We start from the raw sequence: 71,578 nt of genomic DNA on the forward strand, positions 1-71,578 counted from the left end.
TTGTATGTAAATATTTGTTCCTTTGTCCCAGACTTGAGCCTCATGTTTTCAAAAGGAATGGAAGAAAATGTGTGTGTGTGTGTCGGGCGTGGGGGGCACGTGGGGTCGAAGCCCCACTCCACCCCCAGCTCCAGTTATCCCTGTCTTGTCTCTGGAATGCCCCTTCTGGCATGTTCTTTGTCTGAGTGGCTGTCCATTTCCAGAGTTTCTGCTAAAGGTGCAGATGTCCCTGGTGCAAGATGCCTTGAGCAGGTAAACGCGGGGAGGTGGCTTCCAGGCTGGCACCCTCCTGTTGCCCACACAGATCCGGCATGTTCGGGCTAACGCCTCTCACCTGGTGGCCCAGGAGTATATTTTACGCTGTTATTTCAACCCTCCCCGCATCTAGGGAGCAGCCAGAAAATAACAGGTCTCAAAACAGACGGGGTTTGGAGACCTCAATGTTCAGATGGAAAGAAACCTCATTTGAAGCCAATCCCAATTCTAGACACAAAATATGGGCTTGTTACCAGGAAGTATCGAAGCCCTCAACATTTCTTGAAACAAACCCTTCCTTGCCCTCAAATCACATCCGTGACATTAACGCAGGTCCCGCTGTATGGCTCAGAGGGCGTCTGCCTCGGAGGGTTCCCTAACTCTGCTATGACTGGACTCCCCGGGGGAGCATTTGCAAATCTCAGTGCCCAGAACACACCCCAGTCCAGTTAATTCAGATCTCCTGAGGGGCGACCTGTGCATCTGCTTTTTTTTTCAAATGCTCCAGATGATTCTGACGGGCAGCCAAGTTTGAGAGCCAGTGGCTCTGTCTTGTTCAAGGTAAGAGAAACCTGGTGGGCTTCCTCCCCAACCTGCTGGCTCTCCGGCTTCAGGGAAATTAACCTGGAACCCACGAGGCTCAGTGCCCTCACCTGTGAGCTGGGCGAGTAACTCTTTCATCACAGGGTTGTTGTGAGCAATGCGGAGAATGTGTGTGAACACGTCCGAGGCACAGGTAGCGCCTGGCAAAAGGGAGAGGCTATTATTTGTAATTTAAGAAACTGAGGCACAGGGGCATCGTGTACACCTGAGTCTGGGTCCGTGTCCCATCTGGAAGAGGAGATGGTTGCATTAGACGATGTCTTAGGCTCCTCTGAGCTCTCACACTCTGGGATTCTGCAAAGGGGCTGAAATGAGTCCTGTCTCCCCTCCAACACCTGAGAAAACCATGGGAATCCACACTCAGTAAAACAAAATAGGCAAAACCGGGCACGCGGGCTACTGGATTATTCTCCTCCCCATCTCCCGGGTTGCTCTGGGACCTCATCTCAGCAGAGATTGGCCTTTCAACCTCTTGCCCTTCTTTGCCACCAGGTCATGTCTGGGGGCAAATGGACAGGGCCCAGGAGTGACCAGTCAAGGCCACAGCCCCTCAGGCAGTGCTGCAGGCAGACCACGGCTGGGAGGCTCCTGGGCCCCAAGAGAGGGTGTTGACAAACATCTGGAGCAAGGGTCCTGGACCTTGGTACTGTTGACATTGGGGGTGGCTAATTATTTCTGGGGCTGTCCGGTGCATGGAGGGGCGCCCAGCGGGAGCCCTGGCCTCTGTCCGCTAGATGCTAGGACCAGTCCCCTCAACATCTCCAGGCATTGCCAAATGTCCCCGGGGAGGGGGGCAGAGTCGCCTCCCCACACCCCCACACCACTGCTCTGGAGGCCCATCTTTCCTGCCCCACATGCAGCAAGGAAGAATGTTGTCCTTCATGTGTCAGTACAGATTCATTTTGTTTTGCTCTTTTTATTTATTTATTTATAAAAGAGATGTGTTCTTTTTTTTTTTTTTTTTAAACGATTCATTTTTGAGAGAGACAGAGTGTGAGCAGGGTGGGGCAGAGAGAGATCAGGCTCCAAGCTGTCAGCACAGAGCCCGATGTAGGGTCCACACCCTCCAACTGCGAGATCCTGACCCGAGCCGCAATCAGATGCTGAACGACTGAGCCACCCAGGTGCCCCTGTATTGCTCATATTTAAAGTCACAAGAGAAGGGGCGCCTGGATGGCTCAGCTGGTTAAGCATCTGACTTTGGCTCAGGTCATGATCTCAGGTCATCATCTCATGGTTCCTGAGTTCGAGCCTGCGTGGGGCTCTGTGCTGACAGCTGGAAGCCTGGAGCCCGGAGCCTACTTCAGATTCCACGGCTCCCTCTCTCTGCCCCTCCCCCACACCCTCTGTCTCTCGCTCTCAAAAATGAATAAAACATTAAAAAAAAAAGTCACAAGAGAGAAGCACCACTCTACAAAGGGCAGACTTGTTTCAACTCAAAGGTGGGCAGGGAAGACGAGAGGAAAGGGACGGGAATGGGGTGCTCTCCCGAGTGCTGTTGAAAGGAACAAAATGGAGCCTTGGGAGCTGCGGCAGGGCGGAGCCCTCACAGCAGAGCTGACGGCGGGGGTGGGCGGTGCCGGCCTTGGGGACAGGGGCCCACGACGCTCCGCCGGCAGGGCCTGGGGACTCCTGGGTGCGTCTTCCGCCGCAGAGAGGGATGTTCCGTTTGCACTGATGAGTGGGTAAGCAGGTTACAGAGGTCAGAGACACGATGCCACCCTATTTTGGAAAAATAATATGCATCTATGTCCACACCCACACCCAGCGCAAAATGTGGCTGTGGATACACCGAGACGCTGATACGGTTACTGACAGAAGTCGGGACGTCAGGTGGCTTTTCTCCCTCGTTTGCTTATCTGTCCTTTTTCTACCGTGCACATTGCACTAGCTGGTAGGAAGGGAAAAAATCACGCGAAGGAAAGGCAAACACTTGGGCAAAGGCACGTGAAAACCCCAACTGCCAGAAACACGGCTGGGGAGTCACCAAAAGGCGGCAGGAGAGGCGGGCATGGCCCCCGCAGCCACGGCCCCTCTGCGGGCGCGGCCCGGGGGTCTAGAGACGGGAGAGCCCGGGAAGGGGCTCAGAGAGTGCCGGGCGCAGGGCCGCGGGCGGCCCGGGGGAGCTGTCGGGGGTGGGAGGTGGACACAGACCCTGCACCCCTTCCGGGACCTCAGTCCAGGCCGCGGACACGCCCCCTTGCGGGGGCGACACGTGCGGCCCCGCGGCTGGGACCACGCCTCTGGGACGCGGGGGTCTGGAGGGCGCCGCGTGGGGGCCCGGGAGCCCCCGACGGCCCCGGTCCAGGGGCCGGGGGCGGCAGAAGGACGGCCAGCGAGGCTTCGTTCCGGCCCACTCCGCGGAGGCGCTGGCGACGCTGGGGCACCCGGGCGGCGGCTCTGCCCCCTCGTCCCCGGCCGCGGGGAGCCTGCGCCTCGGCCTCCGGGCCCCGGGTCGCCAGCCACCGCCCCGCCCCGCGGCCCCGGCGCCCCCGACGCCCCCGACGCCCCCGACGCCCCCGACGGCGCCGCACGGAAGGCTGCGCGCAGGAGCCGCGGGGCCCGGGCTCGGTCGCCCTCTGCTGGGCGAAGCGCGAAGGGCAGCCTCAGGTCCACCCTGCCTCCCCTGCTGCCGGAAGGCTGCCTGAGTCACTGAGAACCGCAGACACTGGGAAGACTGTGCGGGGTGGGGAGTGGGGGGGGCGTAGGGTGGAGCGGGGGAGCACTTCAAGGAGGTGGAGGCCGTGATTCTGGAAGGAGGCAATTGGGGCCCTTCTCCTTCCCCAATATACCGTTGGCAATAATTTTTTATTCTCAAAAAAAAAAAAAGTGTAATCACTTCTAGTTAGAAGACTCATCAATGCTCACGGGGAAAAAAAGCAAGCAGTACAGAAGAGTGTAAAGAATGGTTTACAGATCACCCAAACTCAGCACCCACTGGTAACTGCATGTAAATAGATGCGTATTTATTTACGTAAATAGCTTGATGACACTTTTCACGTCAAGAATAATGCCACATAGCCAACCTTTCTGGAGCTGTGGCTTTTGCCAGCACTTTATAAAGTTGGTTCTGTGGATTCTTAAGAGGCCTATGCTTGCCTCACAATTTGGCCGGCAATTAGGACTTGACTCTGCAAGGGACAGGTGCTTTGCTCATGTGGCCCAGAAGATGAGGAAAGTGCCATCTCTGTCCACGAGCCTAGGTTAGCTCAATGGGAGGCTGACCCTTGGCCGGGAGGCCGCAGAGAGAAGCAGGAGAGGCAACCAGGGCGAATGCCAAGATTATCACCAGAGGAACCAGCCTGTGACTGGTGCACACACACACACACACACACACACACACACACACTCTTACTGCTTCTTTTGAACAACTTTCTATTCCATGCTATTTTATCATATTCTATGCTGTGCTAGTCCATTCCATTCCATTCCATTCCATTCCATTCCATTCCATTCCATTCCATTCTTCCTTTCTATTACAGCTGCCAAATACTGATAGCATTGCATGGCAAATTATCTAATCTCACAGGCTAAGATTTAAAAAAACTAAAGCGTGTAACAAAGTCTCATCCTTCCCTTCCTCACTTTCCCCAGCCTTAGGTCAGAAGGTGCCTTTGTTCTGACCCCAGGTAGCTCAGGGGTCTCCCCTCAGTTAGAACCAGAACTCCCTTTGGACCTAATCACAGCCTTCATATACCTCTGTGCAAGCCCTGTTCTACCGGCCAGGACATCCCTTCTTCCTTTGGTCCCTCTCTGGACGGCAGAAAGAAAAGAAATGTCATTTCTTTTTAGCACGTCTGTGCTAAAGCATGATTTCCTCAAGACCGTTCTTCTCCAACCAGAAATGACCCGATGCAACATTTTCCCGCCTCCACGCCCCCCACCACTTCAGTCATCCCAGGCTAGCTGAGAATAATCCCCAAATTTTAAGCAATACTTGCTGAGATTTAGGTGAGGTGTTGCAAACAGCCACTGCTCAAAGTAACAGTATTTACAAACTGCTTTCCCTTGAAAATTTTTCAGCGGTGAGGCCAGGATTATAGCAACCCAGGATCCTTTGCAGAAACAGAAAATTTAAAAACCTGTCGGTGCATAAAATGTTCTGTGTTGAATTTATTACAAACGCTGCATCAAGACTTCAGATAACTCCAGAAATAAGAAAGCTACAATGGGAAGATTTCAGCGGGATTTATTTTTATTTATAATTTATACCCTGTCAGCTCCTCAAAAGGATTTGAGGCAGCATCCAATGAAAGACATGCGGTTCAACAAGGTTGCTAAAACTGGGAATAGAAAATTGAAAACCTCAAGCGGGAGGAGGAGGAAGCGAAGGTGATGGAATTACTGAGCTGAAGTGTAGCGAGCTCTCTGGTAGCCACAGCAAGGAGGGAAACACAAGCTTGTATATGTTTATCTGAGTAAAGAAAGTAAAGTCCCAAGCCGCGCGTTAGTTCTCCAAGGGGCATCAGCGCATCTCCGGTACTGTTTACTTGGTGACAGTTACAAGGGCCTCGGAGGAAAGGGCCCGCAGGGTCCTGCGCTCACAGCTGGAGGCTGGAGGAGCGGGAACAAGCAGGACACGGTGCACAGGAGGGCCTGGGTTCTGGGTGGGGCACGGGGGTTGCTTGAGGCAACCAGACCCACCCGGGGCACCCTCCTGGGCCCATCTTCTCCCGAGAGGCCTGCCCTGCAGGTGTTCACAGCCCTGGGCCCTAGCGGGACACCTGGGGGACACCTGGACTGCAGACTGGGGGTCCACGCGTGCATGCAGGCAAGGCCCTTGCATTGCAGGGTGCAGCCAGGCTGTGGGAACAGATGGGGCCAGCTCCCCGGCCCCGCACTGTGGGCGCCTGGGCGCCTCCGGGGAGCCTGAGAATTCTGCCTTTGAGGCCGGTGTCCAGGCTGCTGTGAGGCTGTGTATGCCAAGCAAGGAGACTAAATGTATTTCACTTACCGACTCTTTAGTTTGATTTCTGCTTTGGAGGCTACCTGTGCCGAGGCACTGAGGCATGGGGCCTGGGGGGCCGGAGGAACGCTGGCCTCTGTTGCCGCTCTGCCCCGGGGCCTGTGGCTGCACTCCTTGCAAGCTGAAATTGTCTTCCCCTCCCCGTCGCTGCGGTGGCCAGTGGAGAGGGGGCTTTGCAAGTCAGATGTGCAGTCAAGAGATGTGTGACCTTGGCAGGTTATTTCTCCTGGCTTGAGTCCCAGCCTGTGACCTTGGGGGAACAGTTCCGGTCCCTCCCAAGGCTCCAGTTTCTGGTCTCCTGGGGCGCTTGGGAGACTAAATGAGATTATATGCATGCACGGCTTCAGGACAGTTCTGAACATACAGCAAATGCCATGCAAGTGCCACGTTCTTATTATTACTTGGATCAGTGGCTGTTCCTCCCAAGTGGGTCTCATCTGATTCCCCCTTCCTGTGGGACCCTGGAGTCCGGGGGCACACCCTGTGCTCAGCGGCCAGAGACAGGGGCGTCTGGTGACGGCAGGACCCAACCCCCCCACCTTCCCTGAGCTGTGCTCTTTGTGGTTCAGACACCTCACCTGAGAGAGGATATGGGCTGCCACTCAGGTACAGCTCGGCCATGCGTTCTCTTCTGTCTTTTAAAAAGGGCAAAGTTAGTGCCAATGAGACCTATTAACACGCAGTTCTCCACCCACACCTTGCCCGGCCCCAACCCCAGGGCTCAGCCGTGCCTCTGGTCATTGGCGCCTCCTGCTGGCCGCTTGAGGCAGGTGCCTCACCAATGCTGGCCACAGTCCGCTGCCAGTCCGTTCTCCAGTCAAAATACCTTCTGCCTCCTGAAGGAAGGACTCTAATCATGATTGTGTCCTCACCCAACCCCCACCACCCACTTAATAATTGTGCTTTAAGAAAGTGAACAAACGAATGAATGAATGAATGAATGAATGAAATGCCCATTTCCTAAGTCACAAGCTCAGACAACTCATAGACTTCCCATCGCTGCTTAGAGGCAAAACCCAAACTTACCCACCAGCCTAGGCCTTCGAAAAACTGCCTCACCTCCCTGCCTCACCATCCCAGCACCGCTGACCCAGCCTGGGCTCGTGCCTCCTGCAAGCCTGCCTCTCCTGCCCTTTCCAGGGCGTTCCTTCCGACAAGGTCTGTGCGGAAGGACTCTCGTCCGCACTGTCCCTTCCCCTTGGGGTTATTATCCCCATCTGGGCCAGTTGCCATTTACTGTGACCTTGTCTCTTTTCTCCGTTATGCTGTGAACAATTGGGGACCGAGACGGGTCAGCCACTTCCAAGCGCTCACTGCTCATTTCCGAACGACTCCCGGCGTGTGTCTGGGGGTCTGTGTCGTCTCTAACACATCTGGTGTTTGTGTGCCTGGGGGAGGATCCTGCCACGCTGCCAGGGGGTGCAAATCAAAGGTGGCGGGGGTGTGTGTGTGTGTGCAGAGCCTGGGTGTGGAGGGCAGCAGCGGGTGAAGGCAGAATCAGGAGGGTGGAGCCACAGCTTTCGCAGGAGCTCGAGAAGGTGGTCTGTGGTAGCCAGTGAAGGGTTGGCCCAGACGCTCTTCTGTGACACTTCTTGTCCTCAGCACTATCATCAGGGACAGAGAGAGGGACACAGGTAGAGACAGAGACAGAGTGGGGCCCTGGTTCTCACCGTGGTGCCTGGACCAGCAGGTTGGCCTCCCCTGGGACTTGACCGAGATGCAAATTCTCAGGCCTCGCCTGGACCACTGGATTGGAGGCTGTGGGGTCACCTGTGTTTTCACAAGTGCTCCGAATGAGGTTTGAGAACCGTGAGTCCAGACAGGGTTAGGTTAATGAAGGTGCGCAAAGCCCTCCTTTCCCCAATCCGAGTCTTTCCCTGCTCCTCCTTTAAAATAGTTTTTAATATTTATTTATTTTCGAGAGACAGAGAGAGACAGAGTGTGAGCAGGGGAGGGGCAGAGAGAGAGGGAGACACAGAATCCGAAGCAGGCTCCAGGCTCTGAGCTGTCAGCACAGAGCCCGACGCGGGGCTCGAACCCACAATCTGTGAGATCATGACCAGAGCCGAAGTCGGATGCTTAACGGACTGAGCCACCCAGGAGCCCCTCCCTGCTCCCCCTTTAGCTGCCCAGCAGTCCCTGATCAGGGGCATGCCAGGGAGGAGCACGGACTGTCCCCTGATGGTGCCTGGCTCACCAGCAGGTGTGGCCTCTGGAGCCCAGGCCAGAGAGGGCTCCCACCTGCTAGGTGACCCGTGAAAGGTGGGGAAGATCTGCAAGCCCAACTCTGGGAGGAGCCTGCGGGACGGGGTGAATGGGAGTGTGCTGCAGGAGGAGCCCGGGGGGGTTATTCAGAATCAGATCAAGCGCGCCCATAACACAGGCTGGGGCTCTCACGGGCTGGCTGCTTCGTTGGGCACATACATTTAATCCTCCCCATGACATGACGATGCGGGAGTTCTTCTGGCACCCATTTTAGAGATGGACACCCTGGGCCTCCATGGGTCATTTGCCCAAAGTCATCCCAGCTGTAAGCGGAGGGGCTGGGCTTGGGGTTAAGTTTGGGAGGGTGGAGGAGGGTTGGAGGAGGCTTCAAGAGTGGGCTCAGGCAGGGGAGGACCCAGGTGAAGGGACCCAGATCTCCCGTCACACCAACCAGCAGCTCCAGGAAACCCCTTTCGGGGAGGACAGCCGGGCCATCTGGGTGCTGTGTGATTGTGAAGAATTTTTAAATGTTCATAATGGCATTTGCCATAAAAGTCTTTTAACTGCAGAGAAAACGCTTAGTGGCCTATCACAGTACTGAATAGACTCTTAGTAACTCACTGTGAACAAAGACAAGGTTTGGGAAGTGACTCCCCAGGGCCAGGAAGGATGCTGCTAGCTGAGGAATGGGCACTGGGCACAGCTCACGGGCCACACGGGGGATCCCAGAATGCAAGCATCCAAAGAGGCTTGCAAAAACACTCATCGACTGGCTTTTGTTCAGAAAGAAAAGAAAGGCAAATTTGACCTGCCAATATGCTGCTCACCTGAGTCTCCTTTTGGAGAGCGAGGGCTGGGCTTGGGGTAGGATCCACCCAAGTGACTCCTGGAGACGACGTGAACAGGTTTGCACAGCGGGTGGTGTAGGGCACTTGGAGAAACATGAGAAGTCATCACAAACCCAAGGATTGTGACACCACCCCCACCCCCACCCCCACCGGCCTTGACCTTCTGCCGTTTAAGGGGTTGGTAAGACTTCCGCCAGCTTGGGGTAAGCGTTCCTCTGCTTATGAATGGGACCACACGCATGTCTTGCTTTTGCACGTGTTCATGGAGGAGGTGGAAGACAGAAGGAGGTGGAGAAAGTCTGGGTGGGCCAGAAGACGGGTCGGGAGGGAGGTGTGGCCTCACCTTCGGGTGACTGCGGAATAAAACAGAAAGGGAAATGGAGGGGACAGGGGCAGTCCCGGGCCACCTGCGTGCCCCTCACCAGGGCCAGCAATGCTCATAGCAAACCTTGTGTTTAGCAGGGGATCACCTGAAGTTACCAAGGGGTTCCAGGAATGTTTTCTGGGGCAGACCAAACAGGTGCAGGCACTCGGCTACCCGTGTCCCGCCGCTGCACTTACCTCGGGAACTGATCACTCATCTGACGACTGGGGACACCTCTTTTTGGGGAAGGCGTCGGCCTTCTGGCCTGCCCTGTCGCTGACCGCCACTGAGTACGAACGCTGACCGGAGTGGGGTGATGTAGCTCTTGGGCCAGCGAACAGCTACCACGAGAGGGTGATTTTGAAGTTTGGAGCCACAGAGAATAGTTACTGCACCCGGTCAGGATGGCTCAGGGCCTGTTGAGACCCTCAGCCTGCCACGTATTTGAGAGAGCGGGCTTTTAATTTTAGTTCTTAAAGCCCAGGCACGGAGTGTGGCATCACACACTGATACCGGAAGGGATGATGTTAACCTGCCAGCCCGAACTTTTCTAATAACTCCCATGGCCTCCCGGCAGGCACAACCCAAGAAAACCAGCTGACCCGAGGGTTTGTCATGCTGGGTAATTAATGTGTGATGGCACTCAGCTCAGAATGATTTAGTGACTAGCGAAAAAGTAAGCTGTAACGCGGAAGCTTACATCAAAGGGACAAATTGGGTAGATTAGGTAGAATTATTGGACTACTTTCTGGGGCATATTAGATTCACAGGGGAGCGGATGGTGGGTTGGTTCCTGTCTCATTTCTTCGGTGAACAAGTCCATGCCCAGGTGACCCCGGCCACGGTGATTCTGTGTGGTCTTTCCACTCCCGGGTACTCTGAGTGAAACTTCAGCACTGGGTGTCTGGCTACGAAAGAAAACTCTCCACTCCGAGGTGAGGGAGGCCCCTTATTTCTAGATGCTGTTGCTAGAGAGTGAAGTTTCCAAAATGAAGTGAGAAGTGCCAGAGATGATTTTCCGAGAGCTTTTGTTTTCAGAGGATGCTCCCCCATCCAGAGGTCTCTGGGGGCCTGACCAGGTTCTACAAAGCAAGATTGCCACCTTCTCCTCGCCAGACACAGGGTCATCCCGAGTAATACTTGTTCGTATGGCTCTTAATCTTACCTGTTTCTTACCTGCTCAGTACATCAGAGTTGGTGAGTACATTAGGATCTTGCTTTATTTTTTAGTTAAAAAATTGTTTAATTTTTATTTCAGAGAGACAGTGTGAGTGGGGGAGATGGGAGAGAGGGAGAGAGAGGATTTTAAGCAGGTTCCGCGCTCAGCATGGAGCCCGACATGGGTCCTGATCCCACGACCCTGGCACCATGACTTGAGCCGAAATCAAGAGCAGGATGTTCAACTGAGTCACCCAGGCGCCCCAATTTTTAACTGTTGGACCATCTGGTCATAAGACTGGGAGTTAGAAACCCCTGCAAGGGCCCAGGACCTGCCTCAAAAACTAATTTTTCATCATCCTGATGGGATTTTTATTTTCTTGAGTTTTGGTGGCTGAGGTCAGTGTGGTCAGCATGGATGAGAAGGCAAATGTCAGCTTCAGCAGGAGCTGGAGGTGTGGTCTTGGACGCATGGACCCTCTTCCCAGTGAGGAAGTCCCTCCCTCCCCCCTCCTCTTTTCTTCCTTCCTCCTCTCTACCCCTTTCCCTTCCCTCCCCACTTCCGATGCACATGGTCCTGAACCTGAAGAGTCCACGCAAGGAGCAGCGCCCGCTTCCGGGTCGGGGAGGCAGGTGTCAAGGTCTCATCTGACCTGTTTTTAACCTAGTCCTTTACTCTCTGCTCCTTTGGTAATATTTGGAATACCGAGAAGTTAAAGCAAATGATTCCTGTGGAGAATATGGATTCCACCCCCAACTCATTGTTAGTAGACATATCAGAGATGTTGAACTTGGACAGTTCCCACGGGAACATCTTTGGCCGTGAGAGATATTTGGAAAGACACAGGGAAAACTGCTGTGCAAGAGGATTTGTTGAGTCAGAGCCCCATCTTGCAGGCTGAGGTGCCATCGACCTCCAACTCTGGAGAAGCCTGAATAAGGTCCAGGGGCCCTACATCCATGCATTGTCGACTGCCGGGGTGGAGCCTCCCTCCTCACTGTGGTGCATAAAAAAGTCTTGCTCTTAAACAAGGAGTTGGTAGGCTTGCTGTTGTACTGTTTCCACAGATACTTTACTACAATCATCTGTAATAAGCATCTATGAGGAAGGTCAGGGCTGGCCCACGAGCCAGCTCAGGGCAGAGGGTTTCCTCAATCACTCTCACCTTTGGCCAACAGGTCTTATTTTAGCTTTGCATGAGATTTACTATGCTAGAATTTTCTTAGCTTTGTAACCTCTATCCCAACTAAAGGATCTCTAAGTAGCTGTGGCCACTGTGGACTGAAGGGAGCTGGAAGGACAGGTGAAGGTGGCAGTGGTCATGGTCCACCCTGGTAACCCTCCAAGTTTTCCAGGTGAGGATGTCTACCACTGGGGCTTTGCTCAGAGTAGGAAGCAGAGGGATTCGGCCCCTAGAACAGGGACGATTGGAGAGGACAACCGGTAGCAAGAAAATAAAAATAAACACATTCTCATCACCCGGGTTGGCAGAGCAAAGGGACTCCACAGAGTTTGACACAACTCAGTAAGGACTTTCTGAGCAAATCCAAGCTCTCTTTTATACTCACTTCTGTCCACTTGCTCTTTTCAGACAGCGGGCCCACGCTTGTTGGAGACCCAAGTCCGCGGTCAGTCACCCGGACGTGTCTGGTGGATATCATCCGTCAGGCTGCAGACCTGGGCCCCCACGCTAAGCCCGAGACATCAGGCAGGGGCAGCGCGAAGACGGATTTTGCAGCGTTTTCAGACGAGCAGGTAGTAGGTGTTTCGTAAATGTGCTAAGCTTCTGCAGTCTGCCTGATTGAGCTTCTTAAGAAAGTCGGTTAAGAACGGCCTTTCTCCTGGGGCGCCTGGGTGGCGCAGTCGGTTAAGCGTCCGACTTCAGCCAGGTCACGATCTCGCGGTCCGTGAGTTCGAGCCCCGCGTCAGGCTCTGGGCTGATGGCTCGGAGCCTGGAGCCTGTTTCCGATTCTGTGTCTCCCTCTCTCTCTGCCCCTCCCCCGTTCATGCTCTGTCTCTCTCTGTCCCAAAAATAAATAAAAAACGTTATAAAAAAAAAAAAAAAGAACGGCCTTTCTCCTTCTGTCACTGAGAGCACTCAGACGATCTCTAGCCTGCTTTCACTATTGTTTTGTTTTCTTTTTTTGAGTTAAGGGATCATGCCTCACCAATGTAAGAAATACAAATTAGGTTCTGAATCACTTCGCTACGACTTGGGCAGAAGAGTTGAACTCTGTGCTTCTTGGTGACTGCTATTCTCATTTTCTCCCAAACCGAGTTATCTTCCATCAGGCAAACTTTGCTAACGGTCTCACTCATTATCACAGATTAATGTCACTGCTTGAGAGAGATGCTTACTTTCCTCTTATATAAGCACAGCCTTTGATAATTAATTCTGATAACACCAATATAGAGACCTGAATACTTGACATATTATTCGATGACTCTTGGCAGAAAGGAAGACTATCTCACTCGAATGTGATAAAATACTATAAAAATCTGCATTTTACTACCTTTTGTAAGGAATTTAACTATTTGAGAAATAATTTTACATTTTACCTGGCTGATTTTAATTTATACTTAACTGTTTGCTTTTTTTTTTTTTTAAGAAGATACATGAAAATAGGTGACAATATACAACATTCTCCATGAACCAAACTTAGGAGAGATTAAATTTTGCCCCAAGTGAAATAGCTAAATTCAGTGGATTTTAATTACTTTTGTCCCTATGGGCTTTTTTTTTTTTTTTAATTTCTTATATTTTCCCCTTAGGTTGCATGATTAATTTGCAAGCTGAGTCCCATACTGTCCATGAAACTAAGCAGAACATAGGACAGGCGAGGTGATTAGATGCCACCTTTTGACTGAGCACTGAGAAAGGTTTTAGCCAACATCAGCCTGTGTCACTGCTATGGAACGAGGGTCACCTGCGGTCACGCCTCAGCTCTGCGGGGGCCCGGAGGTGGCTGACTCAAGCTCTGGATCATTAGAATCCCTGTTTCGTGTACACATAGGCTGGTAGGCGTCATGTAAGGCAGTTCCCGTTTTTTTCATTCTGGGGTTGTTTGGAAATCGTATTTTCGTGACTCTGAAAATAACAGCTGCCCATGGATACATTTTTACAGGGCAGCAATAACTTAGCAGAATACATTTTTTTCTCTTGAATGAATCCCAAGGCCTTGGAAGTCACCCCTCCCTGCCCACTACATTTTCTCTACATTGCTTTCTCTAATAGCTCTTTCGGTGCTGAGATTCTAAACGTAAAGCTTACACTCAACCAGCGTAAGCAACGTTCTTATGGAAAGCCGCCTTAATGTTGGCTTACACGTGAAATGGAAATGGCTTGTGTTATCCATCCTTTAAAAAATTTCTAGTGCTCAGCCTCCATGAAATGGATTGCTTATGGGGAGATAATGTCTGTTCTATTCCTTTTTAAGTCTGTGAAAAATGTCATCCTGGTTAATAGGGTGATTAAAACTCTTTATGCTCCAGGAGATAAATGTGATTATGTTTGTCATACTCTACCCAAGATAAAGACAGCAAAGAAGGCAAACTTGAAATTCCATAACATTTCCTCTCTTCCATATCCAGGAACATTCAGAACTCAATACACAGATGGTACTTCACATAAAGAATAACATTATCTGTTAAACATTTTTCCTTTCCATTAACCAATTTAACAATATGCCTCTGGTATAAAAGGAATAGACAAATGACTAAATCTTCTGAAATCTGAGTTCTGACTGTAGAAAAATACCACGTCAGTCATATTGCTTGTTTTCCTTTTAACTTTCATCTTTGTTACTTCACTTCTGTTTTTAAAATGCAACTGGGAGTCTGTCCCCATCAACCTTCCCTCTGTGGGTGATTCACGATCGTTCTTATGGGAGCCCCCTTGCCATCCCTCAAGGACAACAGACGTATATGAAAAGGGTAAACAGAAGTCTGTATCCAAACTTTCATGCCTTGAGGCCTCCCACAAGCCAGACCCTGTGGGAATGGGGCCCACCAAGCTCCTAGACACAGGCCATAATATCGACACAACCTGTTCCTCCATTTCGTTCAAAGACTAGAAATCTTTTCTTAGTTAAAAATGAAAGCCGAGTGAAAAGTTTTTGCCTCTCCATATACCCTGATAATTTCTGCAATCCCTTCCTTGTAGTCTTGAGATTTTTAACAGGTTACATATGAATCCCAGATGCTGCTTACACCTGTTTAATTAATTAACAATATGGCAATTTTAACAGGGTAAGCTGGCCCAGAGAAAAATGTTACATTATGCACTTGACATTTCACTTAAAAATTTTCCTTAGAACTGAAAGGTTTCATTACAACAGAAAAAAAAAATTAAATGTACTTTATTAAACCTGATTGCTAATTAGAGCCTAAGTAATTATAAAGAAATTGCATAACTGGTACCCAACCATATTTTTCTGGGTATACTGACATATGAAAGTACTTTTCTTTAAAGAATGTTAATTTCAAATAAAAATAATTGCGTGCAGACATTTTTCTGTTTTCTCGAAGAGATCATGGAGGACAGGAAAGGGCTGGGTGTGCGTAGAAGAATTTACCAGTACTTTCATCAGGGAGGCAGTACTGACTACTTAAAATTGAGACTCAATACTCAGGTAACTTTCTGGTTCAAAATAATTCGTTAAGGTAGGTGATAATTGGACTCTTTTTACATTGACAATTGAGGTAAAACAACAAACAGTCAATGTTGAGGGACACAGAACCAACTTCTCAAAAAAGTACATTTTATATCCATGGTATCGTATTATTTTAGCATGACTACTTTTTCAAGTTCTCATAATCTGTTACTGGCTTCTTATCTATGTATAAGAATTTCCAGAGCCTTGAGACGAGCTCATCAGCGACTAATTAGCACATGCAAAGCCAGGACAGCAAACTCAGGACAACAGAGCCACACCTGCTACCTGACAAACAGGGTTTACCTGTTAACCTGTTGCTCTGGAGTCGGCCTAATAGGAGTGAGCTTTCCAAGCCCTGACAATCACATACAGACAAGAAACGCTGTTGAAACTCATTTAATTAGACACATTGAGGTACTAGTGTGGTTAGGAGTCTGTCTATAAAGATTTTCCATCACATGTTATTATACATTTTTTCAGGTACAAAACTTGGCTTCAGCTGTTATAAACAGACGTACTTCCCCTGGGATCTTCTCCACAGAGAGGTTACCCATATGATTATTTTTAAATAGTCTTCCCAATTTTGGGAAAACCTTAGGCACACGCATGCCCGTGTGAATTTTAAAGTAAAGCGCACAGACTGGCGGCCTCCTCTGTGGACGCTGAGCGCCTTCTATCCCATGAATTCAGTCAACAATGCACATGTTCCTGATGATAAATCAATCGAGGCCCTTTGCTTCTGTGGCATCTCTGAAGCCACCCTTTCCAAAACAATCGTTTTAGACTTCCCTCACCGTGCTTATCTCATTTGGATTTCAATGCTTCCTCCCACTCAAGAGTCGATTCGGAGTTCTTGGGAATTGTTGGAAATATTGATTGCATTTCACTTCGAAAGTCTTTCATCTAAAAGGAGGAAAAAAGAAATCAGTTATCAAAAGAGCCAAAGCAATGAGAGACAGACTCTGTTGCTGCTGGGATGATACTTCATTGCTTGTGGGTACCATAAAAAGTAAAGACTCTGCTCCAGCTACCTTGAGAGGCAATGAGATACACCTCCGTTCTTCTCCCAAGCGGTAATCTATTGAGCCTTAAATAACATAAAACACCACTCTGAATCTGGAAGGCAACGTAATCTAGACTGTCAACCCTCCATGATATCTATTTCCCACCAGAAGAATGCTATGTTTTGTGGGCTTTTTCATATATAAAGATGCAGCTGAGAATGGAAGTTCTGTTCGTCTTAAACACACCGAGGCCATTCGTAGAAGCATTTTGGAGCTAGAGGGAAGAAGAGAAGAAACTTAGTAAGGGTTAATAAAGAACGCATCAGTGGATGGCAGATAAATTAGAACGTTCTCATATGCCAAACAGCGTTGAAAGCTCTGTGTAGAGGGTTGAAAGCTCTGTTGTGACCCTGGGAACCCGCGGGTCACAACAGGGGCTGGAAGATCTTTAATAGGAGCGTCAGCCTGGGGCACCTGGCTCCCCCTGCGGAGCACACCGTCCTAAGGGAGGACGGATCATCTTTGCACTAGATGGTGCTGGCTACGCACTTTTGATTCACGGTTTTAACCTGTCTGGTCCTGTCGTGAAGATACTTCAGCACTACTGTGCAGCATTACAGTTTCTCCTCGGCTGTATCCTGACTGTATTTCTCAAGGATACAGATCTCTTCAATCAGATGTGCGAAGCACCTCAGACTCATCGACAACACCAAGACATTTCTTGGAGTGGTTATGTTGGGAGTTGGCTAATATATTTTTCTTATATCGCTGCTTATTTATTTCACTTTATTTTGAAGCTGATTCCTTACTTTGTTTCTAAACTCAGCAAGTGCATCTTGCTCAGGACTTGTAAGTTCCTAGACATTCACTCCAGTCACCGCAGCACAGCCTCTGCCACCAGACAGATCTCTCTCTACTGGGGAAAACTCCTTTCTCTGAGCCGTAGTTTCCACATGTGTAGAAGGGAGATAACTGCCTACTTACAGGGTTGTGAGGATTAAGTGAGATAATACATGCAAAGCAGAGCACCTAACACATGGCAGTACTCAATATATATTGGCCATTGTCATTACGACATCACCAAAGTACGTGCTGGATTCCAAGAACAAAGTTCATACGGACATAAATAATATGGTAAGTTGGCTAAAAGCATTACTTTATAGTTCTGTATCATTTTGGTTCAACTATTTTGACACTGGGGGATACATATGGTTCTCCGTTATATGTAGTCTATAGGAGGTCCATGCCAACCATCTTTTAACGTTTGGGTCCCAGACACCAGTCCTCATTACACACACATCCCTGGCATGGGTATCTCTCCCTAGCCCCGTCTTCCATGCAACTCAAAGACTAATTCGTACTCTGACGAATCCTTCATAACACGTTGTCACCTAGACACAGTACTGGGGAGGGATTGGAAATGTAGCTCCAAATAGCAGTTCTCAAATAGTGTCATCATTTTGGTTGCCATAATCACAGGGAACTTCTATCTGCACTGGAGGAGGGGGGCAGATTCTAAGTATCTAGAATGGCCATAAAAATAATTGTTGCTTTGTCCAAAATACCAATATATAGCCCCACTGAGGCATCTTTTGCATAGACTTTCTCAGTTCCAAGATGTCTCTGGCCGGGGTCTGCTTGTGCTGCCTCTTCTTTCCCTTCACCTTTATGGCTGAACATCCGTTACAACTAAATCCAATGACAAGAGTTTTCAAATGGAGTGTCAGAGAGCGAGGACATGAAGAGGATCATATGCCATTCTGCCTTCTCAGTGATGTGGAACATGGTCAGTTGCTGAGAAGAAGGTAGGAAACGCAGATGTGGTCTGGGTAGGAGTAAAGGGTGGCTGCTCTATTCAGCAAGGAGGGGGTCATGTTGCCATTTTGTCTTCTTGGACTGATTTTTTTCTTTTCTTTCCTTATTTCCCAAGTATTGTATCATTCACCTGTCCCCAGAGTCATAAATGAGTTACTGACCCACTAGAAGAAATCGTATCTGAAAAAGAGCCAAAGAAGGATAGACAGACTTTGAAGAGGGGTAAAAGAAAGGAGGCAGATGGGATAAAGAACACCATTAGGGCCTCTTTAATTTTACAGCTGTAGAAGAGGAAACCCAGAGTCTACACTGAGGTTATAAAGAGGGCCTCATGTTACTCTAAACAATGGGGTTCCACAAATTTTTAAGCTTGTACTATTTATGTATATGGATAGGACACGAAAACCTTCAGGTTTCCCCCCCCCCCCCGTATTAATTTCTGATATGCAGTTCAGAGGTGTTGGTGTTATCAGTGATACGCTATCACAGGTCAACAGAACATTCTCCTGCTTAAAACTGTGCTTGAAAAAAGATTTAAGGGTTGAGTAAATTCAAGCAAATTTGATTATAAACCAATGAACTGAATTCCACAATAACAATGACAGCTATTGGCACAAACCATCCCCTACCCTGTACCCCACAAGTTCAGTGAGGACGGGACAATGTTGGGAACTAGAGATCCAGTAACTCTGTTCTACTCTGAAGCATTTTCCAAGCTCTGAGCTCTTACCTGCTGTCTTCCTTTTCCCTCTTTCCTCTGACTGGGGAGAATTTTTCCCTGGCTATGGGTCCCAGGGCTACGCTTCTAATCAGGGCCACTGTGTACTACACAACTCCAGGCGCTGCTCTCCACAAAGACTAAGACAGGAATGGCACCCCCCAAGGCAATGAGCCCACTGCGCAAGAACCTCATCCCTAAGTCCCACTGATTGTGTCCAACAGGGATGGGTTGTAATACCGTCAGAAAGTATTACTTTCTAAGGCAGCAAGCCTTGAATACAGTGTCGTGACAATTGGGAAATGTATTACAAGTAATTTGTTACTAACATGGACATTCTGAAGACTGGGTATGATTGACTTTTTAGATGTTAGAATGGCTTCAAGATTATGTCTCTTATAATGTTATTCTCACTCACACTGCAATAGTTGTTTGAAGGGCCATATAGCCAGTAAGCCAGGAGAGAAACATGGGATATGGCTGTACATTTACCATGCATGTTTTGGCAGGGAAAAAAACAACATGAAGATTTTTGGTCTAATGCGTGGTGTGCTGAAAAACTCCTTAAAAGCCCAAGAGATGTACCCAATTAGAGAAAACCCTTACCCTTAAGAATAGTATCTATTCTTAAAAAAATAAGCAGTTGTTGGAATTACAAGCTCCAAGTTGTATAATATCTTTGCCACTGACTAGCTCATTTGGCTTCAGCTGCCTCTTGCAGGACTCCAGTGCTGGAGGTAGAACGATGAAAGCGTTATAGGACCAACAGTCCTTTTGAAGAAGCTGGAAATTCAGCTTCTTCATAACACAGAATAAGACAATAACTGTTACTTGAACAGGAATAATAATGGCTGCCGTATGAGATTACCTATGTGTCAGGCACTCTACCAAGCATCAGGCTATTATTTAGTCTTTACAATTCTTTGTGGCAGAAATGAGCACCGCCACTTTACATATGAGAAACCAGAAGTCAGAGAGGTTAACCCATCCATGGTGACATGCTTTCTAAGTACAACTGACTGAATGACGTCCAGGGCTCTTTCACCATAGCCACTCTGATTCTGTGACCTGGAAAGACTTGGTACCTCTATAACCTCTAATCACATACCAGCTTTAACTAAAAATGACTCTAAAAGCACGTGTACCTCTTACAATGGCTACCATTTTATTTAGAATGGTATGGCAGATGATTATTAATGTTCACTGATAGCCAGTAGTCATGTACTTCCAGATACAGGGGGTTATACTTCTCCACCCTCTTTAAGTTAGGTACCCACATGACTAGTTCTGACAAAAGAAATGTGCATCACTTCCAGGTTGAAGCATTTAACTGCAGGTGTTTCCAGGCCATTCTTACCTTTCCATAGAAATCATGGAAACCTGGGTTACTATGGCGGTGCCTTAAGATCAAAGCAATCTGAGGTACAGAGCCACCTGTGGAGGAGGACGGCTCCCCTAGAGATTCAAGTAAACCCACAGTGGATTTAATGAGAGAAATAAACCTTGAGCCACACATTTGGAGACTGTTTTTCACTGTAGTAAACCCAGCCGACTCTGACTTGACATAGTAAAGAGAATTACAAAATAGACCTAAGGCGTGCTCTGATCCCCTTCAAAATTACATTAATCTTGGCTGAAACATGGCTGAATAAAAACTCAAGGGCTGGACAAAGGGGAAGAAGAACTCTGTGCAGTTAAGCTTAAAAAGCTCTTAGAATCGTCTGGAACCAAACCAACATCCTTCCCACTTTCAGAGCTCAGCACATCAATTAGTCCCATTACATGACACTGCTTCCTGGGTAGTCAGAACATTTCTAGATGTTTCCAATAAAATAGTATGGGAGCTCTGATCAGTATGGTAAAGGGTCATTTTGGGGGGTGGATTGCTGTCCTGTCTACCTGGTAAAATTCAACTGAGCAGGACCGGTTTTATTTAGAGAGGAGATGCTGGTACCTTTCCATTTTAATTAGCTTGGCTTATGTCCATATGGATCCTGAAATATGTTTGAACGTACCATATTATTTATTTAATACTCAATTGCATCAAGAAGGCTAACACGAATTTGAAAATCGTTCTCATTTTCTACGTTATTAGTACATCATTTAGGTAGAGGTCAGACAAGCGTCTTCACTTTCTCCTAAACCCTCACTGTATCACATGCAGAAAGTCTAGAATCTATAGTAAAGTCAATTGATTTAGGAATAAAAAGTGAATGTGTAACTTTCTGAGAAATACAATCCCCGAAGCACTCATTAAAATAGCCAATTTTTATGACAGTGATTAACAACAGGGCACAATACAAAAGCAAAAGCTTTGTTAATGTGAAGTAAACCGAGCAAGAGGGATGCCCTCAGAGCATCTCAGGGCCACTCTGCTGATGAGACCTGGCCTAACAAGAACAACTTGTAACACGCTTCCCGGTTTAATGTGCAAACAGGTCAGGTTCTCAGAGGCGGTTCTAAAATAATTTCAGAGGCTTTATTTTTAGCGGCGACAAAATTTAGGAATGTCTCTCTGACAAATAAATGACAGTAACACTTGCCACCTCTGTCAGGTCTCTTTCTAAAAGCTCTTTTCTATCTTTTTACACTTCATACTTGATATTGCATTAAACGCTTTCATAACTGCTACCACCCAGATCACTACTATTTTCCTATTTTAACCTAACGTTTCTGCTTCACTGCCGTCCATACACGAGCATGTGTGTACATGTGCACCCCCTTCTCCCAACACACAGGCCCTACTCGCAGCTCTCATTTTATAATGCCTTTTTTTAAGGCCCACCTGAAAGGTTGTCACAGGGGCATGAAGGCAGCTGATGGCTCCTTTACAGTACTTCTGTCTGTGTGTATATTTATTTTTACGTTGTAGAGAAAGTCACAACTTCTTAAAAACAGTATATAAATGAACACAGTAGGTGTAAGCCAGCCGGAATGAAAAAATTAACATGTACTTAATGAAAATTATCATTTCTGTAACACAATAAACACCTACATCCTTTATCCTTTTGGACCAAATAGCAACTCTCTCTCTAAATATATATGGCAAGTACTGGCACATCAGTGGTACAAAAACACCTTTGATGCAGTCACTTAGGAATTGTGTGGGGAAGAAAAAATCATCCTGACATCTGGATGCTAAATAAAAAAGCTGGGGAATAAACAGATGAGTCACTGTACTTCCTTTCCTATTTCCAACTTCTAGCAATTTCAAGTTTATTAAAAAATTTGACATACACAACCCCACACCTACTATCTCTTCAGTAACTTCTGAAAGATAGTTTCAAACAACTTTAAAGCTCAAGCTCCTTCTGAATCTCCCACAGTGTTTCCGCACTCTTCTTCAGACGGGCCTGTTCTTCAGGGGTCAGCGTCACCTTTACAAGGTCTGCAATACCACTCTCTCCCAAGACACATGGGACACTGAGGAATACTTCTTTGTTTATCCCATACAGACCCTTAATTATGGTGGAAACTGGATGCACTCTTCTAAGATTCCTCAAAATGCTTTCCGTTAAATCAGCTACAGATAAGCCAATGGCCCAATTAGTATAACCTTTCATTTTAATAATCTCATAGGCACTGGCAATTACATCTTTGTGGACATTTTTCCACTTCTCGGGATCTTTATCAGTTCCTATATCTGAATTCAAAGCCTTCAGAGGGACACCAGCGATGTTCACTCCACTCCACACAGGGACACTGGAATCTCCATGCTCTCCAAGGACCCACCCATGACAGCTTTCAGAGTGAATACCAAGCTTTTGCCCAATCAAGAAACGGAAACGGGCAGTGTCCAGGTTACAACCACTTCCAATAACACGGTTTTGGGGAAATCCACTCAATTTCCAGGCCACGTAAGTTAATATATCTACTGGATTGGAAACAACAATCAGTTTGCAGCGAGGGCTATACTGGATAATATTGGAAATCATTAACTTAAAGATGGCCACGTTGCGCTGGACTAAATTAAGCCGTGTTTCTCCTTTTTCCTGGCGTGCACCTGCTGTGATGACCACAAGGTTGGAGTTTGCAGTGACAGGGTAATCTTTGCTGGAGGCAATAGTCGGCATTTTCACGAACGGACTGCCATGTTGCAGATCCATGGTCTCACCCTTCAGTTTGTCTTCATCAACATCCACAAGGGCAAGTTCATCGGTCAAACCCTTTAACAGGATGCTGATAGCACAGGCCATGCCAACCGATCCGGTTCCTATAATGGAGACTTTGTTGTGATGAACGGCCTCCTCGGAGGTGAAATTCTTGATAAGCTCACACTTGATGGTCGCCATCCTGGACACGAGGGTGACGGGCCAGGCGACCGGAAGGGGGATGCCTGACGGCTGGCGGGGACACAGCGCCCCCCTCGGGCACAGGAAATTCACTCTCGCAGCCTCCACTCTCCGGCCGGCCCGCAGGACTCCCACAGACCAGTTCATGGCTACTCGCTCACGAGGTGGAGGGAGAGAAAGGAAGAAAACTGCAGACAAGCTCTGTGACCTGAGGGCACAGAGCAGGTGACCGTTAGACACCTCCTGCACCTGCTACTGCGGCGGCTCGAGGCCTTGGCGGTTGGAAGGCCCCGCCCCCCCCGCGACTGCACGCGGTCGTGGCAGTTGGATGGCACCGCGTCCCCTCCAACTACTTCGGCTGTGCGTGGCCGCGGCGTCGGAGGGCCCCGCAGCCCACTACCGCAGCTGTGCTAGTGGGCAGGCTCGCGTGGCATCTCAAGGGCCTCCAGAGTGGTACTTTGCATGTCTGCTCAGGCTGGGGTGGTAAAAGGGGTTCTCTGGCAAATTAATTCTGTAGATTGTTTTACACACATGAATTCTCTTCCATTTCTAACTTGTATAATGGGCCAACCCAGATCCCCGGGATTACGGATTTTCTATTTTTGCTACAGATGCCAAGTAGAAATAATTCCAGTAGGTACAGATAAAAATAGGGTTAGATTTTCTGAACTGTATCCCTGCCGGAAAGAATACGGTACGTGTGCTCTGTCTCCAAATGGCCGCCTTCACCATTTTTCTGCGTCTATAGGAGAAGCGGGGCTCCTGTTTTAAGTTGTATCCAATTGGAGAATTTTCTATTTGGAGAGGTTCCACTGCCTTCATACCAGTCACGACCATGATCCACAACTGGGGAGGGGGGGGGGGGGAAGTCACAGCGCTGGCAAAAAGGGGAAGGGGCCGACTGTGAGCTAGTCCAACAGTAGAAACTCAAAGGGAGATGCCGTTACCACTTTCTCATGCCAAAGGAAACCGTGTGATTCACAGTCCTGATTAAAAATTTCTCAGGTAGAAAGGTGGGGATGTAGCCTTCTATTCAAATGAAGATCTATGTTAAAGGTCTTTAAACTGGCAAATTTTGACCAATGCACAGATCAGATTATTGATTAAAGCAGTAAAATAAATATCAGTATATCTTGCTTTCCACTGCATTTCTCTGGCCAGTCTTCTGAACTTCCTTTGAAGTTTCTAAGGAGATAGCAACTTTACATCTGATGAAGTATAAATATATACCCTAATAAACCCAGTAAGCTACGAAAGTCAAATAAAAATAATGGCACTTTCTCCCCACTTATAAAACAACTCTGACCATGTAATAATTCCTCAAACTTCTCCTCTCCTTTTAAGAGCAATATGCTCTTGGGGCGCTCAGTCGGTTAAGCGTTCGACTTCGGCTCAGGTCAGAGCCTGGAGCCTGTTTCGGATTCTGTGTCTCCCTCTCTCTCGGCCCCTCCCCCACCCATGCTCTGTCTCTCTCTGTCTCTCAAAAATAAATAAATGTTAAAAAAAAAAAAAAAAGCAATATGCTCTTCTCTAATAGGGCTCTTGGCACACACAGCCCCCTCCCAGTCAGAAAAAAAGAGATTTCGGTTTCAGAACACCAAATCTCCACAAAATGAATATTTTATATTCAGGACTTAGAAATCTATATTCTTTTGTCACCGCAGTGCAGTCCAGGAAGAGAGGAACAATGAGCAAAGCAGTTGGTGAGGGGTGGGAAAGTGTGGCAATTAGTGGGGTTCCTGCAACCCTGTTTCGGTGGGACTCAGCACTCTAGCAGGGACCAGACATACTGTTTAGATGGCACAGGGTCACAAGCTCCATGATACACAAAGTGGTGACAGCATCACAAACATGAGTTCTCTCCACACTGGTAGTCAGTTTTATGGTAACCATTTGCCAAATTAACAACTGCAATTTTAAAAACAATCATCTTTATTTAATGGTGGCTAACATCACAGAGGGATCCTTTTAAAAGACCAACTTTTGATAGCTGTAGTTTCTTCTATCCCAGGCAGAATAGAAATATTTAAACCTGCTGTCTGGTCCCACCTTCTTCCTATAATGATTCCTTTGACCAGTCAAGTCATTTTCCAAGATAAGTGTTCTTGAGGATGAAATTCAAGCACATAACAACTCTTAGCTAGATGACTTCTTTCTATAGTAATTTTCTTTCTAGAGTTTGAACCTCTTCAGAAATAAAATCTCTGACAGCTGCCTCTTCAGCTTTTCCCCTTAGCCACAACTAAATCAATTTTGAGAAAATAACACTCTCCAAAGTAAAAATACCTCAAACAAAGCAGCTTTTTATTTACAGTAAGTCTTGAGCTAAGAAGGGAAGAACTGAGAAAGACAAAGACACGTACATGACCTCCACAGCCGATTTAGGTCTACTCAAAGATGTGCGAAGTCAGATACAGCCAGACAACTCCCTAATGACCTGTCTGAGGTGGTTCCTTATTCCTTTCGAATGGAAAACCTAACTCAAATGATCTATTCAAAAGGCAGTATAATATTATTGCTGATGGGAGGAGGATGCTTGATTACATCACCTAGGAAGGAGGAAGCAGGAAATAAAAGATGACCAACAAGTCTCTGGACCACAAATTGTTCCAACTAAGCCATTCTATTCCACCTGTCTGGACTCTCATCCCCAGCTCTCTGGCCCTTTTTCTATCTAGGAGTCTGGTCCAAATATTCCATCCTCTCAGTCTTGTACAATCCACCCCCCCACCCCCACCCCCAAGCAGAACTGACTTTTATTTTTTATTTTTATTTTTTTTAGAACTGACTTTTAAAAATCCTACGCCACCAGTGTCTTTTGTACCTTCCTCCATCATAGGATTTCTCACACACAATTAAGTGTAATTACATATGAATTTGTCACTCCAAAGGGATCACCTTTTATTTATAGCATATCACTATCCTCAAGAACACAGCTTGGTAAGCGAATTGAGTAAATATTCATGGTAGAAAAAAGAAGGAGTATAGGAGTGCCTGGCTGGCTCAGTCAATAGAGCATACGACTCTTGATCTAAGGTTGTGAGTTCAAACCTACGCTGGACATAGAGATTACTTTAAACAAATAAAAATCTTGAAAAGAAAAAAAAGAATGAATATAGAACCGAGTGAAGTAAGGCTAAAGGTGAGAGAAACAGAAAGGCATGGCTGGAGAATCCACCTAGTACCAGAGTTCTAAATGAAGGGGTAGGTAAAATGTATAGATGCCTGTTTGGGGTTTCTTAGCAAGGCTGATGTATAAATTTTAGACAAAGCTATGGATAGGCTAAAAGATTTCTTAACTGTTTCCAAAGCCAAAGCCAATACCTCCCTTTACCAAGTTAGAACACACAAAAAAATAAAAAATAAAAAATAAATAGTAATAATAAAAGAAATTCTACAGTGCTAGGAACACAGTAAAATAAATATGCAATGGCAGAAAGAATATTTTCATTCTTTAAACAAATATTTTGTTCTTTGGAAAGCTTTTAAAAAGTAACCACTGCATAAAACCCTTGATTTGAAAAAAAAGAAAAAAGAAAAAAAGAAGTCGCAATGAAAGAAGTGTTAATTAATATTATAAGCTATAAACTCACCAGCAAGCAAGTAGAGCATTATATAAACACAATTATTTTAAAAGTCTTCTTTGTGATTTAAAAATCATAAAATGCAAATTGTAGTTTTAAAACAAATTAGTGGGCTATGATTCTATTGCTCATGTACTAAAATCTATACAACTCTGTAATCCTTGTGTGGGGGTGTTTAGAAATACCAGCACCTTATGTAGTTTCCTTTGTCAGCAATACGGGGAATGTTGGGGAGGGACAAAAGCAGGGCCACAAAGCTTTGTCTCCTGATAGAACAAAGGTAGACTGTCACTGCAAAACAACATTGGGATCAACTTCCATTTATGGTATTCAAATAGCATAACAGGAATTGGCAAATTCATCTAATAAAGAACCCAAATCTCACTTCTGTTCTTTAAAGACATCATCTAGGGTATCTGGGTGCTTCAGTTGGTTGAGAGGCCAACTTTTGATTTCAGCTCAGGTCATGATTCCAGGGTTGTGGGATCAAGCCTCATGCTGGGCTCTACACTGAGGGTGGAGCCTGCTTGAGATATTCTCTCTCTCTCTCTCTGTCCCCTCCCCTGCTCATGCACCCTCATACGTACGTATGTACATACATACATACATACATACATACATACATACATACATACATAAAAATAGGGGTGCCTGGGTGGCTCAGTTGGTTAAGCATCTGACTTTGGCTCAGGTCATGATCTCATGGTTCATGGGTTTGACCCTTGGCTCAGGCTCTGTGTTGACAGCACGGAGCCTGCTTGGGATTCTCTTCCCCCCCCACCCCCCCCACCCCCCACCCTTCCCCTGCTCCTGTTCTCTCTTTCTCAAAAATAAAACATTAAAAAAATAAAGATAAAGATATCATCTACACACAATCTTTGATGCACTTAAAAGAGCTACATGTATTAATAATTCAAAAGGAAAAAAGGAAATATTTTAATGTAGGACAAAACATGAAAACAAGGCAATTAAAATTCACTGGTATGTGTTTAAACATCCCAAATTGTAGCTAAAAACTGACAAAATTTAATTTTATGGCTATAGGCTCTAACTGAATAGGTGTGGTTTTATTAATTCACTCCAAGTATTCTCTGTGATTGGATTCATATAAATAATACCACAGTCCTGGATAACAGTTCTATTCATCAAAAAACAAACAAACAAAAAAAAACCGATATGAAGAATGTTTGTATATGGAAGTTATCTTCAATTTAGGTACAAACTTAAATTTACCTAATGGTAGAAGTTACCTTTATAATTTCAAAACTGCCCAGATGGATGAACTCCCTGTTGTGAAGTTTAAAGATTAGTTTGCCTCAAGACTCCAATCAGGCAAAGACCAGAGCCAGCATCAGGAACAGTAGGAAGAGCGAGGGGTGAAGTTCAGCGGGGAGATCAGCAAGGACAGGGCTCAGAGGCCAGGAAGAACAAGGCCTCTCAGCCTGGCTCGAGCTCTGGGCGTAACAGAGAGAAGGGGCCACTCTTAACCGCAGCACTAGTCACATGGGCACCAGATCGCTCTGTGGGGCCTGCCAGTGCAGCGCTGGGTGGGGAACCGCATCCCTGGCCTCCATCCACTAGCTGCCAGTAGCTCCCCCAGTTAGGACAACCAAAAACGTCTCCAGATACTGTCAAATATCTTTCCTCGGCAGGGAGGGGAAGACAAAACTGCCCCCATTAAGAACCAACGGGTTAAAGAAGAAGTAGGGCCAGATCACGGAGGGGCCAAACCATCTCAGGGAACGTGGATTTTATTCTCAAGGGAACAGCGAGCCACTGACATGGCAGAAACTGTGTGCCAGAGGGGGCACCCTCTGTGCCAGGCACTGTTACAGGTGCTGAGAATACAACAGTGAACAAATCGAATGAGGTCTCTATTCTCAAAATTGACATTCTTTTTGTGAGGACAGATGAAACAAGAAAATGGTCAATAGAACTTCCTTTTGCAATCGTGCTGTGAAGAGAAGAAAACAGGATGCTGTCAGAGACGAACTGAGAGGCTACTGTATTTCGGACCAGATGGTCTGGGGAAGCTTCTCTGAGGAGGTGAAATAAATTTGGGCTGAAACTCTAAATGTCACGCCAGAGCGGCGGAGCGCAGACCTGGGGAGGGAGGGTCCTGGCGCGGCTGGAGGAAGGGGCCCAAGGGGAGAGGCTGGTGTGGCGCAGCGCGTGGGGGCGGTGACCGCGGCGGTTCCGGGGGAGCCGGTTGCAGGGGGCAGGGCGCGACCGCCGACCTCTTCAGTGGGAGCCGCTGCAGGGTTTTTCAGAGGAGTGACGCGATCCGACTTAGACCTTCCGAGTACCCCCAGCTGCCAGCCGCTGCGCGGAGGAGACGGGAAGGGGGGGGGGGGGAGGGAAGGAGAGGCCGGGAAACTTCCAGGGCGCTAGGCAAAAGGCCAGTGGAGGTGGGGCCACGAGAGGAGCCAGGCTGTGTCTCGCAGCACCGCTAACAAGCAGAACTGGCCCACGGATGAGACGAAGGGGATAAAGGGAAATAAATGAGAGAACCCACGATGAGTCTCTGCCAGGGTTTGGTTGGAACAGCTGGGGGTGGGGGGTGGGGGTGGGGGGTGGAGAGGGACTGGCCGAAGTGGGAAAGACAGACGGAGGGGGCGTCGGAGGCGCGGGAACCCCGAGTGGTTGAGCCACGGTCGCGGACGAGCCTCTCGGACCCACGACCGACGATGCACAACATGCAGCTGTCAGGCAAATCTGGCAACAGATTGTATGGTTGTTTGAAAATGCCGAGGACGAGGTGAGCGGAGCGAGGGACCGAGGACGGAAAGAGAACAGATGGGTCCAAGTGGGAAGCCACTGGATGTTCCCACGTTTGCGGGTCTGCCACGGAGGAGCCAGAACAGGAGACGTGCAAAGATATCTGGCCAGGGAGGTCGAAGGGGTCTCGGAAGCAAAGAGTGTTTTGCGGAGGACAGAATGCTCAGTTGTGTCAAATGTCGCTGAGAGTCAACTAACAGAATGATAAAGACCTGGGTGTGGCAACAAGGAGGGCACTGGTGACCCTACCCAGCAGTTTCCCTCAGGACTGAGGAGAGAAAGGGGAGGAAGTACAGACGGTGACCACGGCAACTTTCAGAAATCTTTTCCTTCCTAACCCTTCCTTTCTTTCCTCTTTCCTTCCCTTCCGTCTCTTTCCTTCTTCCTTTCATTTTAGAGACAAAGCATGCACCTGAGCAGGGGAGAGGGGCAGAGGGAGACACAGAATCTTAAGTAGGCTCCACACTCAGTGCAGAGGCAAATGCCGAGCTCGATTCCACGACCCTGAGATCAGGACCTGAGCTGAAATCAAGAGCAGGTCGCTCAACTGACTGAGCCACCCAGGCGCCCTGCAAAAGATCTTTTCTATGAAGGGAAGCAGATGACTGGGCTGGTAGCTGGAGAAAGATGAGGAATGTCAGAATTTATAGAGGCGGAAGAAACTGGAACATGTCTGTACACGCTGCAGCAGAGGGGAAACCGATAGCTAAGGCTGAGGATAATTCCAGAAGCAAGATCCTCTGGCAGATGGTAGGGGTCAGCCCTTGGTAGCAGCATGGCCACCTTGTCCATGGTGACATGAACAAGGCAGAGTGAGTGGTACAGATGCAGGAAGAAGTTTGGGGAAGATGAAGGCCATGGCCTTCTTGCAAAGTGCGGAGAAAGGACTATTGAGAGGCCAGGCGGGAGGCAGGGTGAATGGAGATTAGTCGTGACCATCTTGAGGCAGGGCGACACCCCGACTACAGTGGCTGTGGGGGTGTGGGAGAAGCAAGGCTTGGTGACTGTTTAGATACAGGGGTGACAAAGAGTGTGGTCATGAACAGAATCTAGCTTTTCTCTCTGGGCAGCTCTGTGGATGATGGTGCCATTCCCCTGAGTGATGCAGGAGGAGGGGATGGGGTGAGGATGGGGTGAGGGGTGGTGAATGACCATGCAGGTGGGGACACGTGTGATGCCTGCAGGGCATCCAGTCGAGTGGGTCCACGAGCAAGGAGCTCAGGGGTCGACTCAAGATGCAGACCTGGCAACCTTCTGCACGTGGATGAAGCCACCAGAGTAGATGGAGCCTGCAAAGGAGAAAATTCAAGGGCAAAGCAAGGAACTAGCATCTAATGTGTAAAATAAGGCAGCAGCATTTCAGAAGTAGATGGGATAGTGGGAAATAAAAAGGAAGAGCCAAACTAGGATTGAGAAAAATTACAAAACGAATAAAGAACTATAGAAGCCCAGCATTCGTTCACACAAGAGGCAAACTGATGTATCGGAGTCATCAAAAAATAGTGAGATTATGTTCAGCACAATTTACATTGTGGAAAGATACACAGCACATTTAAAAAAAGATTTCTTCTTAAAATTGTTAGAAATATTTCAGTCAGAAAAATTCAACTGGAGAGACCACTTCATTGTCTGATATACCGGTAAATGACTAATAATATATATAAATATACCAACATACACATATAAATTTTTTCATGGAGTCTTAGAGATTTCTAAGTGACCAAGAATAGGTACCTTTCGTAACAAAGGTAGACACATGCTATCAGGTCTTCACTCCACAAGCCTTATTTAGAGAGATCTGCTCACGTGAGTCCAATTTTCTGTGCTCAGTAGAAGAAATAAGGACAAAGAAAAGGAAAACCCAAGTGAAATCAAGGATACTTTTCCTCTGGTGGAGTAAGGCTGGGAACATTCCTGAGGTGATTAAGCCTGATTTGTGTCAGGCTTTGGAACAAGAAGGCTTTCATGGCAGACCTGATCTTTTCTAGTAATGGTTGCACATTCCTATTATTATAAAATGCTTGGGGCCCTGTTTTACTTATAAAAGGAAAACGTGGGTTTTTAGAAGAGGTATATTGGCAATATGCCAAAAAAAGCTGATTTTTTTTTTTTCCACCCCCTTGGCTTAGGCAAAAAAACAAAAACAAAAACAAAAAAAACAACCCAAAACCAAAAAAAGACACTAGCTGTTATCTCCCATTTTAGACTGAGCAAGTCCCTGTGATTCGGTCTCTGTCACCAAATTGCTCCTCCACATTACACTGAGTGCCTCTTACCACCGGATGCCAAGCCCATTAGAGCTGCAATGAATGGGAAATAAGGGTTACAGAGATGTTCTTGTCACCTCAGACCTAGATTTAAGTGATGCACAGTGCCACTTCCAATTAATTTGAAAATGATTCCAGGAATATATTCCTCAGTGCTTATGCCATTTGAAGGCCCTGAGCTTGACAGACGGAACTATCTGTGCAAGATCATGATGACTCTGTGTTCTGGGTGTTCTAGTAAGTACTATCAGGAAGTTGACGTGAGGCTGGGTCAGCTGACATTATGGTAATCAGAATAAGGAAGTGAAGTCCGCTTCCTGGGGACGGAAGCTGGTAGCTCTGAAATTAGATTAGGCAAGGACGCAGAAGGGACATATTTCAGTCACTTTTCAGATTTGCCCTGCAGATTCCTCAGAAGTGGCTACCATTAAGCAATTTGCCAAGAGACGGATTTGTTTTTAATCTTTGACCAAACCAATGAGAAGTACAAAGCACAGTCTATTTTCTTCTTAGATATCTTAGAAGTTAAAAACTTCTAAGCTTTTCCATAGTTTTATTTACATATGCGGTTCTAGCATTCACAATGTTGCTTCGTTTGAAACGAGTAACTTAAAAACGGTGTAGGCATAAAAATATTTAATATAAGATATACCAGATGTTGAAATTAGCAAAAAGTCAAAAGAAAGAGATTTGACTGTAATTAGCAAAAGCCCTTAAAGCTGGTCACAAGGACATTAAGAAATGAGCCTAAATATTAACATAAAAAGTATACTTAGCAGCAGCTACAAAAAAGAGCTGGAGAAAATACATTTTATTAGAATGAATCCAATATTGTCCTAGAGGAAAGAGATAATATTACTTCCCTTAAAGAATCTTTCTTAGAATAGCAAAGTTGAATGCCAATTTTTAGAGAAATATTTAAAATGTGTTTTATTTACATATTTTACTTTTTGTTTTCAAGGAAAAGGAAGCCTGGCTCTTGAGAAAGAACCAACCTATTATCAGCAGATGAGGAAGCAACACTGGGGCTGGAGAGATATGTTAAAACTCCAATCACAGGTTATTTGCATAAAAGCCTTTATAGCGACAGGGACTTCAAAGAGATGCAGTAAAGAAAGAAAGAGATTATTTCCCGTCTATCAGATTGGCAAACATTTCAGAGTAATAGAAGCCACTAATGGCAAGGGTGCTAGGAAACCTGTATGCATTGTCAATATCTTCTAAATGTATAAACTGAGCACTTAGCAATAGGTATCAAAAACATTTTAAAAATGCACTTGGATTTAACAATAACATCATCTGTGTTTAGGACAAATTTCCTGACCAAGAAAAGTACAAAAAGATGCATGCCTGCAGAGGTTCACTATGGTGTTTAAACAGTGAAAAATTACAATCTAAATGCTATTGGCAGGGGACTGATTAAGTAATTATAATATAATGGAGCACCATGTAGCCATTAAAAATGATGGAGATTTATAGACTCTACTGTGCAAAGATGTTCTTGTGGCTATTCAGTGAAAAAGGTTCCAGAATAGTACAGTAAAACAACATTTATATATAATTATATGAATATGTTTATAGAAAGTCTGAAGGGATGTTTTTATTTTAGTAAGTGATTACAACTCCGTGAGATTTCTGGTGAGTTTTGTTTCCTCTTTTGTACTTTTCTACAGTTTTTTTTTACAATGAGTACATAATTTTACAAAAAAACGAAGCCGTCTTTGTTTTAAGATAGGTCCTAAACATGTTTTTCTTTAAGCAATATAGGGACGCCTGGGTGGCTCAGTCGATTAAGTGACTTCGGGTCAGGTCATGATCTCATGGTTCATGAGTCCAAGCCCTGCATCAGGCTCTGTGCTGACAGTTCAGAGCCTGAAGCCTGCTTCTGATTCTGCGTCTCCCTCTCTCTCTGCCCCTCCCCTGCTTGCATTCTGTTTCTGTCTCTGAAAAATAAATAAATATTTAAAAAAATGTTAAATAAGTAATATATGTAAGGGGTGCTTAGGTGGCCCAGTCGGTTAAGCGTCTGACTTCAGCTCAGGTCATGATCTCGCAGTTCGTGAGTTCGAGCCCCGCGTCGGGCTCTGGGCTGATGAAGATGCAGAGTCTGCTTGGGATTCTCTCTCTTTCCCTTGTTCTCTGTCCCTCCCCCACTTGAGCTCACATACTCTCTCTCTCTCTCAAAATAAATAAATAAACTTAAAAAAATAAGCAATATATGTAAATAAAAACAGTATCCCATGGTAAAAAAAACAAACAAAACTAAAAGTTCCCTTTATTTACAAGTAAATTTTTAAATTTAAATTTCTGGACAATTTAAAGTATTTCACAATAACTAAAAATGTTTTCATTCATGGCTTTATTACTGTTGAGGTTTTAGCTCCTCTGAGGGCAACAAGTGTAAATTATCCCTAAATTCTAACTACACCAGGTATCATGAATATAGTAAATACAAGGCACAGTAAATGTTAGCAACGGTGATTCTGATCGGCACTCTAAGACAACTTCACCTCCAACAAATGTTGAACACGAGTCCATAGGCATAAAAAAAAGGCCTAACGCTCCCGGTCATATCAATTAGGAATTATTTATGCATCCAACATTTTTCCTTCCTTCCTTTTCCTTCTAAGGGGAGGGAAAAAAAGGCAAAATGTCTAACCATAAGTATGCTCAACCTTTTCAGAAATCCTTTCAAGTATCAATACTTAAAAAGAAAAGGTAGAAAAGTTAAGTCTTTGTGCTTAAGTTAACATGTAAATAATTGTAAATGGCATGGTTTTTTCTTTTGATAACTGGAGAATTACTATTTGGTATCCCTAGAAATCCTTATTTACTTACTGACAAGCTTTTATTTCAACTATTCTCTAAACCTAAAATATCTGCCCCTAATAAAAACAATCTAATCAGACCTCCACGGTGTGAACTTGGCCCGAACATGGCAGTCTCCCAGGATCGTTTGCGTAGCTGCATCAGGGGACCACAAACTCATGGTAAATGCTCATTCTTTTCACAATTAAGTTACTGTGATAAAATTAATGCTGCCTCAGTCATAATCAGATGATAAAATACTGTAATTTAAAGTAATTGATGAATTCATACTGAGCAATCGGGCCTTGCTTGCTGGCCCACAACACTGCTCAGCAGGCTGGAACTGGTGAGCCGATCCCAGGCGGAAGGTGAACTGGTTCCTCCACGAAGGCAGGGAGGGTCCCCTCTTACATCCTGAGCACACTTACCCTGCTTCAGTATGCTGACAACAAGATAGCCTCCACTAGCTCTCCTTTATTTGAATCTCTAATTAAATGATACACCACCGTACAAAATACAAATTCATATCCGATGTTTTGTACATGTTCTATGTGAAATGAAATTCCATAATAATTATGAATACACAAAGAGTAAATCCAAAATACTTCTAAGAAACTGAAGACCTTAGCTTCGAGCATTTCAACGTGTTCTCTTTTAGGCCAGCAGATGTAGCTGTGAATTAAAACAGGGAATGTAAACTGCTCTCCTTCAGCCATTAGATGGCACCCTTTTTTTTTTTTTTTTTAAACTGGGTTTATATTGGCAATTTAATACAGTCCAGGGTAGCTACCAACAATTATTTGACACTGGAATTGATTTTGATTTACCTGAATTTATCTAGAATGGTCATATCAACTATTTATTGAGTACACACACTTGGGCCATTTCTGTTCAGCATTTTCTAAGATTGTTTTTAGTCAGAGAAAGATGACATTTCCAAATGTGAGGCAGTAAATAGTGATAAAAGTTCCACACTGGACTCAGGGCAACCTCACAATTATCATCAAAACTCTCTAGATGCAGAACTGAAATATACTATATTGCTTTCCACAAGCTGCAGAGTGGGTCATATAATAAGAATTTGCTTAGAGAGTCTTAAAAACTAAGTCTTCCATAATAACGGTCTACTGGGGAGTCCTGTCTTGGCACAGTGCCTGGATCAGGGTAGGCCCACAAATGTCTTTTGAATGAACAAATTAACAAACACTACTGCTATTAAAAGGTATGCTCTTGAAAAGCTGTCAGTGAATCATTTTTCTGGGAGACTTCTCAGATGTGGAGATCAAACTGATATTCCTAATGAACTACAGGTAGGGAAAGAGTAGATTTATATTCCCACTTTTTAGTTAAAGACATGAATATATAAAAAGATTCCAAGTATCATTGTATTCAGTAGTGCCAATCAGAAAATAATTTTTCTTGCTCAACTATTTTATCTAGGCAATAATCCTCCTATTGGTGCCATAAAACAAAGAAGCTCACATTCTAGAAGCTAGAATAGCACCATAAAGCCCATAAAGCCCAAGTTCTTGAGCATTTAACTTAACTTAAATAACTTAGTTTTGTTGGTCTATGGAAATTTGGATTGATTTATTATGACTCTTCTAATTTAAAGACTATTCATATTTTCAAATATCTTAAAACTTTATTACTCAGTTTATGACCTACATTACTAAGTTCTGGAAACATCACCAATCATTTCCATGAAGTCAATATAAAGTGCTAACAGACCATCATTTTTATAGAAACTAAAAGCTTAATTAAGTATTTCATGCCCCCAAGTAGATTTCATACATAGTTGAAGGGGTTTTGTGAACTCCTAGGCAGCTGTGCTTCATTTTTAGCATAAATTAATAAAAATAACATCTAGCACTATTGTTTCAAAAGGGTTCTGTTGTGAAAATACGCATTTAAGAAACACAGAAAAGTAAAATAAAAATTCACCCCCACACCTGTATTTCACCCACATTATTTCTTTTTAAAAAAATGTTTTTAATGTATATTTATTTTTGAGGGAGTGCAAGTTGAGAGGCAGAGAGAGATGGGGACAGGGGATGTGAAGCAGGCTCTGCACTGTCTTGGCAGACCCTGATGCGAAGCTCAAACTCACGAATAGCGAGGTCATGACCTGAGCCAAAGTCAGAGGCTTAACGGACCAAGCCACCCAGGCACCCGAAAAACTTCAAATTTCTGCCAGACGGATTTTCTCTGTTTTTTCCACTTGTTTTCAATAATTGCTCTCATATTATATATACATATGAATACTGTTTTACCATTATATCCTAAAGACTTTTCTACTGAAGATGAAGGCTAAAAGGAGGTCTTCCTTTTTATGAGAAAATGGCCGGTCCTATACCAGACTGATGTTAATTACAATGTTGGGAGATGAGACCCACATTGAAGATACCCAGTAAAACCTGTCAAGTTACTAAGAATGTGTGGGTGTGGATCACATCATAATCAAAACCAAATTAACCACCTCCTTCCCCTCATCCCGGCCCCTTCCACCTACTCCTTGATTTCCTGTCTTAGCTAAGGGAGGTAACATTGGGGGAAAAAAAATCTAGGTTTTAAAGACTATCAGACTTGGATCCAAATCTTGACTCTGTCAATTATAAGCTGTGTGATCTTGGAAAAATGACTTAACCTCTCTGAGTCCCAATTTCCTCATTTATAAAATGGGGGATATTAATACCTGCTTCATAATTATTGTGAAGATTAAGTAATCTGCTAGGTCTAAAATGTCTGGCACAATATCTGCAATGGAAGAAGAGATTTTACATTGGTCAAAAGCAAAACTGAGGACACAACAAAAAACATCAAAAATCTTCAATCATGGGGAGGTTGGTGGGGGCTAAATGGGTGATGGGCATTAAGGAGGGCACTCGTTCTGATGAGCACTGGGTGTTACATATAAGTGATGAATCGCTAAATTCCACTCCTGAAACCACTAGTACACTATATGTTAACTAACTTGAATTTAAATTAAATCTTAGAAAAAAAAATCTTCAGTCACGGCTCTTCTAACTTTTCCAAGTAAACCTGACTTTACTGTCATAAACAGTTACTAGCCAGCAAAGCGACTTTAAAAATAAGTGTCAGACTAGGAGAAAAGCAACATCTGTTCGTCAGAATACTCTGAGTGAAAAGTACAATAATGCTGATGTTTAGTTATGATTAAACCAAATGTGAAAAATATAATAATGTTTTTAATAATAATACCTATCATTCCCCTTCCCTTGCAATTTCCCCCTCTACTGAATCACTCCCATCAGCACGCACACATGCTGTTAATTCTCCCAACTTAAAAAACAAACAAACAAACAAAAACCCTCTCTTGATCTCAGGCCGCTTCTAGCTATGACCCCATTTCTTTCTTTCTCCTTATGGCAGAACTCAAGATGTGCTTATATGTACTGCCTCCAATCTCTCTCCTCCATTCTTTTTTGTACCACCCCACTGAAGTTTTACCCACCATGGACTGCCACACTGCTCACTTGGCAAACTAACAGTCTCATCTCACATGACTTATCCCCAGTGTACACCTTCTTCACCCGTGTCCAAGTCACCATTCTCCCGGTTCTCCCTGGTTTTGCTCTTTGGTAGAGAGGACTCCTTTGCTAATTTCCTCCATATTCCCTAGCGTCTACACCTTGGGAGTGCCCAAGGGCTCCTTCCTCCGACCTCTTTTCTCCCTGCGTTCACTGCCTTGGTGAACTCACCTGGTCTCCTGCCTTTATTTATTTATTTATTTATTTTTTTAACGTTTATTTATTTTTGAGACAGAGAGAGACAGAGTATGAACGGGGGAGGGTCAGAGAGAGAGGGAGACACAGACTCCGAAGCAGGCTCCAGGCTCTGAGCCGTCAGCACAGAGCCCGACGCGGGGCTTGAACTCACATACCGCGAGATCGTGACCTGAGCCGAAGTCGGACGCTTAACCGACTGAGCCACCCAGGCGCCCCATCTCCTGCCTTTAAATACTACCTTTAAATATCGAAGAGTCTCAAGTTTACATCTTCACCTCGTACCTCTCCTCTGTGTTCGAAACTTCTACATCTAACTGCTTGCTTGACTCTCCACTTAGCCATCTAATAGGCACTTCAAACTCACAGGCCACGGACTGAGCTCCTGACATTATCCCCAAGCACCTGCTCCTCTCACACTGGTCCTCGTCCATCTTCCAGCTGCTCAGGCCAAAAGCCTTGGAGATCCCTGAAGTGATTTTTTTCCCTCATCGCTCACATCCGATGTATAACAAATCCTTGCTGACTCTACTTTCAAAATATACCTAGAACCTCTTTTCGTCAACTGCACTGCTGCCACCCATTCCAAACCACCATCAATTCTCACCTGTCACAAAGAGCCTGGTCCACAGAACTTCCTACCAGTAGTTTAAAAAAAAAAGCCAATCATTCCTAATATATAGCTTTTTAGCTTGGGGTATAGGTTACACACACAGTTCTTGAAAATCAGGCAGATTTAGACCACAGAAAGTAGAATAAACATTCCAGATATCAATTATAGGATTGTAGTTACTTACACTGTGTACTCCTAAAGCTTTCCAGACTGCGAAGCTGATCACACCAACCCCACACCACGCATAAAGTGAGCCCCAACCCAAGGCTCGCAAGGCAAGGATAGACCCGCTCTCTGGTAAGGCAGCCGTGGCCATACTTCCCTGCGATGAAGACAGAAAGGAAAAAATCATCAGTTCAGAAAGAGTAATTATTTGGGGAGTGTTTGAAATTCTTGACTCTCTGAATTCTATCATAATATTGGGAAGCCGGACCAACCCAAGTTCAAATACCAGCTTTGCTACTTAATAACTGCAGGACTTAGGTCACAACTTCTCTGACAGATATTTGAATATGCAAGGAATTACCAGGAGCTTTGCTAGATACTGAAGAGAAAAAAGTAAATAGAGTAACTTCTTTCTGATTAAAGACTTCAATCAATGGGGGGGAGGACACAGACTCATAAAATTATGATCTAAATGTAATGTGCAACAGAACTATACATGGTCCCTGAGGAGGGCACCTAGTCTATTGCTGCAGTTAGAGGAAGTTTTAAGGAGGGGTTCCTGAAAGAGGTGAGCTAAATCTAAATCATTGCAAAGACTTTTAAATATATATGCAAAATACGGGCACACGGTAGAAATTCAGATTATGGCAGCTATTAATAAGAAATGAGAAAATAAACAATGACTCTCTTCTTGGGTTTCAAGGTATAATATTAAGGTAAAAATCTATAATCATAATAATAGAACAACTTTCAGACTATCAGCATACAAATGTGACTAGAGATGAGTAAGAATGCAACACACCTTCAAAAGGGAATAACCACCCCATCACTGAAGGCACTGATTGCTGGGTTTTCCCCCCAAAACTTCTTTGCTATTTTTACTATAATTCTTCCAGAAAAACCCTATAACATTCTGTCAAGATTCCTCCAAGTCCATTAGAATGTCATCAAACTGATTGGCTAATGTGATGAGATAGAAAATTTACGTTGTCTTCTTCTAAAAATGTATTTCCATTTACTCCAGACTTTCTTTTTTATAATAATTTTCTTTATATTGCTCAACCTGTTGAATAAAGGATTTTAGCACAGGTGTTGTGACTGTGAATGTTACTGGTAGCACATAGAAACGCTTGGTTTATCTGGATCTCCATGCCTTGACCCAGTAGATACTCAATATTTGCTGACTTACCACTTTTTTGTAGATATGAGACCCAACCAGATTTTTCAAGAGATTTTTCTTTAGCCATTTTCTATGATAAAACAACTCTCTTATCCCTTTTCTCATGATGCTATAGTTTCAGAGCGTTTTTCTGGATACTACACAGCTCATATAAATTCACTAACTTCAGGGGGCGCCTGGGTGGCGCAGTCGGTTAAGCGTCCGACTTCAGCCAGGTCACGATCTCACGGTCCGTGAGTTCGAGCCCCGCGTCGGGCTCTGGGCTGATGGCTCGGAGCCTGGAGCCTGTTTCCGATTCTGTGTCTCCCTCTCTCTCTGCCCCTCCCCCGTTCATGCTCTGTCTCTCTCTGTCCCAAAAACTAAATAAAAAACGTTGAAAAAAAAATTAAAAAAAATAAAATAAAATAAAATAAATTCACTAACTTCTAACTGGCCTGAATTTTCATCCAGAAGCAGCACCTTTAACCAAATATTATTAAACCAAGGTCAATTTAGGTGCCTAAGTTTTATTTTAGAAAACTTAAAAGTTCCTTATTTCCCTGGGAAGGACAGAAATTATATATGTATTACATATGTACATGTATTTTTTTTTAAGCCACCTTAGCTTATACCTTTCTCTGTTGATTCAACAAAGGACAAAGAAAAATGCTCATTCATCACTTACTACTGCCTTTCAACTCCAAGTTTTCTAGCATGGGACTCAGCTAAGACAATGAAATTAAGACTTTAAAGAAATGATGATCATCCTCCTGAAATAATAGCAGTGTAGGCAGTCCCCAACTAAAAGCTGGTCATTTTCAAGTTCTGAGTTGCAATCTGAATCTGTATTATAAATAATAGCTAGATTCCGGGCAGAAGATTATTTAAATAAAAAGTGGCTACAAATAATTTCTTCTCCAAAAATAGTCAAAGATGGAGACATCGCCATGGTGAGCAAGCTGTTTAATCCATGTGTGCCACAGTTTAATGGGGCCAATACAGTAACGGTACCTCACAGGGTTGAGATGGGGGTTAAGTGAACCCAACCCTTACAGTAGCAGCTACCACATGGTAAGCATCAAATGTTAGGTATCATTATCACTATTAATGTCAGAGAAAACTGCCACGCAGGGACTCTGAAGTACACTGCCTGAGTGGTATCCTTAAATGTGTGCTTGTTCAGTGTAAATGTATTAACTGCTTCAGAACCTCTGAGCTCCTTTACAAACCTTTACCTCTCAGAGTCTGGATCAATGGTAATACTCTAATTCAAATGCTTCCCCAGAGGGGAGGTGGAGCTGTACACAACATATTTAACATCAAGGCCAGTGGTTCTCAAACTTTCTGGTTTTAGGATCCATTTATGGTTGGATCCCAAAGATTTCTGATTATGTGGATTATATCTATTAATATTTAATATATTAGAAATTAAAACTAAGGAATTCTTAAGTTTTATATATTACTTCATTTAAAAATAAAGCCAATATAGATTAATGTAAACCTATTTAATATAAACAACTATCTTACGGAAGAATTTAGTGCACGGAGGCAATGTTTTACATTTTTCTTAAGCTTTTAGAAATCTGGCTTAATAAAAGACAGATGAATTTTCATAAATGATTCTGTATTCAATCTGTTGCAATATGTTTTTCAAGTATCTGAATAAAATCCAGCCTTACAGAGGTATGTGGTTAGAAAAGGGACAAGTATTTTTTTTTAATGTTTGTTTGTTTGTTTGTTTTGAGCAGGGGAGGGGCAGAGAGAGAGAGAGAGAGAGAGAGAGAGAGAGAGAGAGAGAGAGAGAGAGAGAGAGAGAGAGAATCCCAAGCAGGCTGCAGGCTGTCAGCTCAGAGCCCGACGCAGGGCTTGATCTCAGGAACTGTGAGATCATGACCTAAGCTGAGATCAAGACTCTGAGGCTTAACCGACTAAGCCACCCAGGTGCCCCAGGGACGAGTATTTTAATAGCCTTTCTTTTCTGATGCTACACCCAAACTTCACAGATAGTTGCACTTTGGAATCTGAAGTCACGCTGATGAATTTTTCTACTTTGCTACATTAAAATCCATTAGTCTATTCTGTACTTCAAATGGGCCTTTCATCCATGCATTATGATCGTTCAGAAAATATTGATTAACCAAGTTATGCAGATCTCCCCAATGTTGACACCTCTTATTAAATATTTAAAATTTCACATCATTAATATTACCACCAATCTCACCAGAAAAGCCTTTAAGTATTGAGCACCTATCAAGATCAGAATGGCAGATACAAGTTTCCTAAAATCTACTTTTCACTTGCAAGCTCGAAGCTTACCACTGGCAACAAACACCAACAGTGCTTGCCTGAAGAGACACAGGCTCGTTTTGTTCATTTTGAAGGAAATGTCTGCCAAATACCCACTTCTGAGTAACTATAGTGTGTCAGTTGCTCTTTCAAACGAAAATGATACTACATGGGAAAAAAAAGCAGCTAGTTCAGCATGCAACTTAATCACACAATTGCTTTTCCTGGAGAAACACATCTTTCTTTGGTATAAAGCAGAAGTGCTTTACGCCTACCGTCCATTCCTTCACATGGAATATTACAGAGGTACATTCAAGGGTTAAGATTTAATAAAATTAATAATTTTACTGCTTTAACAAGGGCAGTCTTCTGCAATTATGGCTTTTTTTTTTTTTTTTTTTTTAACTACAGGTGCATGGTAATTAAAGACACAGTGACTGCTAGTAGTTTGGAGCCACTGCCTTGATTACACCAAGGCACCAGCAGCTTTACCCCCGACTGCTTCCATACCATTAGTACAAATGTCTGAGTTATTATGAAAACAGTTTTGATGTTACAGATCTCCCAAAGAGTTTCTATGGACCGCAGCTTGAAGTGGAAAGAGAACTCGACTGGTTTATGATTTTCACGTAACACTGCTCTTCAAGTTGTAATTAGACAGTTAACTGTGTAAATACTTGTTTAATATGTCTCCTGCACCGGATGCTAGCTTCCTGAAGGGCAGATATTTTGCTCATCTCTGTATCTCCGGCTCCTAGCAAGCACAATGCCTGACACATAAAAGATCCCCAAGTTAACACTTGTTGAAGCAATAAAGTAATGGATAAATACACCGTATGGGATGGAGAGGGCAGAGACAGGACAACACACGCCAACAAGTAACAACTCAACGTAAAGAAAAATCCTCACCAACTGGGGAAATGAGGTAGATATGTCCACATGGGTGATTACTCAATCTTGCTCATGGAGTCAGAATTTTCTGCCATAAGTAGGTTATGGTCTTTCAACCAAAACTTATTGAGCACCTGTGTGTCAGGCCCTTTTCTGGGGAGCAGGGCTGCCGCAGTGCACACGCATGTGCGGTCTCTGGGTTCAAGAAGCTGACCTATGTTTTTCACTGATGACAAGACGCACTTTACTTCAACAATTTAACGTTTTTGAAACACAAATGCCTCTGGTGCCTGGCTGGCTCAGTCAGTAGAACATGCGAGTCTTGATCTTAGGGTCATGAGCTCAAGCCCCACGTCGGGTGTAAAGCTTACTTTAAAAAATAAAACGAAATGCCCCTGGCGATCAGTATTATGTCAAGAGTTAATAATGGCATTACTTTTTTTTGTTCTTAGTGGCACATAAAATACTGGAGCCTCTAACAACTCATAGCGAATTACCCAGATTTAGTCTCCTTCTGCTAAAATTTAAGAAAGCACATAATTAAATACATCTTTTTAAATGGAAACAGGGGTGCCTGGGTGGCTCAGTTGGTTAAGCCTTGGACTTCGGTTCAGGTCTTGATCTCCTGATTTGTGAGTTCGAGCCCCGCGTCGGGCTCTGCGCTGACAGCTCGGAGCCTGGAGCCTGCTTCAGATTCTGTGTCTCCCTCTCTCTCTGCCCCTCCCCTGCTTTGCTCTTGCTCTCTCAAAAATAAACATGAAAAAAACTTTAATGAAAATAAAGACCACTAATTTGTACACTTCTTGAATCTATAGGTGGACACAGGTTTACTTCTTCAAACAATAGGAAAGGCCACCAACATTTTTTTCACTTCCCCTGTGCACACTGGCTACCAGCTATCTGTAAGCAGTAACACTGCTATTAATGGATTTCCTTGTCACAAACCTTGTTGAACCATTCAGGGCTTTTCTTTTTAGCCAATGATAATGTTGTAACAAATCCGGCTACCATTCCTGCTGCAGCAACAGTACCAAGGAAAACTCCACCTGCCAAGAGTTTTGGGGGTAGGGCATGGAGGGTGAGAGGGATCAAAGGGAGGAAAAAAAAAAAAAAACACCTTAAGTTAAGAGGACATACACAAATAAGTTTGAGACCTTTTTTTTTTTTTTTTTTTTTTTTTAAGAGAGAGATTATGAACAGGCTCTGTGCTCAGTGTACCCAAGGAGGGGCTGGATCTCACTACCCTGGGATCATGACCTAAGCTGAAACCAAAAGTTGGTGGCTTAACCCACTGAGCCACCCAGGCACTCCTTTAAAATACATTTTAGGCGCTCCTTTAAATTACATTTTAGAGGTGCCTGGGTGACTCAGTGGGTTCAGCCTGGGACCTGATTTTGGCTCAGGTCATGATCCCAAGGTCCTGGGATTGGGACCCACAATAGGCTCTGAATTAAGCCTGGAGTCTGCTTAAGATTCTCTCTCTCCTTCTGCCACTGTCCCCCGCTGGTGCACTCTCTCTTTAAAATTATTATAATAATTTTTAAAACTATAAAAAATAAATTACATTTTAAGTCCCTTCTGAAATTTGAGAAACGCTAACTAGGCAGCTCTTGCAAAACATAAACAATAGCAATGTGAAACCTCTGGTGCTTGCGGTCATCCTGAGGTATCCGTTCCCAAGTGGTGAGAATCGTCGCAGGGTCCCTTACCCTCTTCACCCGGATGGTGCCATGAAGTTTTTCTCCGGGGGGGCGGGGGGGGGGACGAGATAGTGGGAGTTCGAAAGGGGACGGCACGAGAGAAACTGCAGAGTGATGGGGGAAATGCAGCACACACGACATCTCGAGGGACCAGCCCCAAGCCCAGGGGAGATTCCAATGGGCACGACCCCTGATCCCCGTCCCCACCGGCTAAACTCAGCGGCAGCCCAAGGGAAGGTCTCCCAGGGCCGGGTGTGTGTGGAAACGGAGGCTTCGGCGCAGGCCCAGGGTGAGCTCGCCCGGGCACCAGCTCCTCACCACACCACACCTTTAATCAGGAAAAGCCGATCGTCTGTAGATTCCGGAGCCTCCAGAGGAGACGACGGCTGCCCAGCCCCAGCACCCGCCGCCTCCATGTTTCTAAGCCTCCGCAATTGCGTCCGACGCCAACTGAGTCCGGGTGGAAACGAGAGTGAGGCGGAGGACAAAGGTTCCGCTACCTCCTCTCCCTGTGCGTTCTGAATACTGGTCCGGGGAATGGCGGCTCACCCCCAAACCCTCTCTCTTCCCCCGCCGACGGGCGAGGACAACAAGGTGGCTGCCCGTGGTGACCCCACCCCAGCCCCGAGGGCGGTGTCCTCCCAGGCCGACTCCAGGTTGGATCATTTGCCTGCTCCAAAGTGATGGTCGCTGCACTTGAATACGGTCTTTTTCAAACAGTGCCGGGCCCTGACTCTAGGAGGCAGTGAGCGGTCGCGCATTGTGAGCCAGGAGCCCAGTCTCAGGCAGGTTTGAGACCCTGGAGCTCAGTTTCCTGAGCAGCCTTACATTATGTCCAGGGATTTACCCAGCCCTAATGTTTCACGATTCTAGAAAGCAGAAAGCAGGTCTCCCGTCTTTTCTCTGTACTTTTCTGGGAAATTTCGTAACAGTCTTCACTTTAGGTGTAAGTGACAGGTTTTATCCCTGGAAGAGAGGCCGTCTCACAGGTCCGCTGCGATAGATCTCCTTCCCGGGTAGTTTGATTGATGGACCTACCAAGACGAGTGGATGGCTATCGGGCTGAACTGCAGCGAGTGATACAACTGAGCGAGAACAGCTGAGGACAACCCTGAGGGGTTGCTAACACGGACTGCAAGGCTGCGCACTAGAGTCCTTCTTGCGGGGGAAACGCTGGTGCAGGCGACCCCCGGACGCGCCTAGTCTTCACAGTCTGGGAGGCTGGTGTGCCCGCGGGGGTGGATTCTGTAAATGGTCCCTGAGAGGAAGAGGCTGGAAGTCATAAACAATCTTTTAAGCCTCTCAAACACAGACACATGACATCATCTTTCAAAATGGGACAATCTGTCCTTTGTTCAATGTGAACACACACACAAAAGCCATGAACTTCTTGAGGATGAGGATGGAGATTTTTATTCATTTTTATATTCTCTGGCTCTCAACCTATTATCTGGTCACACGTAATAAATTTGGGGTGAATGAATAAATGAATGCATTAGTTAATTGCAATTAGTAGCTCAACCCTGGGCTCCGGTCCTCAATCCCTTCTCTGCCGTGCGAACTTGGCCGAGTTATTGAGGCTCTCTGCCTCAGTTTCCTCGTATGTAAAACCAAGAAACGGATAGTAGCTGCCTCACGGGTTTCTGTGAGAAGTAAAGGAAGTAACATTAAGAAGTCAGCATAGTGTCGGGCACAGATACTCAGTATGTGTTAGCTTTAGTTATGATACCTTTTAATTTCCAGTAACTGTTTTTGCAGCATCGCCTATGGAAAATTTTAAGTTATAGATGCCCAGGGCCCACCACTGAAGATGATTGCTCTGAAGGTCCAGGCAGGGCAGTGTAAAAGCTCCACAGGGAGTTCAGATGATCAGTCAGGTTGAGGACTATTCTGTTTCTGGCTGAAACCACACAAAATTTATCTAAACTGTGTGTGCCTTGGAAGCAAAATGCCAGAGTCTGAAAGGGCCCTTTAAACTGGTAAATGCTGTACTAACTCGTTGAAGTTCTTTAGGACCCATTCTTTCTCCTTTCCCTTGTACAAAATGGTGATCATAGCAGCTAACATTTTTTTTTTTTTTTTTTAGTGCTTTCTGTATGTCTGGCATGGTGCTAAGTGCTTCAAATATGTTATCTCATTTAATTTCCTTTATAAACTCAGAGAAACTAACTAACTTGCTCGACTCCCACAGCTGCTAAGAAGTGGAGCCAGGATATAAAAGAAGATCTGCTTCTAAAAGCAACAAAAGCAAAAGGAAATAAGGGCTACAACAGGCCGGAAGCCTCTGCACAGCAAAGGAAACAAAATGAAAAGGCAATCTACTGAATGGGAATAAACGTTTGCAAATCATATACCCAATAAGGGGCTAACATCCAATATATATAAGGAAATCATACAAACACATTCACACAAAACCACCCCAAAAGCCATAAAAATTGTACATGGGCAGAGGATCTGAATAGACATTTTCCCCAAGAAGACGTATAGATAGCTAACAGACATGTGAAAAGATGCTCTACGTCACTAATCATCAGGAAAATACAAATCAAAACCACAGTGAGATATCGCCTTGCACTTGTTAGAATGGCTATTATCAAAAAGACAAGAGATAACAAATGTCGGTGAGGATGTGGAGAATAGAGAACCCTTGCACACTGTTGGTGGGAATGTAAATTGGTGCAGCCACTATGGAAAACAGTACAGATGCTCCTCAAAAAATTAAAAATAGAGCTACCATATGCTCCAGCAGTTCCACTCTGGCTATTTATCTGAAGAAAATGAAAATACTGTCTTGAAAAGCTACACCCTGATGTCTGTTGGAGCATTATTTACAAGAGCCAAGATGTGGAAACCATCTAAATGCAGACCAGTCGATGAATGGATAAAGAAATTGTGGTATGCATGTATAATAATATTATTCAGCCATAAAATGAATGAAACCTTACCATTTGTGACGTGGATGGACCTCAAGGGCATTATGTGAAGTGAAAGAAGTGAGACAAAGAAAGACAGATACCGTATGATCTCTCCTATATGTGGAATCTAAAAGAAGAAACAAACAAAAAAAAAATTAGCTCATAGATACAAAGCACAGACTGGTGGTTGTCAGAGGCAGGGGGTGGAAGGTAGGAGAAATGGGTGAAGGGGGCCAAAAAGAAAAAGAAAAAGGAATAAATAGAAGAGGTTCTACTCAAATCCTTATCCTGGGCCCAGTGGTCCTCAAGCTCGAGCTTGATAAGTGCAATCCCCTGGAAGGGCTTCTCTCCCAGAGTTTTGACTCAGTGGTCTGGGTGGGCCTGAGAACTTTTATGTCTAAGAAGTTTCCAGGTGAGGCTGATGCGGCTGGATCCACTTAACAGAAGCTCTTCTCCCTGCTGTACTCTCCCAGTTTATACCTCTTAAAGCTACACCATCTACTTTAACTCCTGGAGTTCTCTTCTCCCAAAACTGTTCAGAGAGAAACCGTGCAGGCTCCCTCACTCCCCCTGTCTTTGCTGTCTTTCCCCTCCCCCCAGCAAAACCACAGAATTTTTTTGTATTTTAAGGGTTAAATTGCTATTTACTGTAAGGAGCAGAAAAGAGGCTTTTATTATTTTTTTTTTTATTATTATTTTTTTTTTTTAATTTTTTTTTTTCAACATTTTTTTAAAATTTATTTTTGGGACAGAGAGAGACAGAGCATGAACGGGGGAGGGGCAGAGAGAGAGGGAGACACAGAATCGGAAACAGGCTCCAGGCTCCGAGCCGTCGGCCCAGAGCCCGACGCGGGGCTCGAACTCACGGACCGCGAGATCGTGACCTGGCTGAAGTCGGACGCTTAACCGACTGCGCCACCCAGGCGCCCCAGAAAAGAGGCTTTTAAATGTAGGGATGACACAGCATCCTGTGCTCGAGAGCTCGTCTCCATTTTGAGGCAATAAATACAAACTCTGCTGGACCCCTGTCTGCTTTCATTCCAGGAGGTGAACACCCACCTTCATTCTAACTCCCAAAGGTAAAGGACAGCTTCCTCCTTCCTACGTATAAGCTCAGTTTCCCAGGACACAGAGGGCGACAAGGCAATCAAAGCAAACCAACAGGTAGTCTTTGCCTTAGATGACCAATTGGCACTTTGAGGATCCTCGTCAGATACACACCTTGGAGAGACGGAGAGCTCCTTGGACAAGGTGGGCTTGTTGTGTGAGGAGCTTACAATCCCACTCCCCACTGTTCCTAGGCTCCTGCCATTTGCTCCATTCCAGATTCTGGAAGATAGTGATTCCAAGGCCTGGGAAACCTGCATGAAGCAAGGATAGGGAGTCCTTGGCCTTGAGATTAGAACCACATTCCAGGTATCCCAAATTAGGATGCTTAAATAAAATGCATTTTAATTTTTTTAATGTTTTTATTTATTTTTGAGAGACGGAGAGTGAGCAGGGGAGGGGCAGAAAGAGAGAGAAGGAGACACAGAATCCAAGGCAGGCTCCAGGCTCTGAGCTGTCAGCCTGACGGGGCTTGAACTCATGAGCCGTGAGATCATGACCTGAGCCGAAGTCGGACGCTTAACCGACTGAGCCACCCAGGCACCCCAATTAAACATATCTCAAAGACAATGTTAACCTACAGTGTATACAGTGTGCTCTTGGTTTGGGGGGGAGATTCCCATGATTCATCACTTACATACAACACCCAGTGCTCATCCCAACAAGTGCCCTCCTCAATGCCCATCAGCCACATTAAAAAATAATAATAATAATAGGGGAAACTGGATGCGGGGGGAAGGGCGGTATGTGGGAACTCTACACTCTACACAATATTTCTGCAAATCTAAAGCTGCTCTAAAAGAATAAAATCTATTAACTAAAACAAAAATAAAAGAATAAGGACAGTGTTAACCAAGATCTCATATGTCTACAGTTCACACAGTCAGGTCACATGCAGTCTAATTCCTGGCCTGCTCTCAGGACCCTCAAATCCCATCTATATTGATTTCTACAAGAAAGCATGATGCAAGCTCCAAACAGGTGACTTGTAAATATTTGGAACACAGTGTCTCCGCAAGATTGGGATGTTAGTTCTGAAGAGCAAGACGGGACATATTCCAAGCATGGACACGAGAGATGAGAAATTTGCAGAAGTTTGGTGCTCCATGCAATGTGGGCAGAACTGTTGTTTCAATGGAAGCATGACTCCCTTTTAGGAAAATGTAATAGAAATGTCTTACAAGCAAAGAGGCTGCTGGGAAAGTGAGCTCATCTGAGACAGATTCTGTTGCTATTTTGGTTTTTGTTTTAGTCAGCTGAAAGTCCATACCATCTATGCATCTGACCACATACTTATTTCAAACATTTGGGCCCCTGTAGATTCTATTTCAAGTTTCGACAGCGAGAAAACCTGTTAGCATTACAGTTCCCAGAATGTGGGTACCCTAGCTCTCTCTAGTTCCAAACACTGATGGGCTTTTTTCCCATCTATTTTTAAAACATGTCTTTGCAGCTTCAATGTCTCCCTGTTTAAAGTAGGAGGCTGCATTCTTTTTTAAATCTGATAAAGGTCACATATTGGTCATTCTTCTCACTGCTACTTGATATAAGATAGTTGTCAAAAATAGAGTGCAGAGATCTTTAAAAGTTACTGCCTAATTAAGCGTGTACATAGAAAAAAAGACACTACACGGAATTATTAACAGAGGTTACCTTGAGGGAAGGGGGGAGGTGAAACTTTCCAATTGCATTTCATCTACTTTCTTCCCTAATAAGCAAAATGCCGACCAAAGCAACAGTTTTACATATTTCTATAATGTTTGAAAAAAATTTAGCAAGAGCTTTGTATTACTTTTATGAAAAGGAAAAAAAAAGGAAGGAAAACAATAAACATAATTTTAAAATGTATCACATCATTCAAAGAAATGGATTTTTTTTTCCTGTGTAAATAGAAATATTATGTAGGTTTCCAGAGTAACTCACCGAAGTCTCCAGCAGGATATCCAATGACAACACTCTCGGAAAGCGAGGAAGTAAGAGTGAGAAACATATGTCCCACGGAGAGACGCTAGGCTGGCTGAGAGCCCTTGCCAGATTTGCATCCCCAGTTTTGCCGTGATCAGAGCCTCTTGAATTCTTCCCAATATCTGCTCTGGACTCCCAGAGTTATAACCACCTTGAAGTGCACTACAATCAATGTAGTGCAATATAAGTGTTAAGTATGGTAATAATTCCTCTTCAGTGAGCTGCAACTTGACTTTCAAAGCTCACATCTCATTATTCACTTCCGGCATCTCATTACTTATCTCTTAGAATCGTGTTCTATAACGGCCCCCGGTTGAATAATAGAAGTCTGTCTTCATCACGGTAAATGCACGTTGCCATTAAAGGTACCTTCCTTTCAATTTTTCCTTCTTGGGGAGAGTATCTTTCCTATCTCCCTTCATGCTATCGGTTGGATTGTTCCTGTTAATGACAGGCCAGAAATCTTCTTGAAAGCCATTCTAGTTCACGAGCCACCGATATTTTCTTATCAAAGAGTGATGCATACAATTTCCTCTAACGACATTCCTCTGTCTTGTGAGGATCAGATAGAATCCCATGTGTTCAAGCATTTTGTAAATTGTCAAGGATTCTGGAAATAAAAGGCGTCCTTATTTTTAGTCCCATGTATGTCCCAGTCGGAGAAAAACCCTTTGCCACTGCCAAAAGTGAAATATATTTCCATCTATGCATCTCATTTTGCCAGTATTTCATACACAGGCACATATGTTTCATTCACATTTACTAGGAAGATATGTAATATCAACCCTTATGTCATTAATGCTTATTGTGTTTATTGTATTTATTTTTATGACTTATTCTGTCCTGTTCTGATTATAAACCACAAAGGGGCTAAAAACAGGTTCTACCACGCGTATAATGAAGGAGTTACTACATAAGCTAGCAAAACCTTTTTTTTTTTTTTTTTTTAATTTTTTTTTTAACGTTTATTATTTTTGAGACAGAGAGAGACAGAGCATGAACGGGGGAGGGTCACAGAGAGAGGGAGACACAGAATCTGAAACAGGCTCCAGGCTCTGAGCTGTCAGCACAGAGCCCGACGCGGGGCTTGAACCCACGAACCGCGAGATCATGACCTGAGCCGAAGTCGGACGCTTAACCGACTGAGCCACCCAGGCGCCCCAGCTAGCAAAACCTTTTTTGACCAAATACGGTGTTTACATTGATTTTGGTTTTTCAGCAAGTTATAACTAAGGGCCTATTATGGTCTCAGGTGCTGGATTTCCTGTGTTGAAGAAAAGGGACTTAGCCCTTGGCTCATGGGAGCTTAGAGTTCCATGACCCTCAATTTTCTAAGTCAGTGAGAATTTTACCAAAGCATCTTTCCATTGCCATGTTTGGGGTTGATATTCTCTCTGACTGTATTTCTTCTACTTTCTGCCTTAACAAGTAAAATATGGAGCCACTTTTCTATTTCCTGCCTATGAAGTCTGCCTATGAGGCTCATTCAGGTCACTCACCCCTCTGAATAGCAGCTGCTACTGTACATGTGGATAGAGAGATCCTAAGAGATCGGACTGCATCTGTGCTGAGCCTGGACTGTCCAGGTCTTGGGATTTAGAGGGAAGGGACTATTTCCCTCCCAGAAGTAGGCTCAGCAACTGAAGCCCCACAAATGATTCAGAGGCAAGTAGCCTTGTCTTGGGGGACAAAGCGCATGCCTAAGGGGTCATGGTAAGAGAGGTCTGCAGTTGTGGTGGTCTCCTTGTGAGTTGATGTAGGATTTCTAAGTAATTAACATGGTGTTCCAGAATCCAGGGCGGAGAAAGGAGTTCGGAACTTAGTAGGAAGGCTAGCAGCACCAAGAAATGTGTCCATGAATAACAGCGTCCTGACCGTTGGCGGAACTGAAGACACAAAGACAGTGTCGGGTAAATGCAAGGCACAACCCAATCAAGATAGCAAGGGCATGATAAAGAGACCACAGTTAGGAGTTCAGTTAGGAGGACAGAGTCAGTGGGATTCTGGTCCTGAGTCTGCAAGGAGGGTTTCGAGGTACAAAGTCCGTAAATAGAGCCTGATTCAGGTCAGGATGAAGGCTGGGCCTGCAGGTGGAAATCAGCCCACAGGGGCGGAGGGCTGGAGGGGAGGGAAGGAAGAAGACAAGGCCCTTTCCTTTAGTGGTGTGACTTGTTCATTCGCACGAGAGCCTCCATCCCAGGGGACAGGGTCTGAAACCCCACCTGCGCTCTGCTCGGCAAGCCATGTGCCCTGCACGGGTCCCAACTGCCTCTGGAAAGGGCCACCTTTTCTGGTTCACAAGATGGGACCACCTGGGCCAGTACTGGATTTGGAAACGTGGTATCCAGAGGTTAGGAACCAATTTAAAACATTCCAACTGATGGGAACGTACCTTGTATTAAGACAGAAACAAAAATGTTAGAAACATTCCAGAGTATCTAGAGCTAGTGTCTCAGGAACAACTTTGTGGTGCTCAAATGCTCATAGATGCAAAGTGCCTTTGGAATTCGAAGAATGAGTCAGAATAGTGTTGCTTCTGAAGAGTTCTTGGGCACTTAAACTACTTGAATTTCCATTAAAAAATACATCTGTGGCCTTTGGACAATTTTTTTTTTTTTTTTGTAATTTTGGCTCACCAACTATTGCTCTCTCTGTACTACAAAAGAAGCATCTATGGTGACTTCTCACTGGGAAAATACTTCCATTTTGGTAACGTATTTTATTGAGATTTGCCCCCTTTGATTTATTCTTGTGTGTAGAAGTAATAACCTCTTAGAATGTGGTTATATAGAATGATAAAATATTTCACCACGTAGTAAATTACATGCCATTTAAAAGAGAATCTCTTATTTAGATCAACGGTACAGGGCCCAATGCCCTTTTTAAAACATTCAAAGCATTTGATGGATTCATTGCTGAACACACCATAAATAAATAACAACCTCAAATTCCAGACAATGAAAATGTGCTAGGGGATACATCAAAGCTACCACCATTACCAATGCCATTTTCAAGGTGATAGAGACAGACTAGACTAGCTCTCTGGAAGCCAGGAGCTAATTCCCAACCCTGCCAGTAAAGGTCACCATTGTCTCCACATGTCTTAATACGGGCTTCGTTTGCCTCCCCCATGATATGAAGGGAGGGTTGCATAGATCAGCACTCTTCAAAGTATCTTTCACAGCATGCCAGTTCCAGAAGCTGTCAGGTGTTACCTAGAAGGGAAAAAGGTTTTGTGATTGAATAAGTCTGGCAAACAAAATATAACAGGTTTCTTTGCTTGGAGGCTTCTCAGTCTTCAAGAGGACACAGTAAGCAGTGATTCTCTAAGGTATTTGGCCGAAGAACCCTCCGTTTAGGAATATCTCGTGTACCTTAGACAGTGTTTGAGAAACACTGACCTAGTCAGTCACTGGGATTGTTTCTACTCCGCCCCCCCCCGCCCCCCGCCAAACCCTGATTGTCACTCCGTTTGGAGAAATGAGGTTATTCTGCGTAGAGAGAAGAAAGCAATACCTCTCCTTCTTCTTGCAGCTCAGGATCAGATCTAAAATTTAATGTCTCCACTCTCAAGTTATTCTGAACCTACTGGGTGGTCAGAAGAGTGAAGACCAGATTTCACTCAGGGGTCGAAACTTTCATTCTACTCAGGCCAAAAATAATGTCTCACTTTCCCACATCAAATTTAGAGCTATTCTTCGCATTATAAGAGAGAAGAAAGAGAGCTATTTGTTGGGGAGGGGGGAAGCCAAAATGGTCATGAATAATCTACTTCATTCCAGTCAATTACAAAGAAAAATGCAGTCCCCAAAGCACATTCTGAATTGGTATAGTTGAGAAACCAAAATAGACTGACTTACAGTAGAATTAGATTTACTATTTCAAGCCCTGCTATATATTTATCCTTATTTGGTTGCTTTTCTCGGAGTTGCATGACTTTAGGGAAATGGGAGTGACCTTTCGAGGTCACGGAGCAGATCATCTCATGTCCAGGAAGGATTTCGCTCAAATTCTCTTAATTACTGATCCAGCAGGAGGTCCATCTTGACTCCTGATTGTAGAGCAACCGGTTGACTTAGGCACATCCTATCTTACACGTAATTCCTCTTAAAGGAGCTCAGCGTGCTGTAGTTCTGGGAGCAGTAGGTGTGGGAGGAACATCCTCAGCCTTTTCGGAGAATGGCTATAGGCAATCCCACCGGCAGAGGTTTCTGGGTTTCATGTCACATGATCCAGGTGCCCTGGCCAAAGCACACTGGACCAGGGTCACCATCAGACCCAAGGACAGTCACCTGTACACCAACACTCTGCCCAGTAGGAGCCTTACTTACTGGCAGGTGCACCCAATCTTCAGCACATGTTTTGGCTACTCCCTCTCTCCCGAAAGCTTACTATTCTCTCCCTGCCTGTCCCGAAGCTGACACCCTTCAAGGTGTCCTACTCAGCCCCCCTTCCTCTGGCTACCATACAGTCACTGGACGGATCTTTCATGGTTTTGTCACTACCCCTGAGGCCCCTTTGCTAGAACTGGAAAAATGCACCCAGTTTCGCGTGAAATTATGTCACACAAGTAGACCATTGAATACTTGTACACATGTGCCACATGTTTTCCCACTCACACACCCTCTGGAAGCCAAGGCCCACACAGTTGTCATGAGCTGAGCAAATGTCTTTGCTTCCCTTTTTTCCTTGCGGTGGGTTCTAATGCCCCCTCACCCCAGCCCGTTATGTGGGTCACTCTCAGAGCCATACTTTGGTCCAGGTCCTGGCTTCTCCCCATCTGCCCTGCTCCACTGTGGCACTGTGCTTGTAACTGACCACAGCACTGGGGGGGTCAACTAGAACTCTGGGCACTACTGTCCTCTTATTTCCAAAGACTTTTGACCAAATCCTTCATTTCATAACTTTATTAATAAAGCTGGTTGTTTTTGAAACAGGTTGGGCACTTACATCCAAAGAGCATTGATTTATGTCTCACCTGGAAGGAAACACCTGAGGTCATGCTGCCAAATCTCTCTCCTCAGCCTTGGCCACGTCAACATGTTTGTAGGCAACTTGAACCTAGACCCTAGAAGGCACGCCTATTACACTTTACAGATGGTACAAGATAGGAAACTTAATTATTCGATGAGTGAGAAGAATGACAAAAATGTCTTCACATGGCTTAGGCAGACAACAAAGGTAAAAAAAACAACTAAGATGAGCTTCAACAAGGACACATCAAATTTGCAGAAAACAACCAAGTGCAGGACGGGAGAGGGTTGGCCTAAAAGACATCCTGTGAACAAAGACACGGACCATTTAGTTGGCCTGTGTGAGGTCTGCCCGCTCAATATCCTCAGAGAGCAGGGCAGGTGTAGGGGACAGTGACCAGGAGGTGGGAAATCTTAACCATGTTGTCCAAGAAAAAAAGAGCTGAGGGTATGTGCTAAAGAAAGAGGTCGAGTTTCTCAGGAAGCATAGGGAAAAGATAGACTAGGTAGATTATATTTCAAATGAAAACCTTTGGAAAATTTGAAGTGTCCCCCCAAATGGAATTAGGAACTTGAATTATATTGTTTTCTATCACGGACTTTCTGAGCCTCAGTTGGATTAATATCTAACGGAGATGATGTAGAAGAAATTCCTACCCTAGTGACAAGTTAGAAATTCCAAGAAGGCTTATGACGCAGCTCTGTTAACTCAGTTCTGCTGTCTCTGAAACTTGGTTTTGTCAGCAGAGCCAAAGCAGAGTTATCTTTCTGGGAAGAATCACATTAATCAGGATCCAAATGCCAATTTAATACTGTGTAATGAAAAATATTGTAAGAACCGTAACAGGAAGCCAGGTAGCAATCAGAAAGCTGTGTGTGACAGCCCTCTTTCAGGGTCTTGTGGATTAAGTAGACAAATAACAAGTAAGGTAAAGCTTCTGGAATAAATTAAGGGCTCCATCAGTGGGTTAGCTGTAAAATCAATCTTAAAAAAATCATTACCTTTCCCATATATCAGCTATGACTGATTAGAATACAAAATAGAGAAAAAAGATCCCACGATGTGATAATCAATAAAACTATACTGACACATGAAAGTAGGCTTGATGATTAGTTCCCAAAACTTAAGTGGACAGTTGTTAATTCTTCTCAACTTACACATTTAATGCAATTCCTGTTGAAATCAAGATAGAATTATTAAGAAAACTTGACAGAATGATTTAAAATTCATCTGAATGCTAAATATTCAAAACAAGTCGAGAAATTCTTGTAAAAGCCTTGTGGGGGAGTGGGAATTGCCCTGTCATTTTTACATGCATGATGTGATGTTACTTGAAGTAGTGGCCCTAGCCAGGAATAGATGACTACACCAACAAAACCAAACGGTAAGTTCCAAATGGACTTAAGTATATCTAATAGTTTCGTAAATAAACAACATATTTCAAATTAGTGGAGAGAGTCCAAAAAATGATCTGGGGACAACTAACCGATTATTTGGAAATAAATATCTTCGATTTCTGTCTCGCATTATAATGAAAACATAAAAGTGATGTAAGAAAATATAGATAACTATCTACTGGAATACATCCTTGAGTTGAGGAACAACTTTCTAAGCATGAACCTAAGATATAAATACAGCTCTCCCTCAATTTACAGTGGGGTTATGTCCTGGTAAACTCATTGTAAGTCGAAAATATCTTAAGTTGAAATGCATTTTTTAAGTTTATTTATTTATTTTGAGAGAGAGAGAGAGAGAGAGAGAGAATGCCAGGGAGGGGCAGAGAGAGAGAGAAAAAGAAAGAATCTCAAGCAGGTTCTGTACTGTCAGTGCAGAGCCCAGTGCGGAGCTCGATCCCACAAACCATGAGATCGTGATCTGAGCCGAAATCAAGAGTCTGATGCTCAACCGACTGAGCCACCCAGGCGCCCCCAAAATGCATTGAATATACCTAACCTACCAAACGTCACAGCTTAGCCTGACCTACCTTAAACGTGCTCAGAACACTTACATTAGCTTACCATTGGGCAAATCATCACACACAAAGCCTGTTTCATAATAATGTGTTAAGTGTCTCATGTAACTTCTTGAACACTGTACTGAAAGGGAAAACCAGAATGGGTGTGGAATGGTTGTCACTATGTCCCACGTCTCATGCTGACTGGGAGCTGAGGCTGCTGCCCAGCATCATGAGAGAGTTCATCTGCAAATTACTAGCCCGGGAAAAGACCCAGCTTAAAAATTCGAAATACGTTTTCTACTGAACACCTACCACTTTCAGACCATCATAAAGTTGAAAAATCTTTGAGTTGAACCATGGTAAGTTGGGACGGTCTGTGTAGACCAACTTGACTATATAAATCTGAAAACCACTAAGGCAGACAGTGTAAATTTGCTCACACAATCCCATCTTGACTTCACCTTTCCTGCCCCTCACTTGCTACGGGGAGTGGCTATGTGACCAGTTCTGGCCAATGGGCATAAACAGGAGTCAGCTGATGTTGACTTTTCCCCCACCCTTCTCCCTTCTGCCTAGAACACAGATCTGATGGCTACCGCTGCAGCAGTCTATTTGTGACTGTCAGACGACAAGCAGGAGGTGGCCAAGAGAGGACAGGAGTTGTCGCCAAATTAATTCCAAAGTCAAATTCATTCCTAACTGAGTCTGAGCTTAAGGCAAAACACTGCATTTCAATAAAAGGCAAATGAAAAACTGGGGGAAAATATTTGCATATATATCACAAAAGTTAATATGCTTATTAATATAAAGACTTCTATAGAGATAGGCATGTCAATTAAAAAAATGGGCCATGGTCAGAGTGGCTAAAATGAACAAATCAGGAGACTATAGATGCTGGAGAGGATGTGGAGAAACGGGAACCCTCTTGCACTGTTGGTGGGAATGCAAATTGGTGCAGCCGCTCTGGAAAGCAGTGTGGAGGTTCCTCAAAAAATCAAAAATAGATTACCCTATGACCCAGCAATAGCACTGCTAGGAATTTACCCAAGGGATACAGGAGTGCTGATGCAGAGGGGCACTTGTACCCCAATGTTTATAGCAGCACTTTCAACAATAGCCAAATCATGGAAGGAGCCTAAATATCCATCAACTGACACATGAATAAAGATGTGGTTTATATATACAATGGAATACTACTCGACAATGAGAAAGAATGAAATCTGGCCATTTGTAGCAACGTGGATGGAACTGGAGAGTGTTATGCTAAGTGAAATAAGTCAGGCAGAGTAAGACAGATATCATATGTTTTCACTCATATGTGGATCCTGAGAAACTTAACAGAAGACCATGGGGGAGGGAAGGGGAAAAAAGTTACAGAGAGGGAAGGAGGCAAACCATAAGAGACTCTTAAAAACTGAGAATAAACTGAGGATTGATGGGGGGTGGGAGGGAGGGAAGGGTGGGTGATGGGTATTGAGGAGGGCACCTGTTGGGATGAGCACTGGGTGTTGTATGGAAACCAATCTGACAATAAATTATATTTAATACAAAAAAAAGAAAAAAAGAAAATAAAATATTTACTGAGTCAAAAAAATGGGCCATGGATATGAATAGGAAGATACAAAAAGAATCAAATGCCTAATAAATTCATGAAAAAATTTTCAGCTTCACTACTATCGGAAAAATATAAATTAAAATAACGACAATGATTTATCACGTATAAAAATTGGCAAACACTGGAACAATTATGATATTTTCTGGAAAGCAATTTGGCAAAATATATCAAAAGTCTTGGAATGCCCATGTCCTTTGGGAAGAGAGAAGTGCAGAGAAATGGTTAATGAGGTGAAGATATTTGCTGTCATTCTGTCCCCTATAGTGCTGTTGATAATTTAAAAATGATGGAGGGGCTCCTGGGTGGCTCATTCCGTTAAGCATCTGACTCTGGACTTCAGCTCAGGTCATGTTCTCATGGTTTGTGAGGTTGAGCCCCGTGTCTGGCTCTGTGTTGACAGTGTGGAGACTGCTTGGGATTCTCTCTCTCTCCACCCCTACTCTCTTCCCCTCCCCTGATCATGCTCACTCTCTCTCTTACAAAATAAGTAAATAAACTTAAAAAAAAATAAAAATGATGGAAATGGCAGAAATGTGCAATAATAGAGCTCTGGTTAAGTAAATTATAGGATTGCACACCTAAAAAAGTATGCATCCATTAACCTGCTGTGGAGGTATATTTGTCAACATACAAAGATGTTCATTATTTATTTTTAAGTGAAGTTGAAAAACACCTCAGTAAAACATTTCTATTTTTGTTAATACGTATGTGTATTTATCTGTGTGAAAAATGGCACGGGAGAAAATAAATCAAAGTATTAACGTCATCCCTGGGCTTGGTCCACCTTTTCTGATTATTTTTGTAATAAGCATATTGAAATAAGTAATAGGAAAATTATGACCATAAAAATATTTCTTGATAAGCACAGAGTTGAAACGGGGGATTAGAAGAATTGATCATTTAATGGTATCCGGCTGAGAAAAGCTGAGGTGTTTGTCTCACTAGAAGGATATTAGAACATTCTGAGTTATTTGAGCTTGTTTCTCTGCTAATTCACTGAGCATAGTTGGTCCTGTTTCTATGATCCTCTGTTTCCTGGCCTCTTCTGACCAATGTATTTTTGCTGTAGGTAGTTTAATATATTCAGTCCAGCCAAAAACAAGCCTTATGGTTCTCAGGGTCCTTCAACTTGTAAGGTGACTCTACGTTTCTCTGTTCTGATCCAAGGCATGTGATTTAAAGTTGAACTCTCTGTGAGGCACCTGGGTGGCTCCCCCACCTCGGTTCAGGTCGTGATCTCACCGTTTGAGGGTTTGAGCCCCGTGTCGGGCTCTGTGCTGACAGCTCAGAGCCTGGAGCCTGCTTCGGAGTCTGTGTCTCCCTCTCTCTCTCCCTGATTCTCCCCCTGCTTGCACTCCGTCTCTGTCTCTGTGTCTCTCTCTCAAAAATAAATAAACATTAAAAAAAATAATAAAGTTGAACTCTATGAGACTAATCTTATTTCCCTGATTTTCAAGATTTGGGGTGGGGGAAAGGTGAGGGCGTACCTCATGGTAGCCCCTAAATATTGGCCTACGGGTAAGTGTTGGATTCCTCTTGAAAGACAATTAGTGCTTTGCCTTCAAGGGAGAGAGCGCTGAGAAGGCAGAAGCAATGACAGCAGGATCTTCTGACAGCTTGACTCTGAACTCCTGTGCTGACTTCTAACTTCTCATTTTTCATATTTCTTAATACACCAGCCATGTATTGTACAAGCAAGGATTGTCTTCCTTTTACTGTGTTTCTCCACTTCCCTTCCAAGTACTACTGAAAGTGGCTATTTCCCTAAGGCAATTATCATCATGACCTTGCAAAAGCTACACGTGCCAGTTGGAAATTCTGTAGAATTTCTTTTTTAATGATGGCAAATATTTTATTAAACTAAGAGCATGACTGAGAGGGAAGTAGGCTGCATGGAAAAATATTGAAATGTATTATAATTACGTCTATCAACCAGGGTTCCAGCAGGAGATAAGAAACCTCTTAGGTAGCTGAACAGAAGATTCTTTAATGAAGGGACTCTGTGAAGAGGGTTACGGGACCACTAAGAGAGGTCGAGGTTCCCAGAGGCTGTGACAGTAGGAGGCTGTTATAAACCCTGGGCATGGGGGGAAATGGGTGGGATTTGGAGGCACGCAGAAAACACTCTCCCTGAAGGGAGGTGTGGTCGTAGAAGCATGTTGCCACTCCCAGACCCAGGCACCAAAAGCACTAAAATAACAGGGAAAATTGCCCTGTTTCCTGCCCTGCCCTCCAACGTCCTCTGATACCACCCGTTGGCCACATCCAACAGAAGGCAGCTGAAAGGGGCTCCATGTAAGTTCTTGGGAGCACGAAGAAGGCAGGAAGGGTGAGGAATGTATCTGAGTCCAAGAGTGGAGAACGACCAGCTCATTCCCTGAAGGAACGTTTTGTTCTTTGAAAAGCGATAACACATGAAGGACAGTTTGGGCAACGCTTAGCTATGGTTCCTCAAGGTCCGTCTAAGTATGGTTTCAGGAATGTATCATTTTGAAGAGATTAAAACACACACACACACACACACACACACACACACACACACACCAAACAAACAAAAAAACCCAACTCAAGCTCAGTGGAGTCTCAGAGAAATATATTGTTAAGGACTGAATGTGTTCCCTCAAAATTTGTATGTTGAAACCCTAACCCCCACAATGAGGGTATTTGGAGGTGGAGCCTTGGGGAGGTAATTATGTTTCAATGACATCACGAGGGTGGGGCCCTCAGGATGGGATTAGTGCCCTTATAAGAGCAGGGCAGAAGCCTTCTAGCTCTGAGAGCAGACTGTTGGACCCTGCAGCAGGTGCTGCCACAAAGCGGCCCCACCATGCAAATGCCCAGGGTGCAGAGGGCAGCTGGTGGGGTCCTCAGCCACAGGGATGCTGTGTGGCTCTTGGAGATGGCTGGGCGTCCGGCAGTGAGCTTACATATTTGCTGGTTTCTCTCACGGGGATGACGGGAGGAACCTGGCGGGTCTCGTTCCTCACTGTATCTGGACTCCTTGGTACACAGTAAGTGCTCAATGATGTTTGTGAAGTGAATACATGGCTGGCACCTGAGAGAGTCAATGTTTGTAACTTACATTCTCTAACCTGGTCACTTCGTGGTGACTTTCATCCACAGGAGGCCTCCCTGGTTTTAGATCAGGGGTTTACAGGTGTATTTGAACAGAGAGAAAGGTGCACTGGAGAAGGCTCTGCCAAGGCACCACAAAGGGACACACGGCAGGGTTGGCATCACCAGCACGGTCACAGAACCAGGTGGTGTAGACAGGTGTGCAGAACCAGTTATATACTGGTGAAATGTCTCTAAGAGTTGTGGCCTGGTCACTGGGGAAAATGAAAATAATTAAAATTCAAACAGGCTGCGGGGGATTAGAGAAAGCTAACTGAAATCTTAATGGGGATGCAAGTTTCCATTGTGCCCCATCAGGCAGTAATGTTGAAAGAAGTTTTGGAAGATTATGCCACCCCCTGAAACCAGGTGGCAAGGGCTTTAAGATTAACACCCTGGGCAAGATAAGGACTTGGAGTCCCTTGTGGTCTGACTACAAGAAAGGCTTACGGGTCCATAGTTGATGCAGGTAGGACTGCCCGGGACAAATGCAGCCTTCTCGAGGACTTAGCTGCCTGGCCAGTGGTGATTCCAACACCTTGAGAAAACAGCTCATGTTGTTTTGGGGTGATGAAATTGTTCCTTCAACGGGTGAACTATATTTCTAGCCCTAGGATTGTCTAGAATTAGGTGTTGAAGTAAATCAAACCATAATATTCATACTTTTGTGTAGTTTAGGAATGCATTTGAAATCATTGAGAAAATCTGGATGTACTTGGATCTCATTGTAATAAAAGAATTAGGTATATTGGAACACAGACAGGGGATTCCAATTTAAAATGTGTAATTAAGCAATTGATTTTAGACTTATGATTTATATAAAGCAAAAAAATTTGATTAAATTTATAAACAGTGAATGTTTAAGTGAACGGGAGAGTCACAGCATTTATAGGTTTAATTTATTAGATTGATTACAGTTGTATAAGTACTTGGAAAGGCTTTGCTGCTTAGGGTGGACATTTGAAGCAGTTCAAAAGAAAATTGAATCCGTTAAATGTGTAACTGCAGTCTAGAATATTTGAGGGGATTTAATTAACCAAGGTGTAGACGGCAGTGATTGTGTCAGGGAATTTAGTCTGTTCAACTTGATATAATCGGTCACTAATGAAAGAAAAAGTGAAATTACTCTTGTTTTACTAGATGTATAAGTTGACTAAGAGTTGTCATCTGAGCTTAGAGGCCCAAGGAAAACTCAGTTTGAACATCTGGCATGACTTTCTCCTTTCCAGTCCCCTAAAGCCTTTGCACAAGAGGCTCAGGGGTCCCTGTGGCTTTGTGAGATCGGGGAAGGGGCTGCCCACACAGTGGTGGGGACGATCACCGAGAAGTGCTTCTGCCTCTTTAGAAGGGACCAGAACTCACCCTACTTAAAGGATCAAAAGGAGATCTGGCCCTGCCACTCGGGCAGGTGCACTGCCAGAAAGCCACACACATTCTTCCTTAAAAAAAGAAGGCCTCAGAGTCAGGGGCCAGCATGGGATAAGACCAGACCACACTTGATGGAGCCCAAGAGACCACCCACTGAGCTGACCCCCAAAGTTTGTCTGACTTTAAATCAGCTTTTAGTTCCTGAGACTCATGCGTGAGTTCTTTCACAAGATTTTTATTCAGAATGGAAGACCTATTTCAGACAGAGGAAATGATATTATCAAAGACTCAGAAATATGTTTGGGCTTCTTCTGGGAAAGCTCCCTTATTCTCCCAGGTTAAGAAAGACGCCTCTTTTCCCTATTCCCAAAGTACAGCTGCCCAGACTTCATGCATCCCTTCCCTGCGCTGTCTCGGGATCGCTGGTTGTTAGGTTTCTTTTCCTTTCTAGACCAAGAGCTCCTCGAAGTCAGGAACTACATCTTTGTTTGTTGTCCCAGGTCCTAGTCCAAGCCCAGGTGCTCAGCAGAGACTGAGTAGATGCCTGCTGTATGACTAAAGGGATAGTCCAGGTGTGGGAGATTACGGACTTGTACGTGCAAAGACATGGGGGATTGACCCTCGGTGTCTATTTCAGTCTCCTTCAAACGGCCTTCCTGTATTGCAGAGGCTAAAAAGCCAAAGATACATTCCCAGACTCCCATGCAACCAGTTTTATGAATGTGGATTGTATTTTGTCAAATTGATGTACTCCTCTGAAGTGCTAGGAAAGAGGGAAGCCATATTTCCCACCTGAGTTATCATTGTTGGTAAGCAAGGTTGTGGATAGACTGGGTTTATTCCCAAGGGTCCATTTACCAGTGTTATGAGTTTTGAGTACCTTTGTGGGATGGATGGGTGGCTCCTGGATGTCTGGACTGCAGCTGGGACGGGTGTTTTTGAGCTCAACTCTTCTGGTTGCAGCCTCTTGCACTCCACCTGCCTGACTGTGGCAGAGGTAGACGTCCACCGGCGATCCACCTGAGTGATCTTGCTCTGGGAGTCATTCCTGGAGGTCAGCCTGTAGAAGGCTTCTTCAGCCTCCCAATAATTCTGTAAGCCCCGGTTTCCCTGTATTAAATGTCTTTCTGCTCAAGAAAACTTCAGTGGTTTCTGTCTCCTGCCTCTGACCTCTGACTGACGTAATGGAAAGGAGAGAGGGACCAAGTTGAAGGAAAATTCAAAGGAAGGCTCAATAAGACTTGATGATACGATGTGGAAGATGAGGGAGATAAGGCAATGAGAGGAGCCGGGAAAGATAGTTGGCAGTGAGAAGTGCCACAAACCCAGATATGTGGGGTAGGTGGGTTGTTCAGATTTAGACTGCATTCACCACGCTAATGGATCACATAACTACAGGTGTCTGTGGAAGGATCAGGGAATGAAACCCAGTAAAAATCTAGAACTAAAAGTATGTACGAAGGGTAGATGGTCTCCCTGAAAAAGACATTGTAAACAATATAACTGAGGAACATTTCTTATTTGTTTTTACACTTTTAAAATAGAAGCATAATACACAGTAAAGGGCACACATCTTACGAACTCAGTTCAATGAATTTTTACAGAGTAGACACAAATGAGTAGATCAAAATATAAAACATTGCTGGCACCCAGAAACCCCCTTCGTGTTTCCTTCAGCCAAAAACCCTTCCAAAGGTAACCATTATTCTGATTACTGTCACTGCAGATTTTTCCTAGTTTTTGAACTTTCTAGAAATGAACTCGTATACATTCTTTTGTGTTGTGTCTGTTTTTTAAAACTTAATATGGTATTTATGAAATTCGTTTGTGCTGGGCATTTACCAATAGTTTGTTCATTTTCACTGCTGTATAGTATTCCATCACATGCCTATTCCACAATTTATTTATGTATTCTGTTCTTGATGGATATTTATGTTATTTATAGCTTGAGGCTATTACGAATAGTGCTACAATGAACTTTCTTCTTGTACATGTCTTTTGATGCATTTCTGTTGGGTATATACCTAGGAGTGGAATTGGGAAATAGTGTATGTGTCTAATAGATTCTGCAAAATTATTTTCCAAAGTGGTTTTTTTCAGTTGGCTTTTGCTACATAATAAACCACCTGAAAATGTAGTAGCCTAAAACAATAACCTTTGTTCCCTGGATCAATGTAGTGGACTGGACTCATGTGGGATGGTTCTTTTCTGCTCTGTGCACGACAGCTGCATTCAGTCCTGCATTAGTCAGCTGGCGGCTGTGGCCTCGTTTACTTGCTTGGCCATTGGTTGGTTGTCGGCAGGAGCAACGGGGCTAACTTAGTGATGGGGCACGCATAATCCAGCAAGCTGGTCTGGGTTCATTCACACGGTGATGGTGGCAGTTTGCCAGGAGTAGCAAAAGAGAGCAAACTCCAACATACTAGCTCTTTTCAAGCCTTTACTGGTGTCACATTTGCTAATGTCCCATTGGCCAAGGCATGTCACATGACCAATCCCAGATTCCAGAAACGGAGAAATAGACCTTTTAGAGGGAGAAACTGAAAAGTCAGTTGTAAATTGTACGTGTCAGTTGCAATCACATACATAGATGGGTATAATTTGTGGCTGTTTTTAAATCTGCCAAAGTATTGCCCTGGTTTACACTCCTACGGTCAGTGATGGGAGATCGGTTCATGTCCTCACCAGTACTTGGGATTGTTAGTCTTTTTCATTTTAACCATTCTGCTGGGTGAGTGGTGGAATTTTCTTTTCTTTTCTTTTCTTTTCTCTTCTTTTCTTTTCTTCTTAATTTTTATTTTCTTGGTGATTACTGATACCAAATACCTTTCTTGTGCTGATTGTTCATTTGGATGCACTTTTTTTTTTTTTTGGAAAAGCCTATTCAAGCCTTTGTCTATTTCAAATTAGATTATCTGCCATGTCAACTTTTGTAGGATGCACACACACACACACATATACATACATATTCGTTGTTTATATATTCTTATATCTTATCACTTGCTTTTTCATTTATTTTTTTTATTATTTTAATGGTGACTTTTGATAAACAGAAACTATAAATTTTAATAAAGTTCAGTTGTCCACCTTCTTTTTATATCTAGTGCCTTTTTGTGTCCTGTTTAAGAACTCTTTGCCTACCCCAGGTGATGAAGATATTGCCCTAGATTATTGTACAGAAGTGATATCATTTTACCATTCCCATTTAGGTCTATGATCCACCTGGAATTGATTTTGTGGTGTAGGTAGGGGATTGAGGTTAATTTTGTCCCATCTTGATACACCAACACTTATTGAGAAGACCACCCATTCTTCTTAACTCTGTTACATTGCAGTGACCTATTTTATTTCCTTTCACCCATACCACATTTATTTAACTTTCCAATGAATCTTGAGATCTGGTAGTGTAAGTCTTCCAACTTTCTTTTCTTCATCAAGTTTGTTTTTGCTTTTTTTTTTGTCCCTCGCATTTCCAGATAACTTTTAAAAATAATTTGTCAATTGCCAATTTGTCAGCCACCTACAGGCATTTTTAGTTTTTTTTTAAATTTTTTATTTTTTATAAATTTTTTTAACGTTTATTTATTTTTGAGATAGAGAGAGACAGAGCATGAATGGGGGAGGGTCAGAGAGAGGGAGACACAGAATCTGAAACGGGCTCCAGGCTCTGAGCTGTCAGCACAGAGCCCGACGCGGGGCTCGAACTCACGGATCGTGAGATCGTGACCTGAGCCGAAGTCGGCCGCTTAACCGACTGAGCCACCCAGGCGCCCCCCTACAGGCATTTTTAAAATGGAGATTGCACCGAGTCTATTCATTGGATTGAGTATAATTTACCATTAAAATATTGGGTCTTCTAATCCATGAACTTAGTGTTTAATAAACTTTCACTTATTACAGTCTATTTAAAATTCTCTCAGGAATGTTTTGTAGTATTCAGCAAAGAGAGCTCATGCACGTTCTATTTGTTTTATTCTTGTTTATTTGACAATTTTTGCTATAATCGTAAATGGCATTTTTTTTTTAACTTTCATTTTCAGGTTTTTTTGGCTAACACACAGAAACGCAGTGTTTACCTCCAAGGTGTCTTATTGTTGCCTCTTTTCTTCTATTTACTATAAGATTTTCCCCCATTAGCTCTGGTTTTCAGCAATCTTACTATGACATGCCTTGGTGTGGTTTACTTTTGTATTTATCTTGCTTCCAGGTCATAGAAATTCTTGACTCTGTGACTTGATGTCTCTGGTCAGTTTGGGGAGATAGTTTCTGCCTCGTTCTTTCTCTTCTCTGGGAACTTTAATTACACATGCATTAGACTGTTCCAGCATGTATCATGTATCTCTTTTCTCTATTTTCATGCTTCATTTCTCTGTGCTTTGATTTGACCTATCTTCCAGTTTGCTAACTCTCTCTTCTGCTTATAATCAATTATTACATCCAATTTTTGGTTCTCAATTCAGTTACTGTACATTTCAGTTCTAGAATTGCCATTTAGTGCTTTAAAAAAAAAGACTGAAGTTCTTGGTGAAATCATCCATATATATAACTATTTCTATGACCATTTCAATCCCAGTTATTTTAAAGTCAGAGTCTGAGAACCTCAATATCTGGATTCCATGTGTTTCTCTATTGTCATGGCTTTTTTTCACCTCTTAAATCTTAGTCATTGGTTGTATTTTCTGGTTGTCCGATAACTTGGATTGAATGATGGGAATTGTGTATAGAAAATTATAAACATTCTAGATAATGTGTACCTTCCTATAGGGAGGATTTAATTTGATTTTGGCAAGCAGATCGTTCATTGTGACCCAATCAAGAATTGAGCTGATTGGAGTTGAGTTTCAGTCTTTGAAAGGGTTCTTCTGTCCCTGAATTATCACATCTATTCCTAGGGTATGGTCCTTCAGAGTCCCAAATGAATGTTTGGAGTGCATGCCAGGACTACTCTTTTTTGGAGAGTCTTGAACTCCAAGTTTTGTCTTCCAAGCATCATAGATCACTAAGCTCTCTGATGACCATTCCCGTCGGAGAAATTGTCTGCCATATGGTTGCTTGGTCTCTTCCTCTTGGACTGTTTCTAATTAGTTCAGGGATAGGTCAATGCCTTGAGGCAAAATCGCACAGGGAACGTGGGGCTCGCTTCTCTAAGATGCTGGATCCTCACATCCTTTCAGCTCCATAGCCCTGAAGTCTACTTTTCATTCCTTAGCCCAGTGAGACTCCTGTAGCACTCAGTCATTTATGTAGATATGTACGTACATACCTATGTATGCATGCATGCCTGTGTGTGTGTGTGTGTGTGTGTGTGTGTCTTTCTCCCTGGCCTATATACTTCAGCAAACTCCCTGGGGAATAAGAGTGGTAACTATCTGGCTCACCGCAGTGTATTTTCAGGATCTTGATCCCTTAAGTCCTGGTTGCTTTGGTTACTCTTCATTGTTTTAATAGCTGTTTAATTTAGAGGTGGTGTTTTATGACGGTTCTTCTGTGAGAGTTAGTCTGATACAAGCTACGTATTCATAGGTGCAAATAGAAGTTTACAGTTCTTTAATGTTTAAAATTTTTTTAATGTTTATTTATTTTTGAGAGAGAAGGAGAGACAGAGCGTGAGCAGGGGAGGGGCAGAGAGAGAGGGAGACACAGAATCCGAAGCAGGCTCCAGGCTCTGCGCTGTCAGCACAGAGCCCGACGCGGGGCTCGAACCCACAATCTGTGAGATCATGACCAGAGCCGAAGTCAGACGCTCAGCTGACTGAGCCACCCAGGCACCCCTACAATTCTTTAATGGTTAAAGAAGAATAACATGTTGTCAGACATATGTGTTATGTGAAGGGAAAGTTCTTTTTTTCCTGTGCAAGTATGGAGGTCTTCTCGTGATTCTTATGTACTTTCTTATTGAGAATTTTTGCATCCATATTCATCAGGGATATTGGCCTGTAGTTCTCTTTTTTTACTGGGTCTCTGTCTGGTTTAGGAATCAAAGTAATACTGGCTTCATAGAATGAGTCTGGAAGTTTTCCTTCCCTTTCTATTTCTTGGAATAGCTTGAGAAGGATAGGTATTATCTCTGCTTTAAACGTCTGGTAGAACTCCCCTGGGAAGCCATCTGGTCCTGGACTCTTATTTCTTGGGAGATTTTTGATAACTGATTCAATCTCTTTGCTGGTTATGGGTCTGTTCAAGCTTTCTATTTCCTCCTGTTTGAGTTTTGGAAGAGTGTGGGTGTTTAGGAATTTGTCCATTTCTTCCAGGTTGTCCAATTTGTTGGCATATAATTTTTCATAGTATTCCCTGATAATTGTTTGTATCTCTGAGGGATTGGTTGTAATCATTCCATTTTCATTCATGATTTTATCTATTTGGGTCATCTCCCTTTTCTTTTTGAGAAGCCTGGCTAGAGGTTTGTCAATTTTATTTTTTCAAAAAACCAGCTCTTGGTTTCGTTGATCTGCTCTACAGTTTTTTTAGATTCTATATTGTTTATTTCTGCTCTGATCTTTATGATTTCTCTTCTTCTGCTGGGTTTAGGCTGCCTTTGCTGTTCTGCTTCTATTTCCTTTAGGTGTGCTGTTAGATTTTGTATTTGGGATTTTTCTTGTTTCTTGAGATAGGCCTGGATTGCAATGTATTTTCCTCTCAGGACTGCCTTCGCTGCGTCCCAAAGCGTTTGGATTGTTGTGTTTTCATTTTCGTTTGTTTCCATATATTTTTAAATTTCTTCTCTAATTGCCTGGTTGACCCACTCATTCGTTAGTAGGGTGTTCTTTAACCTCCATGCTTTTGGAGGTTTTCCAGACTTTTTCCTGTGGTTGATTTCAAGCTTCATAGCATTGTGGTCTGAAAGTATGCATGGTATAATTTCAATTCTTGTAAACTTATGAAGGGCTGTTTTGTGACCCAGTATATGATCTATCTTGGAGAATGTTCCATGTGCACTCGAGAAGAAAGTATATTCTGTTGCTTTGGGATGCAGAGTTCTAAATATATCTGTCAAGTCCATCTGATCCAATGTATCATTCAGGGCCCTTGTTTCTTTATTGACCGTGTGTCTAGATGATCTATCCATTTCTGTAAGTGGGGTGTTAAAGTCCCCTGCAATGACCACATTCTTATCAATAAGGTTGCTTATGTTTATGAGTAATTGTTTTATATATCTGGGGGCTCCGGTATTCGGCGCATAGACATTTATAATTGTTAGCTCTTCCTGATGGATAGACCCTGTAATTATTATATAATGCCCTTCTTCATCTCTTGTTACAGCCTTTAATTTAAAGTCTAGTTTGTCTGATATAAGTATGGCTACTCCAGCTTTCTTTTGGCTTCCAGTAGCATGATAAATAGTTCTCCATCCCCTCACTCTCAATCTAAAGGTGTCCTCAGGTCTAAAATGAGTCTCTTGTAGACAGCAAATAGATGGGTCTTGTTTTTTTATCCATTCTGATACCCTATGTCTTTTGGTTGGTGCATTTAATCCATTTACATTCAGTGTTATTGTAGAAAGATATGGGTTTAGAGTCATTGTGATGTCTGTATGTTTTATGCTTGTAGTGATGTCTCTGGTACTTTGTCTCACAGGATCCCCCTTAGGATCTCTTGTAGGGCTGGTTTAGTGGTGACAAATTCCTTCAGTTTTTGTTTGTTTGGGAAGACCTTTATCTCTCCTTCTATTCTAAATGACAGAC

General features: G+C 44.1%; 2 protein-coding genes and 2 long non-coding RNA genes across 5 annotated transcripts; all 4 read right to left on the reverse strand.

Moving 5' to 3' along the window:
• Positions 1–5,035: 5,035 nt before the first annotated feature.
• LOC131515096 (uncharacterized) lies at positions 5,036–6,460 on the reverse strand. Its single transcript, XR_009263434.1, has 2 exons — positions 6,403–6,460; positions 5,036–6,074 (listed from the first exon to the last, which is right to left on the reverse strand). It is a non-coding gene; the product is annotated as an uncharacterized LOC131515096 (long non-coding RNA).
• An 8,975-nt stretch (positions 6,461–15,435) lies between these two features.
• On the reverse strand, positions 15,436–45,336 carry TMEM242 (transmembrane protein 242). 2 transcript variants are annotated; one of them, XM_058735760.1, is made up of 4 exons: positions 45,210–45,336; positions 44,127–44,227; positions 38,865–39,002; positions 15,436–15,958 (listed from the first exon to the last, which is right to left on the reverse strand). In XM_058735760.1, exons 1-4 carry the CDS (start codon positions 45,295–45,297, stop codon positions 15,860–15,862), a joined length of 426 nt encoding a protein of 141 aa, XP_058591743.1. In that variant the 5' UTR covers positions 45,298–45,336; the 3' UTR covers positions 15,436–15,859. The 2 variants fall into 2 exon arrangements, with proteins under 2 accessions (XP_058591743.1, XP_058591744.1); XM_058735761.1 differs by lacking the exon at positions 15,436–15,958 and adding an exon at positions 29,586–29,658.
• On the reverse strand, positions 21,430–23,092 carry LDHAL6B (lactate dehydrogenase A like 6B). Its single transcript, XM_058735759.1, has one exon. It carries the CDS (start codon positions 23,029–23,031, stop codon positions 21,886–21,888), a length of 1,146 nt encoding a protein of 381 aa, XP_058591742.1. The 5' UTR covers positions 23,032–23,092; the 3' UTR covers positions 21,430–21,885.
• A 452-nt stretch (positions 45,337–45,788) lies between the features above and the next one.
• On the reverse strand, positions 45,789–51,574 carry LOC131515097 (uncharacterized). Its single transcript, XR_009263435.1, has 3 exons — positions 50,827–51,574; positions 47,827–47,923; positions 45,789–46,153 (listed from the first exon to the last, which is right to left on the reverse strand). It is a non-coding gene; the product is annotated as an uncharacterized LOC131515097 (long non-coding RNA).
• Positions 51,575–71,578: the final 20,004 nt, after the last annotated feature.

Source organism: Neofelis nebulosa, chromosome 6 (assembly GCF_028018385.1).
Source record: "Neofelis nebulosa isolate mNeoNeb1 chromosome 6, mNeoNeb1.pri, whole genome shotgun sequence".
NCBI classification, from domain to species: Eukaryota; Metazoa; Chordata; class Mammalia; order Carnivora; family Felidae; genus Neofelis; species Neofelis nebulosa.

What these genes read in the sequence shown, in the direction of transcription:
- LDHAL6B (XM_058735759.1), bottom strand. Translation starts at nt 23,031, where the DNA reads ATGAACTGGTCTGTGGGAGTCCTGCGGGCCGGCCGGAGAGTGGAGGCT.
- TMEM242 (XM_058735760.1), bottom strand. Translation starts at nt 45,297, where the DNA reads ATGGAGGCGGCGGGTGCTGGGGCTGGGCAGCCGTCGTCTCCTCTGGAG. An exon ending in TCGGCTTTTCCTGATTAAAG is followed by an intron (nt 44,228 to 45,209) that starts GTGTGGTGTGGT and finishes AACTCTTGGCAG; the next exon opens with GTGGAGTTTTCCTTGGTACT. An exon ending in GCCCTGAATGGTTCAACAAG is followed by an intron (nt 39,003 to 44,126) that starts GTTTGTGACAAG and finishes TCTTCATCGCAG; the next exon opens with GGAAGTATGGCCACGGCTGC.